Here is a 72,089-nt window from a genome sequence, read left to right as displayed (position 1 = left end):
TGCATGCTTTTTGTTTTATGAATGATGGATTCACAAATAATGGACGATCCCTTTTTCACCACAATCTTGTAAAGTGGTGGAGAAGGTATTAATAACCCCTCATGGCTAGTGTCTTGCATGATAATGTTGAGATCGAGGTTGAAGTGACACAACTCGAAGGGGAAGTAAGGGCACAAACTAAAAAATCCCAACAGGGTGTGTTCTTCACCGTTGAGAAAGACAACATCCTTGTATCAAGGTGGTTCAACATTAGCATAGACACTATTAGGGGGACTGACCAAAAGTCCACCCAATTATGAATAAGAATCCATGATTACTTCAATACTTTCAAAAAACCTAACTAGCCTAAACGTTCAGTGGGCTCATTGACTAGTCGATGGTCAACCATCCAAAAAGTCACAAACAAATTTTGTGGTTGCTTGGCCTAAGTTAAATCAATGCATACAGGCGGTATCAATGAACAAGACAATGTATGTTTCTAATTATTATAAATTTTCATTGAAATATGTATTAATATTTTTATGATTGTTGTTTAGATTGAGAATGCAAAGGTAATGTACCGATCAACACAAAAAGCCACCTATAATTTGGACCATTGTTGGAACCTATTGAGGTACCAACCAAAGTGGCAAGTGCATATGGATAATTTTCCAACAAAGAGAAAGAGAGGCTGCTCTACCGTTCCAGTTGCTAATGCTAGAGATAACAACATTTGTAAGAGCATGTCTGTCAATGTGGAGAGGCCACTAGACAAGAAAGATGTAAAAGAAATAGAAAGAAAATGGAAACGCAAATAATCTTCACCTACTGAGTTTGATGAAAGATTAAGTCATATAGAAAGTGATAGGAAGATAATGATGATTGAGCGAGGGGAAGCAATAAGCTAGGCTTAGAGAGACATGACTGAGATGATAGACCTTAGAAGAAAAATAGGAGACGGAAATCATGAGTATGAATGTTGATAACATGAATGTGGTGCAGCGAGAATACTTCAGGTCACTTTAAATGGAAATCCTAGAGAAATATAGGAATGGATCATCATCTCAATCTTAGTATATTTTGCTTGATTGTTTTTGTATAGTGGCTGGGGTAACTTGTTGTTTTGATCCATCTTAAAGCATGTTTTGCTGTTTTGATGAACCTATACTTGGTTTGACAGAAATGAACTTATACTTGTTTTGATGGCCGGATAGATTCTGTAGAAATTGGACAGATAATGTAGTAGCTTGATGGTTGTTTTGATGGTATGACAAATTATGTATTTGGTTGATAGATGGAAATGTATGAACTTTTCATACATTAGTATGAAGTTATGTAGTAGTTGGAAATGTATAGATTTTATGATAAAAATTTAGTTTGACAGATAATGTATTAGGTTGGTAGATGGGGAAATGTATGAACTTTTGATATATTTGTATGAAGTTATGTAGTAACTGAAAATGTATGGATTTTTTTATAAAATTTAGTTTGACAGATTATGAAGTTAATTTAAGTTGATAGGTGGATTTTATATATTTTTATATAAAGATTGTTGGAAATTATGAAAATAAAAATAAAAAATATTTTAAAAATAATTAAATAATGCATTAAAAAGTATATACAAAAGTTAAAAAAATATTATTATTTTTATTATTATAGAGAGTAAGATAACTAATCTAATGTGAAGTCCAAATTTTGAGTGATTAGGCATAAGGTAAAAAGTGACATATTAGCCAAATTTAGTCTAAACTTTGCCCAAGCCAATGAGATTACTTAAATCTTGACTGATATATGTTTGTACAATAAATCTTCACAATCTTCTAACACTCTACACTTTACATTTTTTTTTAATTTTATTATTTTTTTTCTTTTATAAAATATTTATTATTTAAATAATGAATAGAAAATTTGAAATAATTTAAAAAGAATAAACTCAAAAAAAATTTAAAAAAATTAAAAATTTAAAAAAAATATAAAGTGTGAAATGTGGTAGAGATTGTGTAGCAAAACTCATGTTTGTAATATTGGTGTAGTTTTGGTGGCAGGAAACAGGGGATTTTATTTATCAACAAAAAGATTGTGGAACGTCAAACTATTGGTCAAGGATGAATTATCCTTGTTTGTATTTATAAATAATATTTCTTTTTCTTTTTCTTTTTCTCTTTTTATGTAAATTTCTTGGTCAAGTCGTGGCTTCAGTCGTCAATGTTGGCAAATGCTCTACGCACACCTCTATACTTCTTTTGTCCTGAAAAAATTCATCCATGGATTAAAGAAAAGTTCAAACAGTCAATTCAACGGGCGGGCTGATCATGACGATGATCTGATCTGATCTCCATATATCTTAATTAATAAGCCTTAAGGTGAGCGTATAGTATATATTTTAGATACTTTGGGGGGACAAAAATTACTAGACCGCCTCTTGATTCATGAAAAGGTCAAGATATTTTCTATATTCTATAGTACCATTTGTAATTTCAGCATGCATGCACCTCCTCATATATCAACTACCTCATAGGTTAAGTTCCTTTAAAATAGTAGTCATTCTAGATTGTACGAGTATTTGAATTATACACACACACACATATATATATATATATACTGATGTTGGACAGAATTAGAGTTATTTTTATGGCTAGTTAATCGAGTAATACTAAAGAGAAGTCACTATAGCAGTGCACACTTTACACTCACTGCGTGGCTGCTTCTAGTTGATTGTTTCCAACACTCACTTGGGGAGATGTGTAGTCTAGATGATGCCATATCATGTATGCAAAATTGATGCACCTAATAGTGACTTCTATCTATATTTATTAATATTATATATTATTTTTTAATATTATTATTATTTTGATATTTGAAAAAGTTGAATTGTTTATTATATTTTATGAGAATATTTGAAAAAATTGTAATAATTAAATGAAATGAGATGAAATAAAATAATTTTTGTATCTAAACAAGTCTTTAGAAAATATGCAAAACAGAGAAAAAGTTCTGAATAAATTTTATTGATAAAATTCAAAATCCAGTTCTCAAGCCCACAAGCTAGAATTAAATATTATGAGAATTATATTCGAAAAAGGTAAAATCTTAATTATAATATAAGAATAAGAGTCCTACAAAAAAATCTTGCACAAATCAAAATCAAAATCAAAATCATCTCTGAGAGTGAAACTGATCAATAATTTTAATTAAAAAAAAAAAAAAGGTAGGTAAATTGGCAACTTAGAGAGGAAAACAGCGGATTTTTCGGTCGAAATTTAAACCATAAGGAAAAGAGTGGTGACCATGATTGATGCGGGGGCCCACATGAATTTAGAAGTTCAAATATTGCTAATTGGTGTAATTAATCATATTTGGTGTGTGTCAGTAGCAGGTTTGTAAATGAAATTCAAAAATGGAAAGGTATGAAAAATTAGTCTTGCCCCCAAATAATGTTGGGGGACCAAGGAAGGTTGGAAACTGAGGTAAAGGAAAATTTGGAAAAATAAATAAAAAGGAAAAAATAAATTGAAAGGAAAAGAAGGAAAGAAAACGACATACTGCCTTCCTCCCTTGACTCATTTCAAACCCTCGCGAGGGTGGACTTTGACCACTACTTTTCTGCCTATTCCTTGCCTGGCTGCTTCTCTCTCTCTCTCTCTCTACTACTTTTCAAGTTCTCACTTACCATAGACAACTTCTCCTTATCTCTCTCTCACGATCTGTCATCAGCAGCTCCCTTATTTTGGTGGGATTCCTGCACTCTGCTGCTTTATACTTTTCCTCCCCCCCAGGCCCCCCACAGCTTCCAGCTTTTTCCCTAGCTACTACCTGCGTACTGTGCCCACTTTTCAAATCTATCCCTTTCGATCTCTAGCTAGCACCATTGGATTATTCCATATACTAATTGTCAAGCGTGCACAAGCCTTCTTTCTGGCTTCGCTCTGTATCCATCCACCTTGTTGTCGGATGCCCTGCTGCGTTCATTCCCACCAAGCCCAACTATCTCTGAATAAAGCTTCTTGAATTAACTAAGCTAGCTAGCTTCCTTCATTAATATCTTTCTCTTCCCTTTTTACCCGCCGGGTACGTAATCATGCAAACCACAGAAAACGAGCAGTATATATACTTATATAGAGGTCAGAATTAGGGATGTCATGCAGCAGCAGCAGCAGCAGCAAGATGCAGTATTAGCAGCCGCACGAGCAGCTGATGATTATGGACACAACCTTTCTACTCGATGAAGCCGACCGTGCAAACTTCTTCCGGTTGATAATGCAGTCAATTGGGCGCTACACTCACATCTGCCTTTGGTTATATTCGCCCCACCCTTCCAAGTATTAGCCATATTTCTTCCTTTCTCTTTTTTCATACATACATACACACACACACACATATATATATATATATATACGGATAGGTTTGTATGTGATTCCAATGGTTTGATTGCATGTTGATTTTTCTTTGCAGCTGCTTATACTTCATGGATGGATTCTTTTACGAAGAGAACAACCAGCCTAGCTCTTCTTCAGGAAGTCGAGCTCGGAGGCTTTTTGACGAGTACCGGAACAGCTCGTTTCCGATGGTCGAAAATGAGTAATTAGAAAAATACCAGAACTCGTGATCGATGTTGGATAGATATACATATACATGCTAGAACACGGCTGCTATGTATAGGAAATTGATCTAAATGATTCTTTTTCTATATGTCAGATGTGTTCCGGGACTTGCTTTCAGGAACAGTCGTCCTTATATGGAAGTCCAAGAATTAAACCTTCAACGTCTGGCATCAACCGAAGCACAGCGACTATTCTATCAGGTAATAGCTCGTTGATTGATGAAACTAACAAGGAGATAGATAGCTAGCTAGCTAAATAGAGAGAGGAAGAGGTCTTGCATTTTGTTGGTTCAGACAACGGATTTAAGTTTTTAGATCTTCTTCTTCCTTATGTTAGCTTAATTAATTAATTATTCGTGTGTGTTTTGTCACAGGAAGCGAGGATTAAGGTTTGTAGCTGAAACACAATCTGAAATTTTGTCGGTTTTTCTTAAACTTTATAATTTAGAGCATGCATGAATGCTAACAGAAGATGCAATTCCTTTGCCTTTACTGATTGCAGACTGCAGTTTTTATGGGATGTAAGAGTGGGGAGATTGAGATAGGCTTTGCCAATGTGTCTCAGGTAATCAGAATATTAAATCGATCCATATCATATTTTCCAGAAAATAAAAGCATTGTAATAAATTCAAAGCCATATACATACCATCAAGTTTTCTTTTTCAAGTAAAATGATTTCAATCAACTGTATTTTGTAGCTTGACATTGAAAAGGAAATGAAGAACTTGTTCCCCGAAGATTTGTCCCGAAGTTTTTCTCCAATTGCAGAGCCTTTCTGGCGTCCGGATCAAAACCTGCCTTCATCATCTTCATCGTCCTTGAAATCACTAACCGACAGCCCCGAGTACTCATCCCTTCTGTTAAACATTCCAAGCACTTCCCACTTCCCAGAAGCCCTTAGAGATCAGGTAATTCCCACAATGGCAATGCCTCAAATGCCAACAAGCACAAGTCCTCACCATCAAGCCCTCCAAGCACTTGCAGCAGCAGCAAATATTCAATTCCCAGCACCTGAAACTGAAAATTCTGCTATTGCAAGAGCCATTCTAACCGTTCTATCTTCACATTCTTCTTCTTCTTCTCTATCACCGCATCAAACCCAACAAAATTTACCCTATGGTAGTCATCGGGAAAATTCAAAGCCTAGTGCTTTCAAGAGTTATGTTTCGGCTTTAGGACCAAGAACTAGTACCCAAATTAGAGCAAATAATGCACGCAGGCAAAGCTTGCTTAATAGATCGGTTTTGTTCTATAGAAGCTTGAATTTTCTCAGAGTTCGCGAACGCATGCAAACAACCCGCCCCACAAGCACTCAGTTGCACCACATGATCTCAGAGCGCAAAAGGCGTGAAAAACTCAATGAAAGCTTTCAGGCATTGAGATCACTTCTTCCTCCCGGAACTAAGGTATAGTAACTTTCAGTTCAGCATTTCTTCTTAATTAGCAATGTATTAGATCTCTCTAACTCTCTCGTCTTCCATACTTATAATTTATAATTATACGTACCACTTCCTTTCCGCCAATTGACATATATATTTTCGATTGAATAGAAAGATAAAGCTTCGCTGCTTACTACGACAAGGGAGTATTTGAGTTCCTTGAAAGCTCAAGTTGCAGAGCTTACTAGGAGAAACCAGCTTTTGGAGGCTCAACAGCTTTTGCCTGCTAAAGAAGCTAATGAAGAGGAAACCAGTTCCTCGAATGAAAGACTCATGGTTCGGATTTCAGCCGTGTCGGGATCAAGTAGCCCAGATCAAGAGCGCATAGTTGAGTTGCGTGTGACTGTAAGAGGCGAATGTCCAATGGAGGATATGGCCATTCGAATTTTGGAATTCCTGAAGCAGGTCCAGAATGTAAGCTTGGTGTCCATGGAAACCAACATCATCCAGATTACAGAATCAACCTCTTCAACTCGCATAACCATGAGATTAAGAATTGTGGTATGTATAATATATATATATATAATTAATTTAGATACGATTAAATATACATAATATTAGTGATTGTTAAACCTAAATAGTTGCTTATATATATTTATTTTAAATAATTATTTATATATTTAACCATTGCTTAAAACATGTCACATCAAACGCGATGATTAATGATAACAAAAATCAAGAAAAAAAATATTATTATTATTATTATTTTAATCGCTTTAAGATAGCTATAGGGGTCTTTCTTTGTGTTACTTCTCTTTCGTAAACATAGCTTATATAAATTAACTAGTTCAAGATAGGATGTTTCACACTTTGATTAGAAAAGTATATATGTGAAGTAGTTACATTAATATGAACACATGCAAGGTATGGATCGATATTCTAGTATGCATGAAAGTGATGTCTTTTAAAGAGATATATAAATATTATGATATAATTAAAATAAAAGGAAGGAAATTTACCTAGATTATATCTAGTACATATATATATACATATAATATTATAATTATATGGTACTAGTACTTATTGAAACTTTCGTGGTTGGTAGGGGAACGATTGGGACGAGGCTGCCTTCCGGGAAGCAGTGAGACGGGTTGTTGCTGATTTGGCATGATGACATCCAATCACTCTCGGCCTCCCCATATACTTTTCTATGCACCAAAGTCGACTAAATTAATTTCTGCGGCGGCGCACTGCCCATCGCTGTCGACATGAGGGGTTGCTTTCCTACTTTAATCAACTAATCACATCCTTTCATCTCGTGGCCGGAGCATTTCAATTTGGAGTTCAACATATTGTATGGATTTTCAACTTATAGTGCGTGATCATGATCGTTAAGCACGTTTTTGTACCCATCCTATATAGCTAATTCATCATTAATCAATTAATGCATTATTCCATTATATGTATATATACCTTTTAATTTGTTTATCATTTTGGGATTGTTGTACTACGTATCCCCCCGAAAGAAAAAAAGATTCAGATCTCCTTATAAGTTCGATCATGCATAAGTTATTGAACATTTAATGAAAAATTCACATAAACAATAATAAATATAATACAACTAATTAATTACTACGTACGCTTGATGTGCCTCTTTTCTAGCTTAATTATACTTCAAACCCAGAAATATATATGTTTCTTTTCTTTTTCTTTTTCTTTTTCTTTTTCGGTGGGTTCTAGATGCACATCATGTGAGATATATAGGTGATTTCTTGTACGATTTGTTATGTCGCCCATATTTGACTGCAATTCCTTCGTATTAATATATATATATGAATAGATCAGATTGAATAATCCAACAATTAAAGATAAAATATTCATATATAGATAGATGAATTCAAAGATGGATGGTCCAATGTCAAAATATAACTTTTTCGTCACTTTCTTCACCAAACTTGCATAGCTAATTTCTTTGTTTTCTGTGTGAAAACACAGCTAGCCAGCAGTACTACGTACGTAGCTTTCGTTGATCCATGTAATATATATACATATAATATATATATATATATATATGGAAATATATATGCTTTATTATAAATTTGATGGTGTCATTAATTAATTAATTATCAATGCTAGCTAGTCAACCAGTTTTCTCCGTTGAAAATAATTAACTAGTGGTTTGTACGCACGTACGTTCAGACGGCGTTTTTGACCGTCAATCTCTGAATCATCATCATATTCATGCTGGCGATTCCCCAGAATTTGCTCGAAATCAAAACTGGTTTTGGTTTTCTTTCTTTTTTCCTGTTAATATTGACCTAATTCCTTGTTTTTTAGTGGAAACGTTGACCAAATCATGTAATTCTCTCTCTCTCTCTCTTTCTCTCTATATATATATATTAATCTATATGTTTATTTGAATTCAATTCGTATATATGAGGGTGAAAAGGAAACTTAGGAGTCATATGAATATGATAAGTATTATAATTAGGTCGTAAAAGGTCACAATGCAAATCGATCATACATACATTCTACGCAAAATATATATTTGATGTACGTACGTCGTCTTAAGATTGCAATGATCAATAGGAGGGCACTTTTAAAAACAATTAACAAACGTACGGGGATTTGGGCTTAGGAAATTATTAATTATAAGACTTAAGTGAAAGAGAGATTAATAAAATATTTATAACTGTTTGCATAAATTTTTCAAGCGGTATTAAATCTTGATATAAAATGTTAACGTAATTAAGGTCCATTTCATGCGTGCTCTCTCGATCACTTGCTCTCCACGTACGTACGTCATGCGTGCTATCTCGATCACTTGCTCTCCACGTACGTACGTACGCTCTTAAACTCTAGAAGTACTTCTAAATCCAACGCACAACACTAATTAACATGAAGTATAACAAGTGTCGTTTGGATAGTAAGATGCATGAGTTGAGATAAAAATTTAAAATTGAATAAAATATTGTTAAAATATTAGTATTTTATTATTATTTTAGGATTTGAAAAAATTAAATTGTTTATTATATTTTATGTGAAAATTTAAAAAAGTTATAATAATGAGATTAGATGAGATGAGATAAAACACTTGATCTTCTATCCAAACAAGGCCTAAAAAAAAAAAAAAAAATCTTGATTCATGCTCGGGAGACATTTTTGACCCAATACTACTTGAAAGAATATTGATATGTACTCTCGCAGTTGAGTTCATCATCATCATCTAAATCAAAGTCTTAGAGTTGAGTAATTTAGCTTCCGTTGGAGTAGATCTAAAGTAGGATTTTAATACCGGCGAACGTCCAGCGATTTATAAATCGCTAGTAAATATTACAGGAGGCGATTTTGTGACATTTCATAGCGAAAATGAATCACTGGAAAAGCATTTTCGCTGGAAAAGATATTTCTCCTTGTAGTGTGAACACGTAGTAGTAGTAGTACCCCATGCATGCGCATGCATGCATTGTTTTCTACCTACCTGGCTAGCTAATGAATTCTGACCATTAATTGTTTGTTTTTATGGTTGTAATTAACTGTATATGTTTATTGGCTTATATTCATTCAAACAAATTAAGGCAGGGAAGAAGTCAAGCCGATGGTCACTTTAATCATAATCAATGACCAAATCTCTAGACCATCTTTTGTTAAATCACGATGACAATTAACAAAGTAAAAGAAATTGCAATTACCTTTTATCTTAATTTGGTCAAAGAAAAAGACATAGCAGCCAGCCAGCTAGCTAGCTTGCTGTTACACTACAGCTTATAAATATCAGACTCGTGTACTCAATTAGTAAATTAAAAATATACCTGCAGGTTTCGCAGATCCTTCCTAAACTTCTTGTTTAAAATGTGCATGATAAGGGGACGAAATAGTTGAAGGGAAGTGAAGAAGAAGAAAATTATAAGTAAATAGGAAAGTCGTGATCACTTTTGGGGAGCTAGCCTAAAAAGAATGAGTCCCAAAGCAATGAACCAAACTAAGGGATACCCTATCTTAATCTGATCATGATCTTGATGATCTTTTTCTTTGGTCCCACGAGTACTAGAACATTTCTAGCTATGTGCGCAGATATTTCAAAAGTTAGTGGATCCCACTTCTAGAAATTGATATTTGATGATCATTCTTCAAATGAAAATTAATTCCCCTTTCGCTGGCCCCTACTACTTTTCTCACCAATTAAATTACTCGGTCAAGTTGAGCCCAAGCCATGCAAAGGTTAAGGTAAAAGAGAGAGTTAATTAGGAGCTATGGAATGCTAGCTAGCTTCAATCTGAGATTCAAATTAACCAATGTATAATATGCTCTGTAGAGTATCATATAACACTGCTCAAATCCACGGCGATTCAAATCTGCAAGCGGATAAAAATACACAACAATAACACCTAACAACTCTTTTATAACATCAAATCATCGTTATCATACGACAACACCTCCAGTGCCCAAACACCTTTCTCTGCCCCTTTTTTCACCAGAGAGGAGGGGAGCTCTGAATCCTTCCTCCTCTTTCCCTATTTATCTTCTTTGTTCATGGAGCAATTTCCAGTTGTTTAGTTATTTTTGTTGTCATTTTCCTTTGAAGCTGAAAAAAAAATCGTTATGAAGCTTTTCGGCAACCTCTGAGACATGCGCATATCTCTCACGCGCCTCCTCTTCTTGAACCCTATTGTGCTACATGCGCCGGACTAGAAAATTAGCTATCCTCAAATCTTCTAGATCTGTCGACCAACATGGCAACACCGCAACAGGCGCATGGATCTCATGCACCGATGTAGATTCCGATGTCTCTCGAAGTTAGCTTAAACTTCAATCCGTCCATCTTTACCTCTATCTTACCATTTTTCCTTAATCTAGTTGTTGGGATACTCTTATATCCAACAAGTGTAAAAAGTTTGAACATTTGAGATGATCACCACCCCTTGTTTAGTCCCTTGGCGGTTTCTTTTTGCCACAACTTATGAGCTCCACCTTTTTTTACTTTTGCCCTCAACACGAGAACTACATATATTCTTTTGAGAGATCAGTGTCGAATTTTGCAACATATAACCTAAAGGAGTTATAATTTTTTTATCTGGTTTTTTATTATAAGAGTTTTCATCATAGTTTTGAATTTCGTATCGTACCGGCAGGTACGGCCAAAATTTTTTGTACCGGCCGTCCGGCCGGTACAGGTACTATATCTGTTTCATACTGGCCTCAATTTCGGCCTGTACCGGCCAATATTTCAGCCAGTGTTTTTTTTTTTCATTTTTTCAAACTGCAAGCTTATTTTTTAACCCCCAATTCAGACTAGAATATTATTTATAATTTATATATATATGTATTTATATATAATTTATTTTTATATAGATTATTATTTTGGAATATAATTTATTTATATATCGACTATTCCGAAATGTTATCCCAAAACGCTATCCCAAAACGGTACCGGTACCGAAATATTTCGTTCCAGTGCCTTGACCGGTACGTCTTCCGGTACGATATTCAAAACATTGGTTTTCATACTTTGCCACAAGATTTTGAAGATGAGGAAGTGGATCTCCCCAACAACCGTTTTAGAACAAAATGGAGTCACATCAACCACCATGGCCTCCGGTCATGGGGGTCACAATCTGTTTGTCGTATTATAACAAAACCGCCAATTTGTGCGGCTCCCTTTTGGCAGAGAAGGGTAGGGAACATTTATTTGTTCTCAATGCTTGTTTATTTTTATTTTTCTTTGCTATTGTACTAGTTGTGAAAGGGTGTTTGTAGGGGTCCCCTACTCTTTATTCAAGTATTCCTTTATTTTTTAATTATAATATATGGATCTTGCTTAGAAAAACAAAAAACAAAAAAACTCTTTTATAAATATTTTACAATTAATCAATGCAATTAAGGGTATAAATGTGTCAAGTTCGAGCAAGTAACGAATGGTTAAGCCTTTTTTGATTAACTTTTATACGAACATCAGTCAAGCTTGAGCTTTTTATCGAGTTGAATTTTATGTTTACAAATAGCTCATTTCATATTTGAGCGAGTTTTAATTTGTTCTCAACTTTCTTCATTTTGATAAAATAGATTATTTATACTGTATTTGTAAATTTATCAATAAAATTCAAGAAAAAGGTTTTGACTTTTTGCTAATATCTTTATTGAGCAAACTATGAAGAAAGGGAACTCTAACTAATACTCCAAACAATACAATATTGAGAAGAGATACAAAACAAAAAAACAAAAACAAAAAAACTAATGGAAAGTGGCTATGAGCCAATCCCATAGGATGTTTTTCAACATGAAGCCGAGAGATTGTCACAACTTACATGATTTTTAGCACAATCCAATATTGAATTGCTATGAAGCATGCTCTGTAAAGTCTCGGTTGAAGCATATGATGTAAAATGCCAAATCCAAGTTGTCACAAAAGGTAGCAAAGCTACGGAGGAGAAAGTCGGCGCATGGGGGAGCATGCTTGATGGTCATAGCATGTGTCCGGCCCACACCCACCAATCAAAATGCAGATCTAATCGACCAAGGTGGTGGAGAATGGTCAAGACGGTGCTCTAGGGTGGTGCATAGACAACATTGGGTGGTTGTTTGGTGCAAATTTGAGCTCCATGCAAAATCCATGAAAAAACTTAATAATCAAGACAAAGGGGGAAATCATGGGGAAAAAAAACTCAATGACCGAGAGTAGAGGTGACGTTAGAGCTAAAAAGACTTAGTTTGGGGCAGGAGTGGTGGCCCATGAGACTCACACAAGGTCCACCGATATGTCTGGCTCACTTGAAGGCGCTACTGGACAATTTTCAATTGTTTTCAATAATTCAGAGAATCATGAATATTGTGGTGTAGGTTAATGATGAGTGGAAGGCAATATATCTACTCAATCTTAATTGAAAAAACGATAAGGCTTGGAAGATAGTTTGAGAGGAAGCGAACAGAAGACATGGCAAGGGAGAAGGAAAATAGTGCTAGAGGGGGGTGGCCAGGGGAAGAGAGAAGGAGGACTCCTCTCCCAGATGGTGGGTCTGGTCTAGAGCTTTGTACGAAGTGGAAGTGGGGACTCTTGGGTTGCAGAGGAGGAAAGGGCTTTCAATTTTGTAAGTAGTCTTTTCTAAAACTAATACAAGTTATAAAGATGCTTTAAAAATTAGATAGGTAAAAAATAAGCATCAATTTAATTGACATGACATCTTTTTTACAAGATGCTACAGGCCCGTACACTAGTACTCCTGAACTCTAGAAAGCAGAAGAAAAGCTAATACAAGTCCAAAAAATTAACATCATTCAGTACAAGAATTTTAGCCCACAAATACAAAGTACTAAAGAAGAAATCTCTAAGTTCTCTCATTGAACATTTTTTGTCTTCAAAACATTTCTGATTCCTTTCTAGCCAAAAACACCACATCAAGCATGAATGAATCATCTTCCATATGGAAGCTCCACGTTTTCTTCCCTCAAAACCATACCAACCTACAAGTAGATCCACCACATCCTTAAGCTTTGCCTAAACTATACCCGTCCAAGTATAAACCTCATTCCACAAAGACATGGCCACTTCACACTGAAGAAAAAGATGATTTACAGATTTACCATCCTTCTTGCACATGACACACCAATCAGCTATAAACAACTCTTCTTCTAAGATTGTCAATGGTCAAAAATATTCCAAGGGATACCACCCAATTGGGGAAAAAAAAAATCCACCTTTGTAGGTATTTTCACTCTCTAAATATTTTTCCAAGGAAACTCACAGCTCCGGCAACAGGTTAATATTTTGTGGAAAGAAGTAAAAGAGAACCTAGAATTTCCTACTTGATCCCACAACATGCTATCCTCCCTTCACAGCACCCACAGCTTGCCATCCTCCCTTCCCAGCACCACTTTTGACCTATAAAGTCTTCCCAAAAAAATAGTAACATTATTCACTTCCCAATCATTACCATCTCTAACAAAGTCAACATTCCACTGAATATTATTATCAATACAAGATAAAGAATCTACCACTATTGTGTTTTGGTCGCTAGAAAACCTATAAAGAGAGGAAAAATCCAACTTAAGCATAGAATCCCCACACCAAATGTCATGTCAAAAAATAATCATCTTCTCATCTCCCACCTTAAATTCTCTCCAATCTTTTCGAATGAACTTCCACAACTTCGATATTTAACATCAACAACATTTTTCTACAAGGCATCTCTCTCCATATAATATCTTCTACGCATGTAATTGTCCAGCTCGGTCCGGTTTTGTACATTTTTTATAAGTGAACCGATATATATCTGTTTTGAAATTTTAAGAACCAATATTGAACCGATTCACTACCGAAATTGGAACTTCATGTTTTTCGGTTTCAGTCCGGTCCGATCCGACTTTTTCGATTTTACGAATTATCTGTATTAGTAATAATATGATGTTTACATATACTAAACTATTAGTTTATTTATATTATAATATAAATATATTACTTTATAGTAATTAACACATACTAGCATAATATTGAATTTAACTATAGTCTATATAGGTTCTATACTTTTTATATAAGTATATATAATCGAATGTGTAAAAATGTATTTATAAAAAGAATATATATTATAATTTATTATGCCAAAAATATATCTTTGATATATATATCAAAAGTAAGTTTATATTAATAACTTAATATTAATGTTTATGTTTAAAATTAAAATTTATATGTTATATCAAATGTTATGTTAGAATTCTGTCTTCTCTGCCTTATACCATAACAGAATTGCCTTCTCCAAGTTTTGCCAAGATTACCACAAGAAATCTACAATTAATAATTTTGACACAAAAACTAGAATTCAAGAACACAAGGGAATTATGTGGTTCAATCCTAGTGATCTACATCCACAGCAACAACAGTCAAGAGACTTTCTCCTTTTATTTATGATCAAATATAGCGATGAGTTTACAAGAACAATCTCTCTTGAACACACCTCTCAATTCCTGGAGCTTTCTGACTCAAGAATTATTCTTTCTACACTCTTATGTATTTTCTCTAGTATCATGCGACCTAGAATACAAATGAAGGCCTCTATTTATAGATTACAAAGTATGACTTAACAGAATAACTTCTGTTTCACCTTAGTAGTCTAATACCCGAGTCCTTTCCTTTCCACATGAGCTGTCATGTGCTTTATTCAAAGTGGTTAACACTCTTCTAACAATTCTCCACCTTGGCAAGCATTTTGACCTTCCAGCTGTCTACTTCCTCTTTGATTGTTGCTGCATGTTCCCCCAATGAAAGCTTAGCAATTTCCCATTTTGATCAAGTCCAGACAATGTCTGAACTTGACTGTTAGCAGTGTCTTAGTCATCATATCAGATGAATTTTCTTCTGTTGGGATCTTTTCTACCTCAATCTCTCCAGCTGAAATAATGTCCCTCACAAAGTGTAGCCTAATATCTATATGTTTTGATCTTTCATGGTATACCTGATTTTTGGCAAGGTGAATTGTGCTCTGGTTATCACAGTGGACTATGATATTGCCCTCATACATGCCTAATTCGTGTGATATACCCTTCAACCATATAGCCTCCTTTGTTGCTTCAATCATTGCAATATACTCTGCCTCAATTGTTTACAAGGCAACTACAGGTTGAAGGTTTGCCTTCCAGCTGATGGCACTTCCAAAGGCAGTGAACACAAAACCAGTCAAAGACTTTCTTGTGTCTATATTACCTGCATAATCTGAATCAACAAAGCCTTCTAGCTCACTTCCTCTTTGCACATTTCAACCAAACTTCAGTCCCAAACTCCTTGAACCAGAAAGGTATTGAAATACCTATTTGATAGCATGTCAGTGTGGTTTTCCTAAATTGCTCATAAACCTATTGACTAAGCTAACAGCATAGGTCAGATCTGGTCTAGAGCAGACCATGGCATACATGATACTTTCCACCATGCTAGCATATGGTATTTTCTGCATAAATTCCTTATCTTCTTCAGTTTCTAATGCTTGAGTGACTGAAAGTTTTGAGTGCTACCCTATCGGGGTACTAACTGTTTTTAACTTATCCATACCAAATCTAGTTAGAACCTTTGAAATATAAGACTTTTGAGATAGATAAAGTAGCCTTTTCTCTCTATTGCCTTTTCTCTCTATCTCTTACAATTTCCATTTCCAATATTCTCTTAGCAAGACCCAATTTCTTCATCTCAAATTCTGATTTTAGTATGCATTTGATTTTTTTTAACCTGATTTGCATCTTTACAAGCAATGAGCATATCATCTACATATAATAGTAGATAAATTGAGTTTCCTTCAGTTTGCTTGTAATAGACACAACTATCATAACAACTTATGTTGAAGCCATTATCAATCATGTAAGAGTCAAATCTTTTATACTATTGTCTTGGGGACTGTTTAAGTCCATATAATGATTTCTTTAAAATACATACTTGATTTCTATTGGCTTCAACTGTAAAACCTTCTAGTGGTTGCATGTATATAACTTCCTCAAGTTCTCCATGCAAGAAGGTTGTTTTTACATCAAGTTGTTCTAAATGCATGTCATGATAGGCAGCAAATGACAGTAGCAATCTTATTGAACTATGTTTGACCACTGGAGAGAAAATATCATTGTAATCTATTCCCCCTCTCTATGTAAAACCCTTTGCTACCAGTCTTGCCTTATACCTAGTACCCTCCACCCCTAGTATTCCTTCTTTCCTTTTATAGACCAATTTGGAGCCTATCAGCTTTGTTTTCTCTAGTTTAGAGACCAATACCCCTGTTTATTATTGTTTAGGGACTGCATTTCCTCTTGCATTGCAAGCATCCACTTGTCAACCTCCTTACTTCCCAAGGCTTCCTTATATGATCTTGGCTCCATATCAATTTCTTCTTCAGCAACTGTCAAAGCAAATGTTGTTAATTCTACTTGTCCATATCTCTGAGGTGGCTTGATGACTCTCTTTTGCCTATCTCTTACCAGGTTATAAGAGTTTACTCCACCTTGATTTATGTCATTTGAGCTTATTTCCTCAAATTTTCCACCTTGTTCATCTTGTTGACAAGGTGTGCTTGTTGACTGCTCCACCTCAATTTGCATGTTATCTGTGGTAAACTCATGTGCTTGATATTCTTGTTTATCTTTCTGTGTTATGGTCATTTGCAATTCATTGAATGTCACATCTCTACTAACTATGCATTTTTTGTTTCCCAGGTTCATCAATCCACAGCTTATATCCTTTAATACCATCTGGATAGCCCACAAAGATGCACTTAAGTGCTCGAAGTGCTAGCTTGTCAGTTTTTGTATGTGCATATGCTACACATCCAAAAACCCTTAAATGGGCATATCTAGATGGTTTCCCAGACCACATTGCTTGTGGTGTTTTAAAGTTTATAGCTGAGGAGGGGCAAGTGTACTGCTGTGACAGCAGCCTCAGCCCAAAAAGATTTTGATAATCTTGAGGTTGATAGCATGCATCTTACCCTTTCTAAGATAGTTCTATTCATCCTCTCAACTAGGCCATTTTGTTGAGGGGTTTCCCTCACTGGCTTGTGCCTAGCTATTCCCTCCCTTTGACAGAAAGAATAAAAAGCATTTGACAAATATTCCAACCCATTATCTATTCTTAGCCTTTTAACCTTTCTGCCAACCTGATTTTCCACTAATGTTTTCAATTCTTTGAACTTAGCAAATGTATCACTCTTATGTTTTAAAGTGTAAAGCCATACCTTCCTTGAGTAGTCGTCAATGATGGATAAGAAATATCTTGCTCCACCATGTGAAGTGACTCTAGCAGTCCCCCACAAATCTGAATAAATGTAATCCAAGGTTTGCTTTATTTGATGAGTTGTTGTTTTGAACCTGACTCGTGTAGCCTTTCCAAAAATGTGATCTTCATAGAATGGTAGTTCTCCCAATCTTTCCTTTTCTAGCAAACCTTGTTTTTCCAGTTCTTGAAGACCTTTTTGACTGATATGTCCTAGTCTCTAGTGCTATAGTCTAACCTTATCTTCTTTTTTGTTTAGCACAAGTGATGCTTCACCAATGACAACTTTGCCTACCAAAGTGTATAGCCCATCTTTTATGAATCCCTTCATTACAGTCAGAGAACCCTTGGCAACTTTCAATGTTCCAGATTCTGATTTAAAATTGTAACCTGTTTTGTCAAGCATTCCCAGAGAAATCAAATTTCTCTTCAGCTCAGGTATGTACCTTACTTCTTGAAGTACTCTTTCCATACCATCAAACATTTTTAGCCTAACTGTTCCAATTCCCAGAATCTTGCATGTTTTATTGTTACCAAGAACTACATGTTCTCCATCCAAATCTGCGAGGGTTTCAAACCATGATCTAGAGGGGCACATGTGGAATGAGCATGTTGAATCTAGAATCCATTCCCTTTTTGAATCCACATATGAGACATTCAAGACCTCAGCATTGTCATATCCATCCAGTACCACTCCTGCATTCCCATCTTCTTTAAGCTTATTTCCTCCATTTTGTTTCCTTTCAGGGCAATCCCTCTTAAAATGTCCCACTTTATGAAAAATGAAACATTTCAGTTGCTTTCCTTTTGACTTTGATCTTCCCTTATAATTCTTCCCTTTGTGATTGTTCTTTTTTGGTCTACCCTTTATTACCAAACCTTCTCTAGTTTCAATTTTAATTTCTGCCTTGTTTTGCAATTCTCTAGAGTGCAAAACAAACTACACTTCATATAATGTCAAGCTCTCTCTACCATACATTATGGTCTCTTTAATATTTGCATAAGAGGAATCTAAAGAGCTCAACAACAAGATAGCTTGATCCTCATCATCAACTTTTATGTCTATGCTTGCAATATCCAAGATGATCTTGTTAAATTCATCAAGGTGTTCTTTCATAGACATACCTGGAGTCATTTTGAAGGTGTAGAGCTTGGTCTTCTTATGGAGTCGATTTGCCAAAGACTTGTTCATCTACAGGCTTTTCAATTTTAGCCAAACTCCTACTGCAGTGCCTTCTTTGGCAACTTCCATCAATACTTTGTCACCAAGGGAAAGAACGATGGTACTATGAGCCTTCTGCAAGACTTGAGTTTTCTCCTTTTCTGATAAAGAAATTAGATTCTTTTCACCAAGAAGTGCATCTAAAAGGCCCTGTTGAGCCAGTAGTGCTTTCATCTTAATCCACCACAAACCAAAATCATTCTTTCTAGTGAATTTCTCACCATTAAACTTGGATGTACCCATCGAACTTGGCTCTTGATGCCAATTGTTGGAATTTTGTCTTCTCTACCTTATACCAGAACAGAATTGTCTTCTCCAAGTTTTGCCTAGATTTCAACAAGAAATCTACAATTAACAAGTTTGACACAGAAACTAGAATGCACAAGAATACAATAACACAAGGGAATTACGTGGTTCGATCCTAGTGATCTACATCCACGGCAGTAATAGTCAATAGGCTTTCTCCTTTTATTTATGATCAAATACAGTAATGAATTTATAAGAACAATCTCTCTTGAACACACCTCTCAATTCTTGGAGCTTTCTGACTCAAGAATTATTCTCTCTTCACTCTTATGTATTTTCTCTAGTATCATGCTATTTAGAATACAAATGAAGGCCTCTATTTATAGATTACAAAGTATGACTTAACAGAAGTTAGACTTAACAGAATAACTTTTGTTTCACCTTAGTAGTCTAATACCCAAGTCCTTTCCTTTCCAAGTGAGCTGTCATGTGCTTTATTCAAAGTGGATGACACTCTTCTAACATGTTATATTAGAAATTATAAGATTACTTTTATGTTATATCACATTTTATATTAATTTTATGTTATAAGAATCATAAAATTAGAATTTCATGTTATATTAATTAGTAATTTAGCATATAATATATATATAATATAATATAAAAAATTATAAACATATATACCGGTCTGGTTCGGTTTGAACCGGTTTTCAAAATATGAAAATGGGTACCGCACAGATTTAGGACTGGTTTCAGTTTTTAAGATTCAGTACCACACCAGACCACTTAAAAATCGGACCAAACTCACTGATCTGGTTCAACCGGTTTTTCAATTTTTTTTTACACCCCTAATATCTCCAAAGTCATTTCCCTAGAAGTGCTTTATTGAAAAGTCTCAAATTTTTTAACCTCAAACCACCACAAGAAATCAGTTGACAAATCTTATTCCAACTAACCAAATAAAACTTTTTTTCTTCTCCTTTACTTCCCCACGAAAAATTCCAATACAATCTCTCAATTCTTCTTGTTACCCCTTCCGGCAAAGGAAAAAGAGAAAGAAAATAAGTATGAAGGTTTGATAATGTGTTTTTTATCAAGGTTACTCTTTCCCCTTTAGACAAGTAAAGCATTTTCCAACTAGCTAATCTCTTTTCAGTTTTCTCAATTATTATATCCCAAATTGTCACTTATTTATGTGAAGCCCCCAAGGGAAGATCGAGATATCTCATAGGAAGTGAAGAAATCTTGCTTCCCAATATATTGGCCCGATATGAGATACTCTGAATGGAACCCACAGGAACAATTTCAGATTTGGATAAATTGACTCTTAACCCCAAACCAGCTTCAAAACACAGCAATAATGATCTTAAAGCAGGAAGATGATCTATATTAGGCTCACTAAAGATCAAAGTATCATCAGCAAATAATAAATGAGAGACTTTTAAACAATTTTGAGGCTCATCACCCACCACAAAACCCGACAGAAAATTACCATCCATCGCCGCTTCAATTATTCTACTCAAAGCATCCATAATCATAACAAAAATGAAGGAAGAGATGGGATCACCTTATCTCAAACCCCGTAAATTGCTGAAGAATCCAACTGGAGAACCATTCACCAATATAGAAAATTTCAACAATGAAACAAAGTGCTTGATCCACAAACACTATTTCTCTCCAAGACCATATCTCCTAAGCAAATATAAAGTAGAATTTCCAACTAAAATGATCATAAGCCTTTTTCATGCACAATTTAATTAAGATTTCAGATTCGCCCAATTTGATTCTACTCCCCAATCATTCATTAGAAATTAAAACCGAATCAAGGATTTGTCTCCCCCTTATAAATGTATTTTGAGACTTCACAATGATCCTCTCCATCCCCCTGCTCATACAATTGGCTAACACATTTGAAATAATTTTTTACACTCCATTTATCAAACTAATGAGTCGAAAGTCTATCATCTCCACAACTCCTACCTTTTTCGAAATGAGTACAATGAAAGTAGCATTAAAACTTTTCTCAAATTTCAATATGAATGAAATTCAAGAAACAACATCATAATTTCTTCTCACACAATGTCCCAAAATTCTTGAAAAACAAAGTCATTGAGAACTCATCCAGAACCTGAGCCTTATCCCTTTCCATACCTCTAACAACATCAAGAACTTCTTCTTCTTCAAAAACTCTCTCCAACCATTCTACTTCAATCTAATCAATAGAATCAAAAAATAGCCTATCCAATTTAGGTCTCCAAGAGACATCTTCCGTAAACAACTTCTCATACAAATTCATTATATGTATGGGTGTAAATTCAAACCAGAAAACTGGTCTGGACCGGTTTTATCGGTTTTGAACCGGTCCGATCTGGAACCTGTTTTTAAAATATAAAAACCGGCCAGTTCCGATCCGGTTCCGGTTCCGGGATTTTTTGGACCAGACTGGAATGGATCGGACCGGTTGATTAAAAAAATAAAAAATAATATTTTTATATATAAGTTTTATACAAAATATTTTATATATATTAAATATTAATATATATAAGTTTTATATATAATATATAATTATAAATTTTTATGTGAAATTTTGTATATAATATATATATTCATATATGAAATAATTTCTTATTATAATTTATAAATTATAACATAAAATGTTAATACTAAATCACTAAAAGTTTATAACTAATACTAATATATAACTTATAACTATACCAATAGTCTAATATTAATACTATTATATAGTTTAATATATTAATAAAAGTATAAAACAGTTTTTTTAAAATCAAATTTTTTTTTTATAAACAAATTTTTAATGACAAATTGTGAAACTTACATTTTAAAAAAACCGGAAAACCGGACCGGAAATCGGTAAAATCGGAAGTACCGGTTTAGGAGGGTAACCAGTGCGTAATCGGTTTTGAAAAATACAAAACCAGTACATACCGGTTCGGTTCTAGATTTTATCCAAAACCGGACCGGACCGGACCGGTTACACCCCTAATTATATGTTCCTTTATTTCTTCTTGATCCGAGATAAGTCGATCATCATCTCGAAGGACCTCAATAGTATTGTTTCTTCAATGAGAGTTCGCCATTTGGTGAAAATATTTACTACACCTATCGCCTTCCTTCAACCACAATACCCTGGATTTTTGCCTTCAAGAAATTTCCTCTATTAACCATATAGTCTCTAATTCAGTAACCATCCCTTTTTTGCTCTCCCCATCCTCCTAAGAAAACATCCCTCACGCCTCCTTATCCTCCAATCTCCTCAATTGTTCCAAGAGAAGCTTCCTCTTGATGTCCAAATTCCAAAACACATCTTTATTTCAAGTCTTCAGATATTTTTTAAGTGCTTTCAATTTTCTAGCCAATACAAAACTCAGGGTACCAGAAACATTATACGAAGACCACCATCTTCTTACCAAATCCCTCATCCTTTAGCCACATATTTTCAAATTTAAAATACATATGCCCTTCCTCAATACCCCCACAATCCAACATAATAGGATAATGATCAGAACCAATTCTCGAAAGTCTTTTCTGAATCAAACCAGGAAAAGGAGCATCCCAAGAGGTCAAAACTAGGAATCTATCCAATCTTGACCAAGTCCTTCCATTTGACCACGTAAAATCTCCTCTTGCCATTGGTAAATCTATCAGATTTAACTCAAAAATCATATCTAACAAAGAAATCATAGCATGCGAAAAGTAAGAATCCCCCACTCGCTCACAAGGAAAATGAGTAAGATTAAAATCCCCTCCAAAACACCAAGGGATATTCCACCAAGCACATACCCGACATTTCATCCCATAAAATGCTTCTACTATTGTCTGCATTTGGACCATAAACTCCAACAAATGCCCATTCAAACCCATCCTCAATACTCTTGAAATGACACGCCACCAAGAACTCCCTTACATAATGATCCATCAACTCCACCACCCTCATATTCCACATAATGATGATGCCTCTTTATGCCCCTTTTGAAACTAACTCAACCCATCCCACACTATTACAATTTCACAAGCTATGTACAATAGATTGATTCACAAACTTCAGCATTGTTTCTTGAAGATAAATAACATCAACCCTCCATTTCCAAAACCAGTTTTTCACCCGGAAACACTTACGATAATCGTTTAAGCCCCCTCACATTCCATGAAATAATCTTAGGATTCATTGATGTTCTATGATAGCCCTTTTCTTACCTTTATTTCTAAGAACACTACCTCCCTTTCCATTATAATTGATCATGCACGACAATCAGTTCAATTCCCTTTCCTTTTTTAAAACGAATCTGGTCAAAAAAGGTTGACCAGCCTCAATAGCAATCAAGAGAGCTCTAAATTCTTCCTCAAATCCATCACAAGAAATACTCACACAATTCTTTATTTCATCCACATTTCTCAACACTCAATCAGAAGATTTATGATTCCATTATATTCCAAGGAGTACAGAACATAATGGGTTAGAAGTATACTCCTTATCAGATTCAATCAATTCCGCAAATTCACCAACCTCATACTCTTCTCTTCTATAAAGAGCTAGCTACAACTCTAAATTATTATTCTGAGAACTAGGGACCTCAGACTTCATAATTTCAGCAACACACTAAGCATGTTTCCTCGCCCCCCCCCCCCCAAATCCCCATCAGCCTCTTCCACCATCACTTCCCCTACTGCTTTTTCTACCCCTCCACTCCCCCCTCCCACTCATCTGAGAATACAAAATATATTTCAAATCCTCATTACTACCCTTCTCCTTGAATAAAACAGCTTGTTCACTTCCTAAATCTGAAAAAGTCAATATTTTCCCTATCACTGAGAAGCTTCCCATCATCAGAAAACCTGCATAACTTTCCCCCTCCCCCATCAACCCTTTCTATGAAACAAAACCCTTGAAATGACTTGAATGTAGGCTGTCATATACTTTGTCACCAATCAGACTCTTAGATCTCTTTTGAGTTAAGATCGCTTCTGTGCAACTCGTCACCAAGAAGCACCTTGGAGGATCGCCAATAGTCGTCAATCCATTCTATGAAGACGATGGACCCATTGGAACCGTCGAGCGAATGGGCTAAGCCACCTTCTCTCCTATCAGGCAAGAGGGGCTTCTCTGGTTGGGCAACCCTCCGAGGGGTCCAATCGACTTCCCCTGCTGATCCTTAGGCCTCCAGAAAACAGATATAGCAACTAGGCCTCTAACAAGTCCACCTCTATTTCCCTCTTCTTTCAAACCAGTCAACTCCCCAAATTATTTTTCATTAATAACGGGGGGCCCAACTTATTACCCAAGCCCATCATTAGGCCCAACCCTCCATCTACCTTCTTCAGCATAGAGTTGAGCCTCTCCTTCCAACCAATTAATTCAAAGCCTAAATGCTACAAGGACCCTTCCACTTCTCCAAGTCTTTGCATCACCTCGGAATGCCATCCAGTTGCACCACCAAAATAATTATACCGAAGCTCTGTCCCACCTTTCTTCCTCAATCATCCTTCCAGTAGTAATTCCACATTCCTATTCTTTTCACCACCAAAACTCTTGGACAATGGAGCAAGTTTCAATAGTACCACCACATAAATAGCTCCACTAGACGAGTTATCTCCTCCATGTCAGCGAAAATTTACCACTATACAGATTTTAGTCATACCTTCCTTATTTAGACAATATTTTGTATTCCTTATTTAGACAATGTTTTGTAGCTGTAAATAGCTTGATCATAACCTTAATCATGTAAATTAGTAGGACTTTTATAGCTTCCTTATTTAGCTAGATTTGATTGTTGTAATGGCTAATTTCCAACCTTGTAATTAGTGATAATGTTCTATATAATGAGAAGAATCCTCACAAAGAGGTCATTCAATCCAATTTGACATGGTTTCAAAGCCATAACTTACCAAATATTTTTGGTTCTTTTTCGTGGGAATTTTTTTGGGGGACGATAGTGTTACTGTCAGCACTATCTGTAAGGATTTTTTTTCTCTTCCTCATTGTTGGGCTATGACACCTTGGAGTTTCTTTGGTTCTCGGCACTATCGGCATGGTATGGGATCTGAGTGATCGTGCTTGTAGTTCTCGGCAGTTTTTGTGGAAGCCTTTAGGGTTCTCATGAGTTTTTGTGGAAGCCTTTGGGGTTCTTGGCAGTTTCTATGAAGTTTTTTGGTTCACGGCAGCCTGTGTTGTTTGTTGGTTCACGACAATTCTGTCCTTTTTTGGTTCTCAGCATTTTCACTTTCTGATATTCTGAGTAAACCCATCAGAACCTTGGTACTCAGTAGGTACGTGGGCAAGTATTCTTCTTGGCTATTTTTTTTTTTTTCCTTTACGAGTATCATGTCTTCAGAATCCTTTGCTGTGAAATTTACAAGTAAGAATTTATGCTTGGGAATTTCAATTTTGCTTATTTCTTTTGGGGAAAGAATTATGGGGTCATATAGATGGTAGTGATCCCACTCCTACTGAGCTTTCTAAGTTGGCTCAGTGGAAGATCAAAGATGCCAGGGTGATGACATGAATTTTAGGCTTTATTGATCCTCTTATTGTTCTCAATCTGAGGCCATATAAGACTGCTAAAACTATGTATGAATACTTAAGGAAAGTGTATTATCATGACAATTCTGCCCAGCGTTTTCAGTTGGAGTACAAGATCGCCAGTTACACATAGGGCAATCTCTCCATTCAAGATTATTTTTCTTGGTTTAATAATCTGGGGAGAATTTACTAACATGATTTATGCCGATGTAGCGAAAGAATCTCTCTGTTGTGCAGGAAGTTCATGAGCAAAGCAAGCGAGATCAATTTTCATTTCATCTTTCCTTTGATTGCTCCACATGCAAATTAGGTAAAAGTAAGTCCCTCTCATTTCCCTCTCATGGTAGTCATGCTAAACAGTGTTTTGATGTGATTCATAGTGATGTGTGGGGAATTTATCCTGTTATTTCACATGTGAATTATAAATACTTTGTTACTTTCATTGATGATTATTCCAAGTATACTTAGATTTATTTTCTACGTTCTAAACCTGAGTTTTTCTCTATCTTTCAACAATCCATCGCCTATGTTGAGACTCAATTCTGATCAGGGATTAAAACTTTAAGGTTTGATTCAGGTGGCGAATATATGTCTTGTGAGTTTCATGAGTTTCTCCAACAAAAAGGCATTGTTTCTCAACGCTCTTGTCCTTATACACCTCAGCAAAATGGTATTGTTGAACAGAAAAATAGACATTTGTTGGATGTTGTTCGTACATTATTGCTTCAATCCTCTGTTCTGCATAAATTCTGGGTCAAAGTCTTGTCTACGACGGTTTATTTAATTAATAGATTGTCTTCCAGTGTCTTGAATTTTGATACTCATTACTTTCGTCTTTATCATCAACATCCTCGTTATCTGGATATGCATACTTTTGGTTGTGTTTGTTTTGTTCATTTGTCATCCCATGAATGTCATAAATTATATGCTCAATCTGTTAGGTGCACTTTTATGGGTTATAGTATTTCACACAAAAGTTATGTTTGCTATGATCCATACTCTAACAGATTTCGTATTTTCCAGTCATGTTGTTTTCTTTTAAAATCAATCGTTATTTTCTACTCATATTGAGTCTTTACCTGACATGCATGTTTTGCCGCATTTTGATGACTTGACTTATTCTCCTGATCGATTCAAACCTGGACTTGTGTATGAGCGGCGACGACCAACTTTGCCCCTTCCTGAGCCTGATCTGTCATCTAACCTTGCTCAGACTGGCTCTTCTAATGGTGATCCAGACTTTGACATAGTTCCTCGACGTTCAACCAAGGTATCTCTGTAACGCTCCAATTGAAGGCCCAAACAACATGGCCTATACTCCAAAAGGACTAGTCAATGATACAATTGGAGCCCCATTAGAACTTTATAGAACTTCTCCTTCCCAAGCAATGTGGAATCCCATACACCGCCTACCCTTATCCATATCATATGAGGTATCACAATTTACCCCCTTTAAATTCCTGGCGTCCTCGTCGGGCTGTCCATTGTAGGTGGCATGGCTCAAGTTCCACATTTTAAGTTGGGATAGGCTCTGATACCATTTGTAACGCCTCAATGGAAGGCCCAAACCACATGGTCTATTCTCCAAAAGAACTATTCAATGACACAATTGGAGCCCCATTAGAACTTTATAAAGAGCAAGAACTTCTCCTTTCCATTCAATGTGGGATCTCATACACCACCTACCATTATCCAAATTGTATGGGGTATCACAATCTCGTCCCCCTGATAGATATGGTTTTTCACATACCTCTATCCATGCTACTTTGTCTTCCATTCCCAATGTTAGGTTATTTCGAGGCAGTTAAACATAAATATTGGCGTGAGACGATGACTGAAGAACTTCGGGCTTCTCTAGGACAATCACACATGGGATGTTGTTCCTTGTCCTACTAATATTAAAGCCATCGGTTGCAAGTGGGTTTACTCGATTAAGCTACGTTCTGATGGGACTCTAGATCGGTATAAGGCATGGTTGGTTGCACTTGGAAATAGACAAGAGTATGGGGTGGACTATAAGGAGACTTTTGCTCCGGTTGCCAAGATGACTACAGTGCGAATTGTTCTATCTATTGCTGCCTCCCAAGGTTGGCCCTTTCATCAAATGGATGTCAAAAATGTCTTTCTTCACAATGATCTCAAAGAAGATATCTACATGACCACTCCACCTGGATTGCCGTCTTCTTCTTCCTTGGATGTCTGTAAGTTGAAACGCTCATTATATGCGTTGAAACAAGCTCCCCGAGCATGGTTTGATAAATTCATATCCACCTTGCTTCAGCTTTCCTTTAAGCATAGTCAATATGACTCCTTTCTATCTCTCTGCAAGACATCCACTAGCATTGTTCTTCTTCTAGTTTATGTTGATGATATTGTTATTATGGGGATAGATTCCACTTTGATTACTCAACTGCAGCAGCATCTTCAGGCCTCGTTTCATATGAATGATCTTGGTCCTCTTATGTACTTCTTGGGATTGGAAGTTCATACTGATTCATCCAGCATTTTTCTTAATCAACATAAATACACTCAAGATTTGATTACTTTGGCAAGCCTTCAGGATACTTCTTCTATGGATACTCCTCTGGAAGTAAACATGAAGTATCGTCGTGAGGAGGGAGATCTCCTTTCAGACCTGACTGTGTTTCTATAGTTAGTGGGTAGCCTGAACTATTTGACTATTACTTGACCTGATATTTCTTTTGTTGTCAAGAAGTTAGTCAGTTCATGCAGGCTCCATGTCATCTACATTTAGCTACTATTCGTCGAATTATTAGATATCTTCGAGGGTCCCCTCGCCGTGGTTTGTTCTTTCCCGCAAGGACTCCTCTTCGCCTTGTTGCTTATAGTAATGCTAATTAGATCAAATGTCCTGATACATGACAATCTGTCACGGGTTGGTGCATGTTTCTTGGTGACTCTTTGATTTCTTGAAAGAGTAAGAAATTGGATCGTGTCTCTAAATCTTCCATTGACTCCGAATACCATGCGATGTCGGCTGCTTGTTCGGAGATTCTGTAGCTTCATGGGCTCCTAGCTGAGCTTGGTTGTGCTTAGTCGAATCCTACTGCTCTCCATGCTAACAATACTAGTTTCATTTAGACTGTTGTCAATCCCGTCTTTCATGAGCATACAAAACACATTGAGGTGGACTATCATTCCATTCGGAAAGTCTTGGAATATCGTATTATTTCTCTTCCTCATATTTCCACGGACTTCCAAATAGCTTATGTGTTTACCAAGGTCATGACACGACAACATCATCAATTTCTTGTAAGCAAATTGATACTTATTGACCGACTAACATCAATTTGAGGGGAGGGAGTGTCAACAGGAATTTATCACTCTACAGATTTTAGTCATACCCTCCTTATTTAGACAATATTTTATGTTCCTTATTTAGACAATATTTTGTAGCTGTAAATAGCTTGATCATAGCCTTAATTTTGTAAATTAGTAGGACTTTTATAGCTTCGTTATTTAACTAGATTTGATTGTTGTAATGGCTGATTTCCAGCCTTGTACAAAGGAAAAAACCATTAATAATACGAATATAAAATTAGGCCATGGTCTCTCTTTATAAAGAGTTAGAATGATAAGGAAAGTGATGGTATTATGACCTTTTCAATTTCCACTTCCAAGTGCCAACCACCACCGCTAAAATGTATTTAACACAAACCTCGTTACAAAATGTAGCTAAAAATATATCTAATGGCCAGTGGCCCTCCTTCCGAGTTGATACTTCTGAAACAACAAAACTCTCATTCGATAATGGTGGCATGACACATTGGCTTAAGAAAATAAATTAATTTACAAGACCATCATTAGGAAACCTTTAACACTTCATTATAAGGAACAGTAGCAAGTGATTCTGAACCAAATTCCAATACTGAAGCCAAGCTGTGCCCAATAAAATGAACGTGCTGCCAATTGCTCAGGAGAAGACAACGGCAGTTCACAGGGAACGATGAACCCTACTTGAGGGTAAGAGGAAGCAAAAACCTGCAACTGTGCTTCAAGTCCAATGTACACTTACGCTTCAACTGCTTCCTCATCGGTAGAATCAGGTGAAACAATATCTTCTGAAAGATCTCCATCCGTAACCTCTATTGCCGGTTCCTTTTCTGTCTCGGCATAAAGAAGCTTCTCCCTGAGCTTTACTGTAAGTTCTTCTCTTACACTTCCATTCTCAGCCAAAAACTTCTTAAATGCATCCTTCCCATGAAAATTCTGACCATTAAGATTGTAAAATCCACCAGCCTTTGAGATAAATTTGTGTTTTACTCCAAAATCTATGATCTCTGCTTCCCGAGATATACCCTTGCCAAACTCGATCTCAAATTGGGCAGTTTTAAACGGAGGGGCAAGCTTGTTCTTCACAATCTTTGCAAGAACTTGGCTTCCCAAAGCCTGCAAAACAATATGATACGGATGGCTTGATTGCAAGAAAATGTACCAAGATAAAAGCCATTTTAGACAAGGACTTGTGAATTGCTTCAGGCTTTCCCCATATTTTGTAAATGAGGCTCGCAGAGGAAAAGGATCAAGGCCTGCTTAAAGACGGGCCTTTACAATAGAGTAAGAACATTACCACACAAGATATCGTACTGCATACAAGTTATACAGAACGGCATCAGATCTTTTCAGCAATAACAAAAAGTATTTGCAATTTCCAATCCCCAAAAAACGCAAATTTATAGAGTGGCTGGGACTGCTAGAATGGAGAAAACAGAAAAGTTCCAAAGCCAAGAATATTTTAGGCACTCAGCTACCCATAGCTTGATCCTGTGATTAGCAACTTCAAGCAATCAACAATTCGTCCTTTCACTGCTTCATCATTTTAAGACCATTTATAAATTCCTGTGATTGCTTAAGGGGTTTTTTGGAAATAATTTTCATTTCATTTCATCTCATCTCATTTCCTTTCCAAACATCACTCAAACACAAACATTTTCAAACTAACCATTACAACTTTACCAAACTTCCAAACAAAACATAAAAAACAATTCAATTTTTCAAATCCCAAAACAAAAATAATATTAAAAAAATATATTCTAACAATATTTTAACTTTATAATATTTTTTATTCAACTTTTTCTCTTTCATTTCCCAAAACCCAATAAATATTTAACTCAAATCATTTCACTACTATTCACAAATCATCTTACTACTATTCACAAAATTCTCATGTCATCTCATTCTCCAAGCATCCTTTAACTCTACATCTTGTGGTGGTTGTCATTGGCCTATGTTACAAAACAAGACCAATTACTGGTTACTGAGCATAAGTATACATGATTTGAGCCAGAGGCTGAAAGACCAGTAATTTGTGCAGTCTATTTAAAGCCAAGCAAGTCTTTTAGGGGCGAACAAGCGAAGTTCAACTATAATCTTGTGATTGAATAGAAATAGATTAAATATCATACCTCTTCACCCTTCTTGACAAGCCCTGTTCTCCGAATATTAATGCGCACTGAAGCATAGAATTTCAAGGCATTACCACCACAGGTAACTTCAGTGGGCCCACCAAATCCTCCAAAAGTTGAAAGCTTCGACCTTGTCTGGATAAACATGTGATAAAATTTTTTTTTTTTTATAAGTTAATAAAAAAGACATTTGATAAAATTAAGGAGGTCTGATTATAAAATAGGCATCATCATCTTTCAATAAGAGATATCATGAAAAACAAACCACTTCTATGAGGACACTTATTCTGTAGTTTGCCTCTCGGGATGGCAACAGCACATCAGTAAGAATACTTGGTACCACTTCCTATATTCTCTAGCTACTTATTTAAAAAAAAAAAAAAAGGGGGGCTATATTCTCTAGCTCATTTTATACAGCCATTAAGAAATCTCATGTTAAGTCAAACTTTTTTTCCCTCTTTTAAGAAGACACTACCTTAGTCAAGCACTAAACATGATACAGCTAGAAGTTATTTCGATGGTCAAAACCTTCTTAAAAAACTATTATCCTATTTGAATCTCTGGTTATATTAACTCATTAGGGCTTGAAGCTTTGTTATGAAAGGTTGATTGTTCTTGGGTCACTCTAATGTGCATAAAAGCTCTCTCTCTTGACCCCCGGTTTCCTATTTCCGGCAATTCTTGCTGGAAATAATCGATAAGCATCATCTGTCTTTCTGCTATTTCCTTATTTACCCTATCTTTCTTTTGGGTTTTGGTTCTCTTACTTCCTTTTGTGATGGGTACGAGTCGAAATATGTTAATCGATTCAACGATATTTGATTTTCAACGTGAGAGTGGTCAGTGGTGGCAAATTACTAAGAGAAGTCGCAAGGTCACCACGTTCATCACTGTCGATATCTCTGTTGTGGAATCAAATCATCTCCCAAAGGAAGACGGTTGGTATTTCGAGGGCGGTATGACAGGAGGTAAAGAAGGGTTCTCGTTATTGGCCATGCAAAGAGACTTATTGGTCATGAAGGAGAAGGTTAATTCAATGTTATATTGGGTGGAATTGGGCATTGGCTTGTCAACGAGCTTTGTGGGTTTAGAGGCTGGTTTATTGGGCAAGCTTAAGGCTGGTCATGTTGATGGGCCAAGCAGTCTTATGGGATCTCAAACGTGCAAGGTGGTTAAACTTAAAAAGAAAGTAAATGAGCTGGGCTCGATTAAGAGCTCCCAGCTCGTACCAGGTTTGTTTAGGGTGATTCGGAATTTGCTCCTCTATTGTGGCGTCGATACTTGCTTCATTGTTGATTGGGTAGGCATAGACTCCATCCCCAGTGACTAGCAACCCTTCGAATGGCATGTCTGAGCAAAAAATGTCACCGGAAAGTGAGGAAGGGGATTTTATGTTACAAGATGGGCCACGGATGGCGGCGGTAGGTATGGATGGAAACTCTGGCTTGTCTCTTGTTCCGTTCATCAAGGGTATGAGGTCTGTGGAGTCATTCTCAATGGTATTTCCGTCTTTGATCCCTATATAAATCCTTTAGTAATCGAGAATGGAAAATGGGGTCATTTCCTAAGAGTTGTCTAATATTGGTGTGGAGCCTCAATCTGTCCCTCCCTATGGGGGGTATCGGATGTCTCAATTTTGCAAATGGTCCTGTGTGATGGAGATTGTTCTAATGGGGGGGAGAGGCTGATCCGACCCTTTTATGCACACTTCCACCTAGTCCAATTTCATCCAGTGTCGTTTCGGAATGGGTTTTAAAAAAGGGTGAGAAGATTCAAGCATGTGTTGGGATCTCTTGTGATGGTTTTGAAGGGCAATTCAAGGTTTTTCTAATTGCTATCGAATCTGGACACTCCTCGGCCTTGGAATCTGCATCAAAGAAAGAAAGGGAATTAAGAAGACTATAATGTTCCATTAATAATGACGTTAAGGATGGGAGTGGAGGGAGCGACAGATTGAAAGGGCGGGAGTCTCATTTTTCCTATAAAGCCTAAGATCCTCTCTTGGAACGTTAGGGGGCTTAAGGATTCCAATAAGCGTCTTCGTATCAAGTTTTTATTGCGTATTTGAAAGGTTGATATTGTGTGTTTGCAAGAAATGAACTTACGTTTTATTGATAGAAGTATCATCCGTAGTTTGGGGAGTTCTTTTGTGGGATGGGCTTATCTGGCATCTATGGGAGCTTTAGGAGGTGTCCTCCTAATGTGGGATAAAAGACTGGTGGAGTCAATGGAGTGTATTGGGAATTTTTTTGTAGCATATTCTTTCAAAAATGTTAAGGATGGGTGGGAGTAGGCCTATGTGGGCATTTATGGGACAAATTCAGATAGGGAAAGGAGACTTTTGTGGGAGGAATTGGCGGGATTGTATCATCTTTGGGATGTGCCATGGTGGATGAGTGGGGATTTCAACATTACTCACTTCTCGAGTGAGAGATTAGGGGAATCTAGTATTTTTTCGGCAATGGAGGATTTTTCAGAGTTTATTTTTTACTTATATTTTGGATCTCCCCCTTGTGTGGGGGAGTGTCCACATGGTCCAACAGTCGGGGTTGGCTGAGACTGGATAGATTTCTTGTTTTTCCTTCTTGGGAGGTTCATTACCTGGAGTTGTGTCAGAAGAGATTGTACCGCATGTGTTCGGATCACTTCCCTATCTTGTTGGATTGTGGAGATATTCATGGGGGTCACCGAAACTTTAAGTTTAAAAATGTGATTAGGAATTGATAAGGTGAGAGGGTCTTCTTTTTTTTGTTTTTTTTATAAGTAAACAAATTTTATTGATCAAAGAATCGGCAAAGCCATATTCATAGGTCTAAAACAGAAAAAATGCCTTAGGCTATGTAGGCACATTATAGACAATAAAATCATGTAAGTCCATGCCATTGAAATCAACAGCGATGGCCCAAGTACAAAGTGTTCTAAAGAAAAAAACTTCCAGCTCCTCGTGCGATCTCTCATTGTCTTCAAATGTCCTGTCATTCCGTTCCTGCCATATACACCACATAATACATATAAGGATCATCTTCCATACAGCTTTAATCTGTTGCATGCCTCTTAGATTGGTCTAGCTGGCCAGCAATGCCACCACTGTCTCCGGCATAACCCAAGACAAGTCTAATCTACTAAACACCTCATTCCATAATACCCGAGCAATCTTACAATGTAATAGGAGATAGTTTACAGACTCTCCCATTTCTCTACACATGCAACACCAATTTACAATGATTACCCTTCGTTTCCTCAAGTTGTCGATTGTGAGAATCTTCCCCAACGACACTGTCCATACAAAAAACACTGATTTGGGAGGCGCCTTATGTCTCCAAAGCCTTCTCCATGGAAACTAAGTTTGGCGTTCTTGTGTGAGAGCCTTGTAAAAAAAGCAAACTGAAAATACCCCTTTACTATCTAGTATCCACCACACTAAATCTTCCTGCTGAGTGCTTGGTAATATAGAGTACAAAAGGCTATAAAAATCTGCAAAATTTCTCATTTCTCAATCTTGTGCCGCTCTACTAAAGGTGATGTTCAACGGATCTGCTCCCCAGATATCTCCATAACTTCTGCCACTGATACATCTTTAGCACTAGCGATATTGAACAGTGAGGGAAATATCTCTTGTAGAGTACTATTACCACACTATATCTCTCTAGAATTTGATCATAGAGCCCTCTTCCAGAAGAAGTCTAGTGTCTACTCAAGGCCTCCCAACCTCTTCTAATGTGTTTCTATAAACCCACTCCATACGCCCCCCTTACTTCGTTAGTGCACCATTCCCCCCATAAATCCTCATATTTACTCTCAATCACCAATTTCCACAGGGCTTCTGGTGGTCTTCTTATCAATTCATGGGCATTCCTAGTTTTATTCTTGCTGGCAAGCTCAAGGTCTTGAAGTTCGATTTAAAAAAGCGGAATGTAGAAGATTTTAGGAATATTGACAACCAGAAGAATTCCCTTATGGAGGAGTTGAATGACTTGGAGGTTTGGGAGGAGAATGGGGTTTCTCCTGAGGAGATTTTGTTGAGGCAAAAATTAGTGGTAGTTGAACTTGAGAGGGTGTTGTTGATAGAGGAGATTTCTTGGTGGCAAAAAACAAGGGCTCTTAGGTTGAAAGAGGGGGATAAATGCACCAAGTTTTTTCATAGAATGGCTAATTCGCATCGGCGTAGTAATGCTATTGAGATGCGATATTTAGATAATTGTGTGATTTTCTCTCCACCTGAAATTCAAAATCATATTGTACATCATTATGAAAGTCTTCTTGCTAAACCAGCTACTTGATGGTTTGTCTTTCAAGTCTCTACATCCTCAAAGTGCTCTACATCCTCAAAGTGCGAGATGGTTGGAAATATCTTTTGACAAAGATGAGGTTCATCATGTGATTAGTGGGATGGAAAAAGATAAAGCTCCTGGTCCCGATAGTTTTTCGATGCCATTTTTCAAGCTTGTTGGGATATTGTGAAATAAGATGTGATGCAGGTCTTTCAGGAGTTCTATTCTTTCAAGAAGTTTGAAAAATGCATCAATGTAACTTTCATTGCTCTCATCCCAAAGAAACTTAGGGCTTCAGAGGTAAAGGATTTCCGTCCTATTAGTCTCGTGATACAAGATAACTTCGAAGGTTCTTGCTAACCATATAAGTAAGGTTATGGAGCAAATTATCTCAAAGCCCCAAATTCCTCTTTTATATGCTTGGGAGATGTGGCGTTTGCGGATTAGGCATTTTGTCTCTATTGTTCGATTTTCGATGTTGGTTAATGGGAACCCTGCTGATTTTTTCCATAGCTCTCGTGGATTGAGACAAGGGACCCTTGGTCCTCATTTCTCTTTGTTATTATCATGGAGTCATTTGGTTGGATGGTGGAGGTCGTCATCGGGGGGATTTCTTTCCGGTTTTTCGGTCAGAAATGCTAATAATGTTCTATCATACTTTCTCATCTTCTTTTTACAGATAATACTCTTCTTTTCTGCAATGCAGATCATGGCCAAATGCAAGCTTTAAGGGCAATGCCATTATGTTTTGAAGCTATTTTAATTGGTCAACAATTTGTACCCCAATTTCTGGGGGGAGGGTTAGGGTTTCACCACTTGATGAAATTCAATCAAGCTATTTTGGGTAAGTGGTTGTGGAGGTACCAAAATGAACGGGAGGCGTTATGGAAGTCTATTATAGATTCTCAATTTGGGGAAGCTTGGGGAGGATGGTGCTCGAATGAGGTACGAGGCTCTCATGGAATGGGTTTGTGGAAAAACATTAAGAGCCTTTAGGGGACCTTCTGGGGTCATGAACATTTTGTTGTAGGCGATGTTTGCGTGTCCCTTTTTGATTTGATATATGGTGTGGTAACTATTGTCTACGAGATACCTTCCCTACCATCTTTGTGCTTACTAGAGTAAAGGAGGCATCGATTGCTGACATTTTGGTCTTTTCAAATGGTACCTCTCAATGAAATATTAACTTCATTAGGGCAGCTCAAGATTGGGAGTTGGAGTCTATTACGAAGTTTTTTGCGGCATTATATTCCGCAAGTATTCCAGAGAACTCCGGAGATAAGATGCATTGGAATCACTCTAAGAAATGTATCTTCTCTATCAGTTCTTTTTACCAAAAGCTCACGAACTCCGGAATGTCTATGATCCCGTGGAAGAGCATATGGAAGACGAAAGCTCCTTCAAAAGCAGCTTTATTTGTCTAGACAGCATCTTTGGACAAGATTCTCACCACATAATTTGAGAAAACGACGGGTTATTGTCCTAAATTGGTGTTGTATGTGTAAGAAGCATGGGGAGTCAATTGATCATCTGCTTTTACACTGCGAGGTGGCCAAGGCTAAATGGGATATTTTTTCTCAAGAGTCAGATTGTCTTGGGTTATGCCTTGTAGATTGGTGGATTTCTTTGCAAGTTAGAGAGGACTACACGAAGATTCTCAGGTAGCGGCAATTTGGAGATTGGTACCAATATGCATGTGTTAGTGTATTTGGAGTGAGAGAAATGCTAGATGTTTTGATGATCAAGAGAGAACTATGGATGAGCTTAAAGTCTTCTTTTTTAAGTCATTGTTCCTATGGCGGGGGCTATAGTTTGTAACGGACTTAGTGTCCATGATCTTCTTCTTTCTATTGTAACATCTAGCTAGGCGTTTTTAATGTATACTTCCTGTGTACTTGGGCCTTGCCTATTTCTATGAATAAAATATCTTTGATTACCTATCAAAAAAAAAAAAGGTCTCAAAATGAATCTTGGAAAGTCTGAGATGGTACCAGTGGGGGGTGGTGCACAACATTAATAGCTTAGTGAGTTTTTGGGGCTGCTAAGTTGCTTCCTTGCAAATGAAATATTTGAGCCTTCTGCTAGGGGCGCCTTTTAAGGCTAAAGCTATTTGGGATGGGGTTGTTGAGAAATTTGAGAAAAGATTGGCTAGATGGAAACGATTGTATTTATCAAAAAGGGGTAGAATTACCTTAACTAAGAGCACCATATCCAATCTTTCCACGTACTTTCTCTATCTTTATTTCCTTTGCCTGCAGGGCTGGCTAACCGAATTGAGAAATTATTTCGTGTTTTCTTGTGGGGTAGAATCAAAGAGGAAGTTAAGTTCCATCTGATTAGTTGGAAAAAAGATTGCTCTCCCATCTCTAATGGAGGTTTGGGGGTTCGTAATTTGAGGATTTTTAACAAAACCTTGTTGGGTAAAATGGTTATGAAGATATCAATTGGAAAGGGAATCACTTTCGAGGGAGGTTATTGATAGTAAATATGGAAGTGCTTGGGGGGGTTGGTGTTCTAATGAGGTAAGGGGTCCGTATCGTGTGGGTCTTTGGAAATTCATTAGAAAGGATTGGGAGAGTTTTGCAAGCCATGTTAGTTATGCAGTTGGAGAGGGTTCTAGGATCCGATTTTGGCTTGATATTTTGTGGTGAAGGCGCTCTCAATAGCTGTTTCCAGTCATCTATTGTCAAGTTTCTGATAGGCATGCCTCTGTTTCAGCTCGATTAGTCCATTCTAATGGTTCTTTCCAATGGGATGTTTGTTTTACCAGAGTTGTAGATGATTGGGAAATTGATGAAGTTCTAGCTTTTTCCAGTTTTTTATACTCTTTGAGGCTTGGTAGTGATGATGGGGATAGGATGTTGTGGAGGCCCAAGGGGAGCAATAAGTTTACAGTTCTATCATATTTTAAGCTTTTGACATCTCAAAATTGTTTTTCTTTTCCTTGGAAGTGTATTTGGAGGTTTAATGTCCCTTCCAAAGTTGCTTTTTTCATATGGACTGCTTCTCTTGGGAAAATTTTGATAACAAGCATTTTGAGGAAGCGCAATTTCATTGTTATGGACTGGTCTTATATGTGTAAAAAGCATAGAAAATCAATGGATCATTTACTTTTGCATTGCGAGGTGGTAAGACCACTATGGTATGAAATTTTTTGTAGAGCCGGTATGGCTCGGGTGATGCCTTTGAGAGTGTTAGACCTCCTAGCTAATTGGAATGGTCTTCACAGTTGTTTTCAAGTGGCTGCAGTTTGGAGGATGGTCCCTTTGTGTCTTATGTGGTGTATCTGGATGGAAATGAATGATTGGTGTTTTAATGATAAGGAGTGCACTTTGGAGGAACTACAAAAAATTTTTGAGCACACCTTACTGCTTTGGTTTTTTGCTTTAGTGATTAACAGAGCTAAGGCTTATGATTTAATGTTGTCGTTTTCTGGTTTTTAAAATGTATTTAGGTGTTTCTTTTGTATACTCCATGTGTACATGAGTTTCGCCTATTTCTTTCGTATTAATAAAATTGTCTTTCTTACTTATCACAAAAAGCATGATACCGTTTTCCAAGGAATCACACATATATTCCAAACCTGCCACTTAATTTTTTTTTTTTTTTTTTTATCGGTAGGTTTTAGAAAATAAATTTTTCAGCTGCCGGTACCCTTTAAATAAATAAAATGTCCAAGATCCAGCAGAATACAATTATATGTAAGTCGGAATTCCCAGCTGAACAAAAGCATCTTAGTCAAATAAAAAAATTTCCAAAGAAATTAACTCAACCACCCTTGGGTATAGTAACTTTCTTTAGACAAGTGAACTAGGCATCTTGACGGAGTCCAAACCTTATATTAAACTAAAAAGAGGGGGGGACTATATGCATGATTGATTGTAAGAAGAAAAAATTTTTTACAAGTTCTTTTGGAAGAAAAATGCTAAGAAATAGATGTCATATCACATATCAAATTTAACAAAAAGAATAAAATTATTGGCCCTGGCTGTCAGTTCCAAGGCCACCCCAAGCTTGGCCCATTTGCTGACACCTCAGATAATCATCAGCCAAAGCGCAACTAGCCAATACTTTTCCTCTCAAGCTTAGCTTATCAGAATTATACAACTGGCTGTGAAAGTAGAATCAAAATTGATACCTGGTTTATAAATATCAATATAGTCTGTGATAGTGACAAAGAGTGGCTCAACTTGCGAAGTGCCTGGCTCATCAATCTAGCCTGCATTGCCATGTGAGCATCACCCATCTCGCCATCAAGTTCGCCTTTAGGCACGAGGGCTGCTACCTGCCATTAGAAACACAACTATTATTATCACAAAAGAATTAAAATATTAGATAACTTTCACAAAAAGATTTCTGTAATGTTGGGGAAGAAACTGTATTGCAAAACGTTGTGGGTAACACTTCCGAGAAAAAATAATTCTTGAATGCATGGCAAAATGTGCACGAACCGAGCACCTTACTTACACTGTCAACAACAACAACATCAACTGAACCACTTCGAATAAGGGTGTCCACAAGACTCAAAGCTTCTTCACCACAATCTGGTTGAGAGATAAGTAACTTGTCAGCTTTTACTCCAATAGCCTGCGCCAGTGCTGGGTCGAGAGCATGCTCAGCATCAACGAACACGCAGTAACCTATATAGAAATGACATGAAACAAACTTAATTTCCTCAAATAATTATGGTCTACTTTGGAAACGATCATTAAAAGTTCACCAATGGTACTATTATATCTACACGTGGTCAAAACTATCTACTCATGAGAACAAATACCGAGAATATCTTCTGTGACATGAGACGCATAATATTACCGAAAAAAGTATCTTTCTTGTTCTGGCCACAATCAAGATTCCTCGAAGAGACAACGAGTCTTTTTTTTAGTATCCCCTTTATACATCTAATTAATGACTCAATAGAGCAAGCTATGACTCCCATAATATAACAGTATAATTGGGAAAAAAAGGCCCGTTTATTTGATTATGCAATTAGCAAAAAGCTAAAATTAGAGACAGGGGGTGAAGGCCAGGATAGATGGTTTATCAAATGGACAATGAATTGCACCACCCAAATAGCTGTTTCACTTGTGAGCAACCAAAGTTATAACAAAATCAAATACACGGAGAAACCATCTGCAGAGAGAATAAGGAGACTTACAAAAATGTCCCCAGGATTTATCATGTTCTGTAAGTTATGTTTCCATCAGCACAGAATGAGGATATTTTTTTAACAGATTTCATAGTCATTCTTTTCCCTGTTATTATTAGTGATGCAGTTAGAAAAAGTAACTACAGAAGCATATAGGAATAACCTCCTTGCTTATGTGCTTCAGCAATTACATGTAGAGCAAGAGTAGTTTTCCCAGAAGCCTCTGGACCATATATCTCCACAACCCGACCCTGCAGAAGTCCGATGGAAGAATGTTATGAGCGACCAAAACATATCACACATGTGCGCATTTGTATTATATGCATATAAATGGTGAATGTTTGTGGGAGAGTGTACGTGTGTGTTTAGCTGAAGATAAAGGTCTCTATGGTAGATAACTGGAAGGAAAATGTTGTGTGCTAGCTGAAGCACATACTATTGTGCGTGTGTGTGCGTGTGTTCTAGCTGAAGATAAGATGTCCCTAAGTTAGTGACCAAAAGGTAATATATTAGGTAAAAGTATAAGAAGGATCAAGAGCACATGGTAGATATAAGGGAAAGTGCCCAAAAACAGCATGGGAAAGCAAACCAGCAAAACTGCGCACAACCCCTTTTTTAAAATCACCAACAATAAATAATTAACATTCTGAAAAAGAAAATATTTACTAAACTGAAGAATGTCAAGGTCCATAAATTTCATGGAACAAAGCTGATACCTTTGGAAGTCCACCAGTTCCCAGCGCTAAATCCAGAGCAAAACAACCTGTGGATATCACTGGTAAGTGCTGCAAAGGCCCAGAGGAACCAAGCCACATTATAGATTCCTTTCCAAATGAGGACGTGATCTGATCTAGGGCTTGTTGTAGGGCCAATTCTTTCTTAGACATATTCTCTAAACTAGGATCAATGCCACCTGTCTTGGACTTCCTTCCACCTTAAGGGAGATCATAATTGAGAATGTTAATGATCCACGAATTAACATACAAAATAAAATGGGGAATGGGTGATTTCTAGGGTACTAACTCCACTCGAATTTTGCAAGAACAAACTGTATTGAATTTATGTTTCACATCATATGTAATCATTCTACCAAGATAAATGACATCCCACACTTGCAAGAGCATAAAGCATGGTAAATCAATTCCGGTATCCTCAGTACACGTCAATTTACTTATGTTCCCATAAGGCATGCAAAACTATTATAATAAAATTCCACAAACACATTGACAACAATAACGCCAATTTTATCACTCCCAAACTATGGTTTGGTCAACATTTAGATAATTTCAGGCTTCAGCACCTCTAGTAGAGAAGTCGCAAAACTGAGAAGACGTCCCCAATATACCTCTTCTTAAGCCCTGTAAGAAAGAGATTGGACAAATAAATAAACAACTAATATAAGTTGCAAATGCGCCAAACCTGGGAACTATAGAAGAAGAAAATATACAGAGAAACAACTCAACTAAAACCCTGAGAAATAGTACAGCGAAAACATAGCTTCTTCAGAAATAATAAGCTCGGAGAAAAGAAATGCTCATATTTATACATTCCCATTAGATTTCCCAGAAAACGAAATCCCAAAAAAAAAGTTATATTGAACGCATTACATGTATGTTTGTTTTCGTTTCTTAGAAACAAGCTACCGAGCTTTTTTGACTCAAACAGTTGCAACAGGCTCCTTTGAGTGAGGTTTTCCTTGTTGGTCCTAAAACTAAGATTACAATCTCTAAAAGCTATCATTTCTGATTTCTTGTTCAGTGAGTCCCAAAATAAGCACGAATGAAAAAATGGACTAAAAAGTCGGTCGCTTAAAAGTTTGAACAGAAAGTGACCTCAGGTAGAAGAATAGAGCGTTTCAGAAAGGAGGCGTTCCGAACAAGCCTCGCCATAGACGGTTCCGACCAACCTCCACAGCCAAAAGAATAACTTTTTCTAAAATGAAGGATATGTTAATCGGGACGCATATGATTTGCAATGAATGAGCAACTGTGCATATATGTATGATAGTGTGTTTGGTTTTTTAGGGTTTTGGGGAATGATTTCCCTCCATTTTGAGGTTGCAGAGAGTTGAATGAAGTGAAGTGAACCGGGGCGTTTGTTCATTGGGCCGTCCTTGGACCGAAAGTTTTTTTTAAATTATTTTTTTGTCTTTCGTTTTTTCTTTCAGGCCAACAGAATATGTTTGGAACTAAACTATTCTCAAACTAATTTATTATTATTTATAAATAAAAATATTATATATATATATATATATCAATAAAAATAATCAAGTACACTATTATTTATAAATTATTTATTATTAACAGATGATATAAAATATTTTTAATATCCAAAAAAATTCTAAACCGTTGTCTATTTTTACTGTCTATTTTTTACATGGTTGGATTTATTCCAAACCAGCTTGAAGTTTCAACCCCATCCCTCTTTAAAAATAATAATAATAATAATAATAAACAAATAAATACTAATTAGCTCCCTCATTTTGTCCCCTCAAAATTATAGTTAGTATATTTGAAATTTTTTTAAATGGTTAAAAATATTACAACTAGTGCATTTATGTATTTTTTTTTTAAAAAAACATTTAACAAAATAAATAAAATACATACAAAAAACTAATTTGAAGTTTTGAACTAGTGATAACTTTAAAGGGCCAAAACAGCACCCTACTAATCATAATAAATCGACGTAGGAGTTAGGCTTAATACTGGAAGTTTGTGGTGTAATCTCTCTAAGTATAAGGTTTGAACTCTTTGATTTAACCAGTTTTTAGGAACTATTAGACTAATGTGAACTTTAGGCTCCTTTGTCATTCTCCTCATAGGTCCGGGAAGGTTTAGAGGCTCGTTTGAATATTTAGAATATTTTAATATATCTTAAATTAGAGTGAAATTATTTGAGTTAAAATATTTTATTAGATTTTAAAAAATGTGAGAAAACAAATTTAATAAAAATATATAAAGTTAAAAAATTGTTTGAATATATTTTTTTAATAATATTTTTATTTTGAAATTTAAAAAAGTAGTATTGTTTTTTAGAAATGATATTTGTAATTATAGGATGCCCAAGCGTCAAGCACTCCTTTTTTAAAAAATGAATAAATATGGGAATCACGTAAAAAAATTAATTTTTTAATGGTAGATCCTACTCTTTTTCAAAATGAATGTACGGCACTTGCATAACTCATGACTGTATTTAGCATTAATTCATTACTTTTTGTATTTTATTTGTGAGTTTAGAAAAGTTGTAATAATTAAGTAACAATTATATGAAAAAATTGAAGATTTAGAATTGAATGGTATTTTGTATTTGAGTGATATTTGAAAATGAAATATATAAAAATATTTCAAAATACTTTAGAACAGTTGTATTATCGAGCGGACCCTTAAACTTTAATCCACCCTTGGTTCAATGAAAATAGTGATCATCCAACAAAATTGACCTAGCTTTGATGTGACATTATTTCCATGTTAATTGTTGGGATAAACCAATTATCAAATGCTAAATTTGAAGTATTGTAGCAGAAGTAAACAAAAGAAATAACAACAATCACACATAAAATGCTAAGATTTAAGTGATTTGGCTCAATGTGAGCCTACGTCTACAGGCAGGGTCAATCTCAATGAATTCACTATCAATAAAGATGGAGTACAAAAGATTAATCACAAAAATTATTTACAAAATAATCTCTCTCTCTCTCTCTCTCTCTCTCTCTCTCTCTCTCTCTCTCTCTCTCTCTCTCTCTCTCTCTCTCTCTCTCTCTCTCTCTCATGCTAAGTTGCTACCTTTCAAAAACTGAGTTCTGGAAAAAGAAACGTCGTTTTCTATTTATACTGAAATCACAAACCCTAACTTTTAAACATTCACTCGAGCGAGTGTCAAGTAGTGCTCGAGCGAACGATAAGGTTGGCATCCCGCTCAAGCGGACTGTCGAGTGGACTCATAGGTTGGTCTCCTGCTTTAGGGGATGTCGAGCGAACTCAAGAGTTGGCCTCTCACTTGAGCTGACTGTCAAGCGAGTGTCGAGTGAACTCTCTGTCTGAAGTTTCGCTTAAGCGGACTATCAAATGAAGTGTCAAGCTAAGGTTGCTTAAACCAAGGTCAAACAACAATCAAACCAAGCCTCAAGAATAGTATTTTCAATAGGAAATCAAGTCAAACTCAACATTAATAACCAAAGGAACATGCTACTCTGCTGCCCACCACATACCGCTAGACGTGACCGCTAGGTATTCTACATGTTTTGTTTTTAAACATTTCTTAAACATTCTTTAAACATTTTTTTTTAAATACACAAATTCATTATAGTAACTTTTAAAAACATTTAAAACAAAAATAAAATACACCAACGGTCAAATTCATCAGCAAACTTAGGAGGCAAAGTAGCATTTTCCAATGACCAAATATAAAAAAGTAATATTTTTAATATTTCTAATAGAAAATATTATGAATCTTACGTGGACATGCATAAAACTTCAGGAGCAACGTAACTCTCCAATCACACGTACATCTTAATAAAAAGAGTTTTAAAATTTAAAAAAGAGTAATGCTAATATAGTTTTATGATGTGGAAGTCTGGAGTATTATTTTAAAAAATGTAGGATCCATCATTAAAAAAAATTATTTTTTCATATAGATCATATATTATTCAACTTTTTTTTTGTAGTAATATTTTTTTTATTGACCAAGAAACAATGCATTTCTCTTGACTCCCTCTCTTTTCTATGAGAAAATCTATTAGGCGGTCGATCTTAGTTTCCTACACCACACACTTGTATTACCTGGCAAATTGGGTCTAAAAAGAAATTCATAAATCGGACAAAGGAGAATAGGGACAAAGGGTCTGGGTCTGCCTATTCTCTCCCCCTGTCGAGAAGGCTCTCTCTCTCTCTCCCCCCTTGTTCTTTTGTCTATAAATCTTGAAAATGAATCCCATTCTTGATCGTCTGCAGTCTTGAAAAAAACTAAAACAATATGTACACAAAATAAGAAAAATTCTAAACATAAGCCACACACCCTACACACCACTTAAAAACATATGATTTTACTTTTTTACCCTCATATTTCATATTGAATTAAAATATGAAATATAAGGATAAAAAAGTAAAATCACATATTTTTAAATGGTGTGTAGATGTGTGGGACTTCTGTATAACACAACTCGAAAAATAAATGAACCAAAACAACATACACACAAAACAAAAACAAAATTCTAAGTTCTCTCTCGCTTTGCCTTCTAAGTTTATATACACACAAAACAAATTACATTCGCGCAAAGGCTGGAAAAGGATACACATAACAAATTACATTCCCAAATTATTTTGGGTTGAATATCTCCTTTTGTGGAAAAGAATACGTCTGGGTTAGCTGGAAAGGGGAGAAAATAGTTTGTTCTAGTTGAGGAAAATGATTTTTTATGTTCCTAAAAAAAGGAGAAAAGGATTGGGTACTTTGTCTCGGGCGGGAGATTTGGAAAGAGGCACAATAGGTTATTCTGATGTTTATTAGAAAAAAACAGATGTAGCAGCCGAGTTCTCTAGTTGTAGGACTCATTTAAAAAATTAATATGCCTTTTTTAATCATGTGACAAGTACATAAGTTTTAGAAAAGAAATGCATGTATGATTTATTCTCCTCTAAGCTTCTCTGAGGAGAAAGCACAGGTGGAGTGATAGTCTCAGCTTGCTCGAGGAGTAAGGAAGAGGGTAGATTTCTCGAGTCTGTTTGTAGGCCTGAGGTGGAAAGTGCTGGAAGATTTGAAGGAAAAATGGGACCAACTAAGGCTCATAGAGGAGGATAATGACATTATTGAGCTGGGAACGGAATATATAGGGAGGGTATTAGAAGAGGGAGAAATAGCTTTGTAGGGAAGTTACAGTCAGAACGAAAGATCAGTAAGGATGTAATTCAGTCAACAATGGCAAAGATTTGGCGGGCGGGAGGATCATTTGCTTTTCATGGGATAAACCCAAATCTATTTGTGATAACTTTTGAAAATCAGAGGGACAAGGGTAGAGTTCTGGAAGGGAAGCCATGGTTATTTGATAACCACCTTCTCATTCTTAAACCCTTTGATAGGTTTACATCTCCTCGGATGATGAAATTCAATAGAGAGGATTTATGGGTACAAATAAATAATCTCCCTCTAGAATGTATGACTCGAGATATTGGTTTCCAAATAAGACCAACAGTGGGGGTAGTAAAAGATGTGGACATTTGTGAGAATGGAATTAGATGGGGCAAATACCTAAGGGTTAAAATTGAGATAGATCTGCATAAAATGGTAGCTAGAGGAAGGACGATGAGTATAATGGAGAACAAAATTTGGGTGCCAATGAAATATGTGAAGTTATAGAAATTGTGTTTCAAATGTGGGAAGATGATCTATGGAGGTAGGAGATGTAGTAGTTTGGAGGGTAACCCAGCATAAGGAAATGGTGGAATACCACAGTATGGATTATGGCATCGTGCTACTCACACTCCACAGGGGAGAAACTCAAAAAGACAGAGTAACTATAATAGAGAAAATTCATAAGAAAGTGGTTGGGAGCCTAAGATGGAGAACATGGAGAAAGGAAGGGGTTCAACAATCAACTATAGTTTGGTATAGGTGGATGGTGAGTAAAATGAGGATGAAATGGTGGTTGTGGGTAATCCACATTATATGCTACATCAGATGAAAGAGAAGATGACGGGTAAAGATGATGTATATGACTGTGTTTACGAAGTGTTTGAGAAAAGATGTGAAAGATATGAGCAGGAAATTGGTCAATACTCTTACCTTAGCTAGAGGGTAGGTGACCAAAGTGATGGGCCTGAGGATCACAGGGTGAATGAATCCTAGATGGAGAGGCCTAAATGGGCCAAGCCCTATGACTTGTCTGGAGCGGTAGACTAATGGCCATGAAAGGATACCAGTGACAACTGAAGAGAATAAGTTGATGGTAAGGGGAAGATGGAAGAGGAGAGCTTGATTTGGAGGTAAATGCAGTAATGTAAGGGTTGCCTTTGGTTGTAAATGTACCTTGGCTATCGATGAGAATGATGCTAACAATAAGGGGCTTGTAAAGAAGGAAAAACAGATTGAGTTAGACCTGGAGTGACAAATACTTTGAGATTGGTGGAGACTATTGGCCAGTCCCGCCAACCATTATGAAAATCTTAAGTTGGAACTGTCTGGAACTTGGAAACCTCCGGATAAGTCAAGATCTTCACCTCATGGTGAAGGACAAGAGACCCAAGATTGTTTTCCTATTGAAAACTAAAATGTTAGCATGCAAATTTGAAGTTATTAAAAGAAGGATGGATTGAGAGGGTTGCAATGTTGTAGATCCAATGGGTAGAAATGGGGGTTTGGTGTTGTTATGGAGCAAAAGTGTAGATGTTGAGATAGTCAATTTTTTCTGACATCACATTAGTGCATACATTGGTAATGAGGAGAACAGGGGGAGGTGGTTACTAACTGGCTTTTATGGCCATCCTGAAGCATGTAAAATAAGAGAAACATAGAAATTGTTGTCACTCTTAAACCAACATATGATCTGAAAGAAACTTCTCCAACCCAATTTGAAAGAAAACTGACTTTATTATAATATTGAATCATTGGTCAACCTGTTCCTCCAAATATTTTCCTGATTCTGCCACTAACTTGAAGCATCATGTTTGAGTTGTTTTGGACTAGTAAAATTGGATCTACATATTTTTAAGTTTTTCAAAATTTAAGATATAAAACAATAGAAAAATAGGTATATAAAATAAGACATTGGATTTATAATAATTTACATTAAAAACTTAATATTTAATTTAAGACATCGACACTTACATATTTCATAATTACAAATATCATTTCTCTTTTGCATTATGATTTCGAGCTTTCAAAACTTTCATTTATTTCCTAATTTGAACTCTGTAAGTTATAAATTTTCTGTTTTTGTTATGATCTCACAGTTAGGACAGACAAAAATGGGATTTACAGTCGATAGTCAAAAAGGGATTTTTGTGGTTTAATGTGCTTGAAATAGTTGGTAAACCAAAAACAATTTTAAATCCAATGCTTTTTTTTTCTAAAAATTGTTTTTTTTTTTTTCCCTAATCTCACGTTCCCTTGCTCTCCCTTGTCTTCACCCTCCTCATTGCCTCATTTCTAACTGAAAGATTAATTAGACCAATTTTAAAAGCACAGAGGATAAAAATTTTGATTAAAATGCACGAATATATATATATTTTTTAATTTTAAAATAAGAAAATTGCTACGAACACAAAAAAAATTCATAAAATTAAATATACAAACTAACATGACTTTATATAATATATAAAAATCTATTTTATAATAAAAATAAATTTTTTAATCCAATATATCATATCAAATAATGTGATTTACTGTTGTAAAATATCTATATGATTACAGCATTTATCTTAAAACAAAACATCTCAACTCTGTAAAATTTTAAAAATTGTTTCTCCAAGTGTTTTCACATAAGGACAAACTACAAATCTCCAAAAAGTTAATATATATTTAAACATATTTATATATTATTACTTAATAAACTATCCCCAAAATGTTTATATATTATTTTTTTAAAAGTTTATATACTATTACTTAATATAAATATATTTATAAATAATAATCATTCTTTACAAATATTATGCAATATCTGGTGGGACACACAATTATCAAATTCTCAAAATAGTTCTAACCATCTCATCTCACTTCTAAATCCAAATACACAAATTTTTAAAAACCATCTTATCTCATTTCAACTCAACAATCTTACTGCTATTCATAAATCATCTCAACTCATCTCATTTCACTATCTAAATAAGACCTAACAAATGTACTATTTGAATAATAAATTGAGATGAAATGAATTAAAATAAAATTAAAAATTGAATAAAATATTATTTTTTAATAATATTATTTTTTTAAAATTAAAAAAAATTGAATTATTTATTATAGTGTGAAAATTTGTAAAAATTATAATGATGAAATACAATGAGATAAAATATTTTCACTATCCAAATAGGCCTATGTACCAAACAACAAAACGCATTTTTTGAAAAATTATTCTCCAGTGACAACCAACCAAACAAACAAAAAGTTATTTTCTTGTATAAATAATTTGCTTAGAAAATCCCTAAAAGTAACCCCCAAGAGTCAATGGAGAATCAGTGTAGTGGTCATATAAGAAATAAAAAACGAAAAGTTTGGATAATAATGTATAATTTCCTAAAAAATTAATAGTTCTGAAAAGAAAATAAAAAACAATTCTCAAATATGCATGTTTAGAAAAATTCTAAACATAAGCCTTACATCCTGCACACCTATTTAAAAATATATTACTTTACCTTTTTACCCACGTAATGAAAATGATTTCAGACATATTTGTAAGTAAAATATAATAAAAAGGTAAAATGACATATTTTTAAGTGAGTGTGCAAGATGCAAGGCTTATGGATAGCACTTCTCTTAAAAATAAGAGAATCCAAAGTAAATAACCTAGTTGAGCGTGTAATAAAAGGGAATGGAACAAATACTTTTACAACAGCATTACTATTTCGTTCCCTTCTCTTTTAAATCATCTTTTATTTATATGTTCATATGTTGTATTTTGTTGAAATGAACTTCCAGTATAAGCTTAGAAGCAAGCGACTAATGAAAAGGGGGAGCAACACACCACAAAATTTCACAAAACGCCCAGAATGTGAATCAGAAAATGATCAAAATAATGACCAGATCGAGTAAGGGATTTAAGCATTCAAGAGAAAATGGGAGCAACCTAAACACAAGGAAGGCCTACCAAAAAGCTGATTTACTAGAAACAATACTGGAAACATTCAAGACCCCTACATGCATCAACAAATCACAGGACATATCTCACTATATAAACCAGTCTTTTCAAACCAACATCAAGATAAGGAAAGGGAGAAAAAGAGACCCAAAATCATTCCTCATATAATATTAGGAAGAAAAATATGAAAGAAAGAACAATTCAAAATCGCCACCTCTTTTTGATTAACATGTTGCAATGACCCCCATGAAAACTCTCGGGCGTATCGCATCTGCTGCTACAGCAAACTTTACTAATCTTACTGTTGCTTGCATTCTGGAGGCCGCTCACCCTGCTGACCATCCACAGCTTGTGTTCTTCCACTCTTCTACAGATTACAACACCATTATTGATTAATTAGAAAAGAAGAGTAACAGCAATTAGGATGAGTCTTATATTTCTCCCTTTTTTTGGGATAGGTAGTGTTAAGATCTATAACGGAAGAAGGGAAATTGGAAAACAAGTAATGTACCTTGTGTCCAGCCGATGACTGCAGAAACATTCAAAATCAATTTGACAAATAATGATTAGTACCAATTTTTAAAATGAAAAACGAAAGGGATGAGTACAATAATAGTTAATGGGTTTTACACGATTAACGTTTGCTCCTTGGATTTCAAATTTCATTTCGCTCCTAGGGCTTGTAAATTTTTTTCAACTAAAAACCTGTCAAATTTCCATTAAATAATCTAATAGAAATCAGATGTGACATGCCACATCTCGACATGTGCCTAAAAATAATATATAAGTACAAAAAGGTTTTAAAACTAAAAAAAGACGTAAAAAATTATATATCATTTTAAAAATCTAAAATTAGAAAAGGCATGTCAAAAATAAAAAGCCAACATAAATAGAAAAGGCATAAAACAAAAACTTCAAAAACTTAAAAACTAAAAATGAGATATTCAGAAAAACCATTAAAAAAAGTGGAAGAAGATGAGGGGGGCAGGGGCACCCTCCCAACTGACCTAGGTTGGCGAACCCTGGCCAAACTTGGGTTGGCCACCCAGGCATGACCTAGGTTGGCCAGACTAGGCATGTCCTCAAGAGCCACCCATGTCCACCTACTCAGCAACACCCAAGTGACAAATCAAAACCGGTCACCCAGACTTGGTGGGGAGAGTAGCGGAGGCCTCCATTTCCATCCTCTTCTCCATTTTTTATTTTATAGTTTGTTTCTATTTCTCTTCTCTGGTGTTTTTTTTTTTTTTTTTACATGTTTTGAAAAATCTTGGTTTTTAAATCTTTTTTTGGTTTTGGTTTCTACAACCTTTTTATATATTTATAACTCTTGGCCATATGACAAGCCTGTAAATTTTCTGGTAGATTATTTAATGGAAATTTTCAAATTAAATCTAATTGAAAAAAATTATAAATCCAAAGGAACAAAATGATAAACTTAGAAACACAACGAGAAAAAAGTTATCATGTCAAACCCAAAAAATGTTTCATTAAACCAAAAAAAAGCTGCAACTTGGCAAATCCAAATTGTTTAAAACACTCACCTTCTTTTTGGTCTTACTTTCCTCTTCATCTTCATCATCTTCTTCTTCGTCTTCATCGTCCTCCTCTTCCTCATCATCATCTTCAACGTCTTCATCTTCATCATCATCTTCTATGTCTCCAAACTCATCTTCCTGAATAGCCTCCCCAGTAAACCATGATACAGCATGGGGTATGATCTTATCTCGAATAGTTGACCTACATAAAGCATTATTATGAAATTACCATGAAACTTCAAGCTGTGTTGCCTGGATTTCAGTTCAATGCTACTACAACCACAACCACAACCCCTGAACACTATTTCCACTTAAGAAACCTAATCATGGATAAAAGATATTTTATACTCTCACCCAATGTCATAATCTTGCTCCATTTGATTTTGGAGTTCCTCGGCCTGCTCAAAATGAATAAAAATAAAATCAAGTACAAAATAAAGAGTCAATAATCATCAATCATTTTTTAAATGTCGTGACATTGATCATACAGCATCCTCGTCAATATCTTCATCATCCTCGGGGACTTGAGGTGGACTGAAAAAGTTGAAGAAACTTTCACAACTTTCAGTTTTAGTAATTGGCTTCGAATTCTTTGATCCCTTCTTAGGCTTCTTCTTAAGGAGCTTCTGCGTCAAGCATTTTCCTGGATACCACTCAATTTCTGTCCTGAAGGCACCAAAAGTATCAATCAAAAAATAGCTGTGCACAAGCTTTTCTCAAATACTGAAAAGAAAAAAAAAAGGATTTCAGGGCCACAGCAAGGTAGGATCAGTAGGTACCCGATTGCTTTCTCTAAAATAGGTTCATCTTCATCAATCATGTGATATGTCTTTGTCAAGACAGAGTTCTTGAAATAAGGATTTGTGTCAAAGAAGAACTCAAGTTTGAACCCCTTTGGATTATCTATTCTACACCATTTAATATCTCTGAGATATTTCAGAGCTCCTTCATCACGCTCGGATATCTAATTGCATAAACAAGGAAACCACAATTTTACATAAAAAATCATATAGAAGCACCAAGCACAGGAAATTATTATTGACAAGGCTAACCTCCTCAGCTAGCACTTCATTATTTTTCATTGCGGTGAGCCAGAACTCGGGTACCCCTTTCTCTGCATAAACACATAATTCAACATGAAACTATAAATGAAGCCCACCCAAGGAAGCAAAAAAGTTTCAGGTACTGGATCGATTAAAGCAGGTACCTTCAGCAGCTTTATCTTCTCCTTCCAGAGCTGCCTCATCAGTAACTCCTTCAGCTTCAACAACACCATTTACAAGTTCATATCTCTGCAAGAATTCAGTGAAATTACGAAAAAAGGTAAAGTGATACACAATAACTAATGGCTTTCACATTAGTTTAAAAGAAGTCAGTATCCAGCTCATGAAGCATGATGAAAAACAAGCAAAAGGCACCAGTTCCATGTATCTTAAGTGAAGCATCATTCTGAGTAGTAGGTGGGCTATGTAGCTAACAGGAAAGTAACAAATCATAAGTTCATCACTAAAATAATCTAGCAAGACTTTTGTCATTTTTTCATGATACATTAAATTAAAAAGACATGGAGATCAAGGACAGTGTTATACTAACTCTCTCATCCCTATTGGAGAATACAGACCGGTATGATACCTTGGTATACAATGGTTGATATAACTTTTGATATTTTGCTTCAAGAGCCGCTCTCTCTTCTAAAAACTTCGCCTCTAATTCATCGTGTTGGCCCTGTCAATTAAAACAGAGGTCAGGAAATATAATTTATAATACAAAAAGATCAAGAGAAAAAATCCAATTAACACCATAAGACAAAGGGCAGGGCATATGCAAAATAATGCACATGATTTTTACTATATTCTGTAAGAAATGAAGACAATAAGGGCCTGTTTGGATACAGAGGTGAGATAAACCTCATCTCATCTCATCTAATTTCAACTAATAATCTCACAACTATTCACAAACTATCTCAATTTATCTCATCTCACTATCCAAACGGGCCTTAAGAGAAAAGATTGCATTAAACTTGGAAATGCAGCATGTAGAGCTAGAAAGCATGAGTGGAATCCTTGAAAGGCACAAAGTGCACATGGCTGAGATCTGAAAAGAGCAAAAAGTATGAAGCATTGATATATTTTGCTTAACTGGAATCATTTCAAATTGAGTAGGCCATATCTAAAAACAAGTTAAAACCGAGTTGGATTTAGATTTTCAGTTTGAGTAATCACGTAAATCCTAGGATGGATTTCAACGTTCTTTTTCTGCAAAAGTTTGCAATTGTATGTGAATCACACCAGGGCATCCTCGTGTGCAATCCAACAGAATTGCATGCTCCAGATACATTAGAAAAATATATATATTTTTTATAAGTAACCCTCCCATAATTTATTTTTAATAAGTAGATGTAACCCTCCCATAAAAACATTATCGGGATCAGTTCCTCACTAAATCCACTAATTAAAAAAAAGTTCCTCACTAAATCCAATTCCCAACCGAAACTCAAAGTAAACATATGTATTGGTATACCAAAGAATACACAATATATGCATCTAATATGCATCCTTTCAACACAATAGACTTATATACCTCGATAGACAACCAAGTCAATCCACCAAATAAAAAAGAAATCTAGCACTGAAGAACATAAATTAATAGTAGAGCATTCTTTGCCAAATTAAGGGCATAGACATGCCTGGATCTCCTTGAGAACCTCAACACGTCTCCTGACTTTGGGAGGTAGATTCTCCAGCAAATCGGAGTGCTGCCCAGCAAGAGACTGTATCTTATTCTGCAGACAACACCAAGAAACCCTAGCACCATCAGCCAATCAAACCCTAAAAGCAAAGATAAGATGTCAACGAATTTCTAGCTCAAACTGAGTGTTCTTATTGAGAGAGGAAAATATAAGGACAACGAATCCAGGAACACGGGTACAGAAATTCAAGCTGTTAAGCGATAGCCAAACACGGGCCAAGTTCCAATTAAATAAATAAAAAACGCAGTGCCACTCTTATTGGTAGAGCCCAAGTTGTCTACAGTCTTTGTTTCATTTTTCCTTGTATTATCCACAGCCAAAGAGAGACACGGATACAAAGTTACTAACCTTGAGAGCATTAACGAGGCCTGCTCGATCCTCCTGGTTGAGAGCTTCGCCAAGAAAAATGAAACAAAAATGCAAAAATAGATTAGCACATAAGATTCACAACAGAAAAGAGATTTTGGTTTATACGGAACTAGAGAATACCGGCGTTGAGATCGGACATGTTGAAGTTATCCTTGTCGTTGCTCATTGTATTTCGTGTGTTGTTTTGTGGGGGAAGGGGGAGCTATGGAGAGATGTTAGAGCTATGGAAGCAGCAAAAAGCTAAAACCCTAGCCCCTCTTTTTAAAACCTAAAACACCTGCTCTCTTTATCACTGGCACAACCATTATTATTATTATTATTATTATTATTATTATTATTATTATTATTATTATTATTATTATTATTATTACTTCTCTGTAATGCATCCTTTATTATTATCAATAGGTCTAGCCTGTCTCCTGCATCACAAAAATATTATAAATAATTATTTTATAAATTATGAGATTTTTATTATAAAACAAATTTAAATTTTTAAATTTCTAAATATTTTAATAATTTTCTTTATAAATCTAAACCGTTACGAGTCGAGAAGAGTAAAAAATAAAAAATGGTTTTATAGCAACTCTTTAACACAAGGTCCAAACTGTGAATTTAGCATAATTATTTTGAAATTTTGAATTAATTAACTCCATTCATTAAATAAACACGAGTCTAAAGTCATTACGTTTGTTTTTACATCTCATCTCATCTCATCTTATCTTATCTAATTATTATAATTTTTTTTTAAATTTTTACATAAAATAAAATAAATAATTCAATTTTTTTAAATTTTAAAATAATAATAATATTAAAAATATATATAATAAAAATATTTTATTTAATTTTTTAATTTTTATCATAATTTATCTTATCTCGTCTTATTTATAAAAATAGACAGAAAAAGACAAGAAAGAAAGGTCAAGAATTCATTCAAGAAAAAAAAATTGGAAGAGAAAATAAAAGACGACGCAATTAGAAAATGGTGGGGGCAGCCAGCCAGCCATGGCTGTGCATTGTGAACGTCTTTTTCTTTTTTTTCAGTCTTTTTTAGATAAATTTTTTTAAAGATGATTTTTTGAGTTTTGAATGTTTGAGGAAGTTTATAGAGTTAATATTGTAGATATTTATATGCTTGGATGCAAGACTTTTTTTTTTTCTCAAAAACCATATCGGACTTTGGAGGCAATTTTAGTATCTAAACTATGTCTTATTTTACTCGATTGCATGCCAATTGGCCCAATTCACTTATATCTCATAAGGAATCCAAAGAATTAAAATAAAACTTGCACCAAAATTGCCAATTTTATGACTCCCAAACTATGGTTTACTCACCACAAAGAATTAAAATAAGATTTCACAGTAAAACTTACACCAAAATTGCCAATTTTAGGACTCCCAAACTATGGTTTACTCAACAAGATAATTTCAACACCTCTACTAGAGAAGTCTGCAAAATTGAAAAGGTGTCCCTAATTGACCTCTCTCAACCTCTCTTTGGTATTAGTCCTTTCTTATTTGTAAAAAAAGGGCTATGCCAGTACTGATACAACCACTGTTGCTTTGCCTCGTCCACTACAGGAGGTATCCTGGATAAACTACTGAAGTCACTACCCATACTAGTTAATCCATAATAAAGGTACAAGTGCTAAAGAATCTGCCGCTAGCTCTACTAATGATGTTATAGGTTATGGATCTAGTACAATATGTCGCTACTCCTATGACGTAAGGGCTTTGCAACTAGCTCTAAAAACACGTTCCAAACCTTCAATTGGGGAATGGGGGCTTCTACCCGTACTAGCTTTAGCTCTTTTTCTTATTCTAAAGGTCATCTGTAGCTTCTTTGCTTTGAGTGAATCCCCTATAACGAATTCTTTGGATTCAAGACTCTATTCATGAATCAAGGGGGATGACAAAAGAGCAAAGAAAAAGACAAATCAAAACCTACTTAAGGTGGTCCAACCAAAGCTACTAAGGGGAATGCCCAAAGGGCGAGTAAAGATTCCATCACTAAGACTAAACGAAGGTTGTAGTGTGGAATGTCATGGGGTTAAACATGAAAGAGAAAGAAAAAGAGTTGTTCCAAATCTTGAGGTTGGTGCATCGAGCATCTCCTTTTTTAAAGGGAAAGAGTCAGATTCGATCCCTGAGCTTATAACCAACCTATGAACAATGTACCAAAAGGGAAAGGACTACAAGCTACATGCCCCCTAAGAAAAAGAAATCCTTAAAATACTGATAGATGCTCATCAACACATAGATGGAGGGCTAACTACATATGTTGTTGGATCTCTTCTTACTGAAATTGGGGTTTCGGTCACAAAACCCCATGGACATGTTCTATGAGAATCATAATGTTATCCACATAGCCTCCTAGTAGGTCTTCTACAAGAGAACAAAGCATGTAGAAGTCGTCTTACTCACTTAGGGCATTTTCTCGATGAAAATGTGATTTCTAGAATCATCTTAGAACACCAATTATTAGAAGTGGAGATCAGTTGCCAACCTCTTCCGAAAGGGATTGGGAAAAGCCATCATTTTTCTTCCCACTTGCAAATAGGAAATGATCAATATCCATTCTCCAGTTTGAAGGGTAACATGTAGAAGTGATTGTTTGATTCTTCAATATAATTAACTAAAAAAATCATAATAGAAATTCAATTTCTCCAAAAGAAAGAAAAAAAGAAGTACAGTTAGATTCTGTTAATTTGTGTAAGCATCTCCTTCAGACCCTCGGTCGATTCATCTGCTCATTCAAAGTGCAATCGTCTATTCTCGTACGACAGCTTGTAGTCCCCTCTCTTTCAGCACATAGTTTATAATTTGTGTTGATGTAAAAGTTTGTTGGCTATGATTAGATGATTAGGACCTATTTGAATTATTGGATAAATGTAATTTGTATTTATCTTTATCTATGAATATTTAAATTCAAAGATAAATAAATTAATAGATAAAGATAAAAACATATTTGAACTAGAAGATAAGTGGTTGAATAGATAAAAGTTCAAAAGACTTTTGATCAAGACTGAATATTTAAAAAGATAGGAGATATCAAGTGATCTAGATAGAAGATTTAAAAAGAATATATCAAGTAGAAATAATTTTGAACTATCAAGAAGTTATCTAAAGCAGTTATCTGATGAAGCTTCGCGCTAGCTGTTAGCAGTCTGTCAGTAAAGTTATCTCGTCAATAGATTCCTGCTGCACCTGAAACTCCTATCAGATTTGTTCTATCAGCAGAATCCTACAGCAATTAGAATTGATTTTCAGATTGTTTATTTAGGGGATCCTATTGGTCAGGATCTGTAGAGATTTAGATCTACATATTTTCTATAGCACTTTCTAGTGCATTGTTTGGTGAGAAAATTCCTTAGTGAATTTTCATATTTGTGATCTCTCTTTGAGTGTGATCGTGCTTCGAGTATGGAGGATCGTGTGATTAGACTTCAGCCCCTAGAGTTTTAGGAGGAAATACAATATTTGAAGATTGCCAGAGGTTTTGGCTGCTACTACGGTAGAAGACAAACGGGTCGTTTGGCTGAGCAAGTAAGAGAGTTAAGTTGCAAAGGTTTTGTAATTGATGAGTACTTGAAATTGATTTTCAAATAATAAGATTGACTTTCCTAGGTTTGGCTGTCCTGTAGAATTTTATCTTTAAAGAGTTCTTTAAAAGGTTATACTTCGATACCAATCTTAGTGTTATGTAATTTATTTATTTTATATTATTGTTTAATTATTAAAGTAATTGCATGCTTGAATACCAACTAATTTGTTAAGTGAATTGGTAGATATTTCCGCTGGATTATAGGGGTACTTGGGTAATCTCAATTGGAATCAAAGAATGGTTCACTTATTCAAGTGTGATCCGTTCCCTTGTTGACTATGTCTCTACATGTCCCGCCACACTTTTATGGAAAAACTATGCATATTAGAAAGTTCGTATGATGGATTTTCTCAAATCGTTGGATAAACGAGTGTGGCATTCCATTGAAAAAGGATGGACTAAACCAGTAACAAATATTGATGCTTGGACAAAAGATGAGATCAGCAACTGTAATTAGAATAGCAATGGACTGAATGCTATATTCATGGCTGTATCTCCAAAAGAATTTAAGAGAATCTCCATGTGTGAGATGGCTAAAGAAGCATGGGACATGTTGGAGGTTACGCACGAAGGAACAAAAATTGTGAAAAACTCAAAATTACAATTGCTTACTTCAAAATTTGAAGAGATTAAGATGTTTGAAGATGAAAGTTTTAATGATTTTTATGCTAAGCTTAACGATATTGTTAATTCCAGATTTAATCTCGGTGAGAAGGTGGAAGATTCAATGGTCGTGAAAAAGATTTTGAGATCTCTACCTGAAAGATTTCGGCCTAAGATTACTGTCATTGAGGAAAGTAAGGATTTGGATGCAATAAGGGTTGAAGAGCTGGTCGGTTCTTTACAAATGTATGAATCCTCACTTCCTCAAACAAGAAAAGGTAAGTCCATTACTTTAAAAACAATAAAAGATGATCAAGATGATTTTTCTGATGAAGGAAAATTTAATAATGAGAATATAGATCTCATTGTAAGGAAATTCAGAAAATTATTGTTTAACAAGAAAGCTAGTAGAAAACAAAAGTAAGATAAAGAACTTTTTGCAAAAAAAAATTATTCTGAAAATTGGAATAAAGTAAAATTTGATAATAATAATAAAGTAAAGTGTTATGAATGTTCTGGTTATAGCCACATAAAATTGAATGTCCAAATTTCAAGAAAAATAAAAGAAAAGCATTGAATGTCACATTTAGTGATAGTTCAGATTTTGAAAGTTCAAGCTCACCATCTGATGATGAAAAATTTGTTATGGCTTTTTCTTCTATTGTGAATGATTTTCCTGATATTGCACTAACAAAATTTGAAAGGGGTTATATTTTCAGTGATTCGGATGTATCACTTGTTGATGTTGACCAAGAACTAAGTTTACAGGAAACATACAATGATGTGTGTGAAGAAGTGGTCAAATTAAAGAAACTCAACAAGAAGCTGTACAATAAATTTACTACTGTGGAGAATGAGAAAAACAATATCTCTAAGGCATTAAAAATTTCTGGTGTTGAAGTATCAATATTAAAAAATCAAAAGGTTGCACTTGAAAAAGAATTGAAAAGGTTTCAAGAGTGCAAGCAAAAAACAGCAACACAGAATTTAGAAGAGATGTTACGTTTTCAAAGATGTAGTTGTGATCGCACGGGTTTGGGGTATACAACTTCCCAATGTATGGAACTTAAAGGCTTATTATCCGCTACCACTTCATCAAAATGTATCATTTTTATTAAAGGAAATCGAGATGAGGAAGCTACAAACAAAGTCGGGTCTAAAACTCATGTTCTAAGAGCCTCACACAATAGATCAATGACAGAGAAATCCAACCAAGGTAAGTCCGAAGGTAAGTTTATTCATACTTGTCATTATTGTGGTATTCTTGGTCATATAAGGTCATATTGCTTTAACTTGAATAAAGTGAAGAAAAATGGAGGTAAAAGAAAGATAAAAAAGAAGGGAAAGACTCTAGAAAATCAAGTTGATGAGATGAGTCAACAAATCACCTTCATAACTCTAAAACTTGATGAACTAGCAGAATTTTACCTCCACAATAAAGAAAAGATCATACAAAGTGGTGTTGATGAAAATAATAGGCCAAAATTTAAAGCAAAGTGGGTGCTCAAAGAAGATGTCGTATCACAATAATTGATAAGATCACTTGCATGTTCTTGCAGTCCTTGCATTTCATTTTATTAGTCTAGGATATGCATTTTATTTTTCTGTTTTTAATTTCTGTTTATGTTTTCAGTTTTTAAATAAGAAAAATAATAGAAAAATTTTCCTTGTTTGTTACTATTTGTTTTGGGAAGTGCATGCTTAATATGTCAAAATTTTGAGCACATATGTTCTCACAAAATAAATTTTTAAACTTATGCATCTCTCTACTTTGTGCAGTTCACTTTATGAATACTAACTCTTTGGGTCATCTTGACAAAGTTTATTTACAAAGCACTGTGAGAAACTTATGTGTATGCACCTTATAATTAAGTTCCATATTTATTATTGAGAAGCTCCCCATAGAGAGAGTCTATGCCTTGAATTGACTAATACTAGTTGAACCTAGTACAACAATAAAAATCTTCCATTGCCAAACACAAATAGTTGATCCATATAGAAAAAGTCGATGTTATATTATTGCGGAAAAAGATAAACACCATATACGGTTCTATCTCTTAAGTTATTATAGAAAGAATCGTGGCTTAAATCATTTTGAAAAAAGATGAGCAACAAAAATGGATATGAAAGAGGTTGTGCAAACTAGTGTTTAGAGGAGAAACTCATGTATGGCCTTAGCATAAAGTTTGACTTTTGATGTGAGTGACAATCTCTTGGGAGCATCTATGAGAAGAAAATAACTCATGAAGAATAATATTAAAAATATTGAAGAGAAAAAGAAATAAAAAGTTACTGCTCTATATAAGTTTGCTCACTTACACACTCACATGAATTTTAACATTGATGATCTTATCAGGTGTGAACATCCATAGTGATTGTTGCAACTAAGAGGGTGTACTCTATTGAATTTTTTAGGTGAGTGACACTATGTTTGAACTAAGATGCATCTAGGCATGTTACTTGCCCCATTGTTTATATATATAAAAATAAAGATTTTGTTAAATTTTATTTATTTATTTTGGTTTATATAAAATAAATAAAATGGTGAAAATATAAAATATATTATTTTTATGGTTGTTTGGTATGTTGTATTTTTTTGTGATTTTACATTTTGATGCACAAGTCTGAAAAGTGTGTTTCTGTTGGTCTGAGTTTAAGTCTCAGTGGGATTTTGAGCGGTGATGGCTTAGCCATGTGCTTGCCATGTGAATTAACTACATCATGCCCCCTCCCCCCACCCTCGATATTTTAGTCTTCGTTCACCATCGACTTTCTCGCTCTCTTTGTGTCCTAGACAAACACCACTTCTCACCCTTATTGTGTCCTACTTCCTCCTCGTTTAGAATTCGCACAAACCTTCTGGACTTCTTGATTCCAAGTCACGGTAAGTGTATTTTACATCTATATCCTCTCCCATTTTCATTTTAGGGCTCGGCGCACATGCATTTTGGGAATGTTGATATTTGTTTTGATTTGCGACTTGGAGTTTGAAGTTTTTTTTTTTTTTTTTTTTTATGTTTGGATGTGAAGAAGTAGATTGTGTGAAGTGGGTCTTTTTTTTTCATGTACTGAGGAAGGATTTTTGGTGGTTGATGCTTTATACACTTCGATTTTAAACTAGTGCCCACCAAGTATTTGTTTTTATATCTCAACCAAACTACTTCATTCATTTTGTCATGAGTTTACTTGCATTCATGCTCATACATGATATGTATTTAATCCATGAAAAGTTGAGACACATGAGAATTATGAGTCTTATCTATTCAGTGATAAAAAGGGAGAGATATTTTGAAAGATTGATTTATTTCGAGTATTATGAAATTCGTATTGTGAATTTTAAGGGGAGTTTGAGTAAGTGTGTTGTAGAGAGGAAGTTGAATGAATTTTTATTGTTTTGATTAGTGAAGTTTAATATTGAGGGGGAGAACTAAAATATGGATATAATTCAACTCCAAGACTAGAACATACTTAGATTTTAAATCTTGTGAAATTTAATCTTAATCATTGTTCTATGTCATTATTTTTTGCCTGTAATCTCTATTCGGTCTCTTGGTCTACTGTTTGTGCTATTGATAGGTTTTATACTACATTCATCAAGTTGATTTTGTTATCAATTTGCCAAAGGGGAGACTGTTGATGTAAAAGTTTCTTGGTTAGGATTAGATGACTAGGACCTATTTGAATTATTGGATGAATGTAATTTGTATTTATCTTTATCTATGAATATTTAAATTCAAAGATAAATAGACTAATAGATAAAGATAAATACATATTTGAATTCGAAGATAAGTGGTTGGATAGATAAATGTTCAAAAGACTTTTGATCAAGATTGAATATTCGAAAATATAGGATATATCAAGTGATCTGGATAGAATATTCAAAAAGAAGATATCAAACAAAAAGAAGTTTGAACTATCAAGAAATGATCTAAAACAGTTATCTGATGAAGCTTAGCGCTAGCTGTTAGCAGTCTGTTAGCAGAGTTCTCTCGTTAGTAGATTTTTGCTGCACCTGAAACTTCTATCAGATTTGTTCCATCAGCAGAACCTACAACAATTAGAATTAATTTTCAGATTGTTTATTTAAAGGATCATATTGGTTAGGATCTGTAGATATTCAGATCTACATATTTTCTATTGCACTTTCTACTGCATTGTTTGGTGAGAAAGTTCCTTAGTCAATTTTCATATTTGTGATTTCTATTTGAGTTTGATTGTGCTTCAAGCATGGATGATCGTGTGATTGAACTTCAGCCCCTAGAGTTCTAGAAGGAAATGCAATATTTGAAAATCGCCAGAGGTTCTAGCTGCTACTACGGTAGAAGACAAACGGGTCGCTTGTCTGGACAAGTAAGAGAGTCAAGTTGCAAATATTTTGTAATTGATAAGTACTTGTAATTGATTTTTAAATAATAAGATTGACTTTCCTGAGTTAGGCTGTCCCGTAGGGTTTTACATTTAAATAGTTTTTTAAAGGGTTTCCCTTCGATACCAATCTTAGTGTTATGCAATTTATTTATTTTATGTTATTGTTTAATTATTAAATTAATTGCATGCTTGAATACTAACTAATTTGTTGAATGAATTGGTAGATATTTTCACTGCAATACAGAGGTACTTGGGTAATTTCAGTTTGGTTATAAGCCCGAGGATCGAATCTAATTCTTTCTCTTTAGAAAGGGAGACACTTGATGCGCCAAGATTTGGATAAACGAAACTGGCAGTGACACCGCTATTAAAGAAGGAGATCTTGTCAAGCACATTAGATTGTGGACGTTCATGTGGGAAAGACTATGCTAGGGCGTGTGGACAACCCCTTGGGAGTACCTATTGATGGAAGAAGGGGCTCTAAGCGATCACAAGCGATACATCACAGCTTGAGCGATTAGGCTGGACTCTTTAGAAGCTTGGCACTCCACAATTCATTCACACATGACACCTCCCTCAAACTACTTGGAAACTTGAGAAATTCAAACATCGTGGAAATCCAATCCCGTTTTGTCATTTTTGCATAAAAACCAGCTAGAATGCATATACCTTTGATAGGGTTGTATTTTTAGTTGAAATGGGATGGTGTTCAAACTTCTAAAATGCAGTCTAGACAGCGGGCACTCCCCTTTCTGGCTGGATGACTCGAGGAAGGGTCAATCTCCTCCGGAGCATGCTGCACAACCACTCATTCGTCCTAACCAAATGGTAGCATCTATCTCTCAGCGATTCTTTTCTCTGCTAATAATCCCTTACCAACTGGCCCGCCCGATCGATTTTGTAAGATTGGCTAATTCAAAGGGGTTAATCTAGTCCGAAGTTGTCAGAACGAATCGTTTGCTTTATCGATCAAAGCTTTATTAGGGGGTCTTGGTTGGCTCCCTATTTTCAACCGTTATAGCTAGCGTCGACCAGTTTTGCAATATGGAATGACACAAAGAAGAGCACATGCAACATAAATGCGAAAGAGAAGAGTAAAGATTCTCGACTCAAAGCATGTTATTGACTCAACATAAATCTGTTGAATAAAAGTAGCTTGCTTACTCTCAGCCACTAGTTAGAGCACTCTCATTGGATTAACTAAAGTTAAAGTACATTTTTTATGAATGCAAGATGAATTTAACATTTAGCTATTACATTCACATAAGTTTCTACATTGGAATAGCCATTTTTTCATTATATGACAATAAAATAATATAAGATGAATTTAACTTTAACTATTCATATCAAATCTCCAAATTGAATTATCCATTTATTCATTATATAGTAATGAGTAATTAATAATTTTTTAATTTTTTTAATTATGAATTTATTTTATTTTATCATATTTTACTATTCATAATATTATATATTAATTTGTAATTATATTCTAATTATATTTTTTCAATTGTCATTTAAAATGGAGAGAGAAATAATTGATATTAAAAGGAGAGAGAAAGAAATAATATAAAAAGGATTTGATGAATGAATAATGTGTTCCAAATTTGAAAATTAGTTTGGATATTACTGTAGCTCAATGTGAGCAATTTACTGACCTAATAGCTAAATTCTCATTGGATTTAGCTTTTAGCTAATCCAATGAGAATGCTCTTAGAAGCAAATCCCTTAACTTCATTTATGCCCTTATGCAGTAAAGAAAGCAAGTGAGGCAGGCTAAGATTCCATACGACCTTGATTTTGAACTAATTCTTTCGTAAACTTCTGATACAAAAATTACTCACTAGTATGGATGGGCCCTATCAAAATGGTATCCTCAAGTGCCTCTGAAGGGCTTTTAGTCCTTCCTTCTTGACTCGTTTTGCAATGACGAAGTAAATTCCATTGATTCTTTGGTCCCAAGCCTCGTTGGTGAACTCGAGGGAGTTGCTAGCTTCAATTCTTTACTCAGTCTCAATGGGAGTGGTTCAAGCCAAGCCAATAGATAAGGGATTTTCCAAAAAAAAATAGACAACTAAAATAAGTTATGTTGGTTTTAAAATCCACCATGTTCATAGGCCCAGCTAAGGACCAACATCATATTGGAAGTTCATCTTAATAGAAGAAATAAGAGACAAATGACAAGTGGTTTAACATATTAGTTGTGAGAGGACATAAAGTAAAGCTGTAGGCAAATACACACAAGGCTCAAGGATTGACTTATGGGTGGGCAAAACTTCCAGCAGTTCCAACCCGACTAACACTCGCTCTGACTCCGACTATAACGGAGTCAAAAATTTTGGAGTTTGGAGACGGAGTCAGAGTCATAGTTGCTCTGAAAAAAAAATGTCGGAGTCGGAGTCATAGCCAATGTAGGCTTCAACCCTCGAACTCCATACTCCAAACTCCGACTCCAATATTTATACTTAATATATTTAATTTTGTAATATAAGTAATAGGCATTTGAGTGGCATAATGGTTAAGATAGTATTTTGCAAATTTGAGAACTCGCGTTCGAGCCCGCTCCTTTTCCCCCCGCACTCCCGCGCGCATACAAGACAATGTTTTGCAAACCTTTTTTAGCTTGTTTAGCTTAAAACGACATTGTTTTCTCCTCTTATATATATATATATTTAAAACCTACACATTTTCTTTATTTTCTCTCTTCCTTTGTTCTTTCTTTCTTTGTTTTCTCAAAGACAGTGCCAAAAATTTCTCCTCACCACTGGTAACTCTCTTTCTCTCTCTCCAGATATTGAGTAGCATTTTCCTTTGATGTGAAACAACATAGTTTTAAACAAAAGTATTTTCCTAACTCTTAGATAGAAGCAATGGCGAACGAATGTTGGAGGTCGGAGTCGGCCCAACCCTAGATTGACTAAAACTAATAATGGAAGTGACAGTAATCTAAGAGACAATTGTAAAAAAGGAGAAGTCACAACCAAGGTAAGGGACTTTTTCATTTTCACTACCTAAACTTAATCTTCAGCCTCTCTTCTTTCCATTTTAACTGTTGTAACTGAGAATAAAGTGAGGCTTTGACAGCTTATATAAACACCAAAAATAGTGGATTTCCCATTCCAAGATCCATGGACGTAAACCTTAGTGTTAGTATCGAATCGCGTAAATCGTTCTCATTTATATTTACATTTTCTGTACTTTCTTTCTATTTGAACTATAAAGAGAATTTCAAGCATCGCGCCACCGTCCAAACACCCCATCGTCTTTCAACTATACTATTGGCATACCTCGTCATTAGAAAATTGGATTAACAGTTTGGCACCATCTAAATGAATGATTTCTCACTCTTTAAATGAAAGGCCATTTGGCTCGCTAGAAGGTCTCCAATAGATAAGTCACCTTATTTTCCTGACCAAAATAACTTGTTCAGCTCCATATACATACATACATACATACATATATATATATATATATATATTTATATTAGGACAGGAACAACATGCAAAGCACGTTAGCCTAGTTGAATGAAATGATTATTTTTAAAAAATAATATATTTTTTATAAAAAAAAAAAATTGATTTCAATCAATAATGTAATGCATAGGAAAAAAAGAAATATAAATTCTAGCAAATATTTTTGGATAATGATAGTTAAGTAAATGCTTGCATAAATTAGAAAATAAAACGTTAGTTCAAAGACAAATAAGTTAAAATAGGTCATAGGTTGATACAAGGTTGGGGGATCTGAAATTACATTTTTCCTAATAGGAGCATATATGATGTAGATGTTTTCCTGAACAAAATTTTTTTTTTTTTTGTTAACATAAAGTTGTGAGCCACTCCAAATTATCAAATTCAGTATACTCTCCTAGAGAGTCACGTGCTCAGGAGAAAAAACAAATTCGACTCAAGGCCGAGAATATGGCATATGATCGAGAAAGGGAGAGAAATAAAAGTAGACAAGAGGACGAGAGACTGAGGTTGGAGGCGGAGAAACTGGAAATCGCCCAGTGGGAGAGAGAGGAGCACATAATGTTACTCAATGTGAGTACGTTGCCTGAGTTTAACGAGTATATTTTCAACAACTTCAAAGGAAGATATTGACGAGACGCAATACATAAAAAATTTGACTAGAACATTCTTTTTTGTAACTTATTTTTTTATTCAGTATTCGATGTCTTTGTATTTAGCACAAAATTTATTCAGTATAACTTGCTAGACTGTTGAGACTGATGTTGATGATTTTTTTGAAGGACTTTGGCACATTTGTTGTATTTTATAATTTGTACGTTAACAAATATTTATTGAGAAGATAGAAAACGTGGTTGTTGAATTTGAGTCTAACATGGATAGATATTGCTTGATTACAGCTCGACATTACAAATTTTTAAACTATTACAGATAATGAAAATATTACAGTAACAATTAGCATGTTCTTGAAGAAAACATATTTTTTTGGAATGAAAATTGTATAGGAATACATGGTCGCTACTAATATTAAAAAGATAGAAAACCCATCAGAAATTTCTCTTCTATTGTTGGGAATAAATTTGCCATTAAAGTTCAACTAAATCTGCTTGTAGTTGATGATGTGCCAAATTATCTCTAATTTCATGATGGCGCTGAATGAAGTTGATAAATTCTTTTATTGGATTGTGCGACAGTTTTGGAATATCATCATCAACTTGATTATACTCCATGTGAGGACCCTGACTATCATCACGCTCGTCCTCAATGATCATGTTATGTAAAATAACACATGTTTTTATTATATTTGTTAGCTCATTGATTTTGAAAAATCAGAAAGGTCCACGAGCGATTGCAAATCGTTGTTGAAGTACCCCGAAGGCACGCTCGACATCTTTTCTTTCGGATTCTTATACTGCGGCAAAGTTTTTCTTCTTATTCCTTTGGGGTGATGGAATCGTCATTAGAAACATTGACCATTTGTGATAAATACCATCGGCAAGGTAGTACCCCATAATGTAGTTGTTGCCATTGATTGTGTAATTGACTAGAAAAGGACGTCATTTGGCAAGTTCCGTGAAAATAAAATATCTATCTAACACATTACGTTGGAGAAAAGACAAAAAAAGTTTCCGTTAGAAAAATGATAAAGTATGTTACTGTTAGAGGCATGAATTCAAAATGTTACTGTTGTACCATTTTGTAAAAAAAAATTTATCATCAATACGCGGGTATGTATTACCGTTAGAGAAATTGAAAAAATATTACCGTTATATGAAAATGAAAAAAATGTTTATCGCTAGACAAATGCAAATCAAATATTACTTAAGTATATACAAACAAAATCATATTAAAAAATACCATCGCGTTGGAAAATGCATATATTAAAAAAATTATTACTTTTAATACCAATGTTGAATTGAAAAATAATACTATATCCGAGAAAAAAAATTGTATAAGTATTTATAAAATGTAATATTTGAAAAGAAGAGAATAAGACAAAAGAATTAATTGTTAAGAATGGAAATAAAAGTAAGAGAAAAAAGTAATAAAAAAATAAAAGAAGAATATTATTTTAATAGAATATAAAAAGGATATGGAATGATATGTAGAATGTTTTTTGAAAATGAATAAAATTTAGGATAAAATTATAGGGAGTGTCATTTTTAGCTAAAATTTAGGAAAAAATTTTAAGGAAGCAGATGTGAATGCTCTTACCATACTATACTACTTGTCTACCACTAATTTATTTTTTTAATTTTTTTCTTCTCCAGGTCAAGACTTCGTAAGCTCATTTCATCCTTTCTGCTCACGTCACACTCTACCAAAGATTTGATTGACACTCAAAGAAAAGTGTCAGCTTCTAACAATAACAATAACAAATGATGAAATTTCTTTGTATCAATATTAAAAGGAAAATGGTAGTAGGTCCACGGGTTTACCTTCTCATTTTGAAATGTAAATTTTTTAAAAAAGTTTATTTAATTTTTTCTTAATAATTAAAAAAATAACTTTTAGTATATTAATATATTTTTTATTTTTTTTAAATATTTAAAAAATTAAAAAACTTAAAATGTAAAATTTGTACTAGTGAGCATGCCTAGTTATCAAAGCTGGACGGCACATTAGTATTATTCATATTCAAATCGATCACATTTCCACTCTTGCTCAAAACAGCCTACGATTTTGTCCTCCTCGCAACCCTGTCGACGATCATCCAGTGACCCGAATTCTCTCTTCTGCTCCTTCTCTTTTTTGCTCTCTTGTTAAGAAAGAAAGAAAGAAAGTAAACACAAAAATTGACAATTCAATTAAGAGTAATGTTATATATAGTTGTAAAAAATATAAGTATTGTGCAAATCGTTTTAAAAATGAGTGAGATTTACTATTAAAAAATTAATTTTTTTATATAAATTTCGTATTTACCTAATTTTTTAAAATTTTGTGTAATACTTACTATTATACTATACAAATATAATTTATTTTTAATAAAATGTTGGAATAGAAGATATATATTGTGGCCGTAGTATGCGAATATTTAATTATAAAAAAAAATTAGAAAAAAAAAAGTTTAAGCTCATTTATTTATTTCAAATCTTACAGAAAGTGTGTAGACGGTAGATGTGATAAAACTGACAGCAAATCCTGAAGTGAAAGCGAGCGTGCAGAGGCGAAAGAAATTAAACAAAAAAAAACGGATAGTAGACCGGTAATACAGCTGACAGCATAGAGGCTATCATTTTCCTTTAAAAAGAGGGGCTAGGGTTTTAACTTCGCTGCTTCCATTGCTTGTTCTCTCTCGCATCTCCGTAGCTCCTCTTCCAACAAAATAACGCACGAACTACAATGAGCAAAGACAAGGATAACTTCGGCATGTCCGATCTCAACGCCGGTATTCTCTAATTCCTTAAAGCCCAAATCTCTCGTTGTTGTCGATCTTATGTGCTAATCTATTTTTGCCGTTTTGTTTAATTTTTCTGTGCGTAGCTCTCAACCAGGAGGATCGAGCAGGCCTTGTTAATGCTCTCAAGGTTAGTAACTTTTTATACATGTCTCTCTTTGGCTGCGGAGAATACGAGGAAAGATGAAGTTATACCGAAGCCAACTTCGCTTTTCTTGGCTCTACCAATCAAGTGGCACCGTTTTTTCATTTAGTTGGAACTGGGCCTCTGTTTGGCTATCGCTTAACAGCTTGAAGTTCCGTACCTGTGTTCCTGGATTTGTTGTCCTTCTTTTTCGCTCTCAATAAGAAAACTCTGTTTGAGCTGGAAATTCGTTGACATCTTATCTTTGCTTTTAGGGTTTGATTGGCTAATGGTGCTAGAGTTTCTTGGTGTTGTCTGCAGGATAAGATACAGTCTCTTGCTGGGCAGCACTCCGATTTGCTCGAGAATCTAACTCCCAAAGTCAGGAGACGTGTCGAGGTTCTCAAGGAGATCCAGGCATGTCTCTGCCTTTATTTTTTGCGAAGAATGCTAAAGTAATAATTTATGCTCTTTAGTGCTAGATTTCTTTTTATTTTCCCAATTTATTTAATCATCAACTTTCTTTGATGGATTGACTTTGTTGTTTATCAAGGTATGAGTCTATTGTTTTGGTGTGTGTGTGTGTTAAATGGTGTGCCAATGCCAATGTATTCTTTCAGTTTCAGTTGGTAATTGCATTTACTGAGGACCTTTTTTTCTAGATGAGATTTGTGAGGAACTGCTCCCAGTGGTGTTTTTATGTGAGGATTGTATCTAATATTTTTTTTTTATAATAGAAATTTCATCAAAAATATTTTTTAAAAGTATCTGGAGCATGCCATTTTGTTGGATTCCACACGGAGATACCGTAGTGTGATTCATATACAATGATCTTGCTGCAAGAGCCAACCTTTTAATACAATTTGAAACTTTGGCAGAATAACACCATTGAAGTCCATCCTAGGATTTAGGTGATTACTTACATTGTTAAAGTCTAAGGTTAGGTTTGGATAATGAGTTGAGATGAGTTGAGATGAAAGTTGAAAATTAAATAAAATATTGTTAGAATATTATTCTTTAATATTATTATTGTTTTGGGATTTAAAAAAGTTGATTTGTTTATTGTATTTTGTGTGGAAATTTGTAAAAGTTGTAATGATGAGATGAGATGAGATGGGTTGAGATTAACTCTCAATCCAAACCGAGCTTTAACTCCTGTTTTAACTTTGTTTAGTTTTGACCTACTCAATTTGAAATGAGTCCAACTGAGCAAAGCATATTGGTGTCTCTATGCTATTGCCTTTTTCAGATTGTAGCCATGTGCACAGTGCCTTAGAAGGATTCCACCTCCTGCTTTCTAACTCCACATGCTACAATCATTTTGATGCAAGCTTTTTTCATAGTCTTCATTTCTGACAAAATATAATAAAACTTGTGCATTATTTTGCATAATGCCTTTCGTCTCATTGTGTTGGTTGGCTTTTGTTTTTCTTGTTCTTTTTGTATTATAACTTGAGTTTCTTGACTCTGTTTTAATGTACAGGGCCAACATGATGAATTAGAGGCGAAATTTTTCGAGGAAAGAGCAGCTCTTGAAGCCAAATA

At 35.1% G+C, this 72,089-nt stretch overlaps 4 protein-coding genes across 4 annotated transcripts in view; 2 read left to right on the top strand and 2 right to left on the bottom strand.

The window, feature by feature from the left end:
- Positions 1-3,740: 3,740 nt before the first annotated feature.
- Positions 3,741-7,470, top strand: LOC109009505 (putative transcription factor bHLH041). Its single transcript, XM_018990000.2, has 8 exons — positions 3,741-4,298; positions 4,432-4,557; positions 4,675-4,780; positions 4,954-4,968; positions 5,082-5,144; positions 5,278-5,985; positions 6,130-6,519; positions 7,064-7,470. The coding sequence occupies exons 1-8, from the start codon at positions 4,174-4,176 to the stop codon at positions 7,127-7,129; spliced, it is 1,599 nt and encodes a 532-aa protein (XP_018845545.1). The 5' UTR covers positions 3,741-4,173; the 3' UTR covers positions 7,130-7,470.
- A 21,836-nt stretch (positions 7,471-29,306) lies between these two features.
- LOC109009501 (DNA repair protein recA homolog 3, mitochondrial-like) lies at positions 29,307-42,630 on the bottom strand. Its single transcript, XM_018989986.2, has 8 exons — positions 42,377-42,630; positions 41,845-41,902; positions 41,261-41,478; positions 40,708-40,795; positions 39,863-40,035; positions 39,534-39,680; positions 31,125-31,259; positions 29,307-30,108 (listed from the first exon to the last, which is right to left on the bottom strand). Exons 1-8 carry the CDS (start codon positions 42,431-42,433, stop codon positions 29,731-29,733), a joined length of 1,254 nt encoding a protein of 417 aa, XP_018845531.1. The 5' UTR covers positions 42,434-42,630; the 3' UTR covers positions 29,307-29,730.
- A 7,664-nt stretch (positions 42,631-50,294) lies between these two features.
- On the bottom strand, positions 50,295-55,265 carry LOC109009493 (nucleosome assembly protein 1;2-like). The gene is made up of 12 exons (XM_018989971.2): positions 55,105-55,265; positions 54,964-55,007; positions 54,553-54,648; positions 53,499-53,591; positions 53,074-53,158; positions 52,919-52,980; positions 52,646-52,830; positions 52,355-52,532; positions 52,221-52,264; positions 51,873-52,068; positions 50,840-50,857; positions 50,295-50,695 (listed from the first exon to the last, which is right to left on the bottom strand). Exons 1-12 carry the CDS (start codon positions 55,148-55,150, stop codon positions 50,627-50,629), a joined length of 1,116 nt encoding a protein of 371 aa, XP_018845516.1. The 5' UTR covers positions 55,151-55,265; the 3' UTR covers positions 50,295-50,626.
- A 14,941-nt stretch (positions 55,266-70,206) lies between these two features.
- LOC109009484 (nucleosome assembly protein 1;2-like) overlaps positions 70,207-72,089 on the top strand; it is a 5,648-nt gene continuing 3,765 nt past the window's right edge. The window contains exons 1-4 of the mRNA XM_018989960.2: positions 70,207-70,411; positions 70,507-70,550; positions 70,866-70,961; positions 72,028-72,089. The exon at positions 72,028-72,089 is cut by the window's right edge and continues 31 nt beyond it. Coding sequence (XP_018845505.1) covers positions 70,366-70,411; positions 70,507-70,550; positions 70,866-70,961; positions 72,028-72,089 — 248 coding nt within the window. The 5' untranslated portion in view covers positions 70,207-70,365. The remainder of the gene's footprint in view (positions 70,412-70,506; positions 70,551-70,865; positions 70,962-72,027) is intronic.

The sequence above is a fragment of the Juglans regia genome, chromosome 1, assembly GCF_001411555.2.
Source record: "Juglans regia cultivar Chandler chromosome 1, Walnut 2.0, whole genome shotgun sequence".
In the NCBI taxonomy this organism is placed as follows: Eukaryota; Viridiplantae; Streptophyta; class Magnoliopsida; order Fagales; family Juglandaceae; genus Juglans; species Juglans regia.
Note: the sequence above shows the minus strand (reverse complement) of the source record. Positions and strands in the feature narration are given on the sequence as shown.

Coding starts and splice junctions, on each gene's coding strand:
- LOC109009505 (XM_018990000.2), top strand. CDS start 4,174: ATGATTATGGACACAACCTTTCTACTCGATGAAGCCGACCGTGCAAAC. Junction 4,558..4,674: donor TTTCCGATGGTCGAAAATGA/GTAATTAGAAAA, acceptor TCTATATGTCAG/ATGTGTTCCGGGACTTGCTT. Junction 5,145..5,277: donor GCTTTGCCAATGTGTCTCAG/GTAATCAGAATA, acceptor TGTATTTTGTAG/CTTGACATTGAAAAGGAAAT.
- LOC109009501 (XM_018989986.2), bottom strand. CDS start 42,433: ATGGCGAGGCTTGTTCGGAACGCCTCCTTTCTGAAACGCTCTATTCTT. Junction 41,479..41,844: donor TTGCGACTTCTCTACTAGAG/GTGCTGAAGCCT, acceptor ATCTCCCTTAAG/GTGGAAGGAAGTCCAAGACA. Junction 31,260..39,533: donor TATTGATATTTATAAACCAG/GTATCAATTTTG, acceptor ATGTTTATCCAG/ACAAGGTCGAAGCTTTCAAC.
- LOC109009493 (XM_018989971.2), bottom strand. CDS start 55,150: ATGAGCAACGACAAGGATAACTTCAACATGTCCGATCTCAACGCCG. Junction 52,831..52,918: donor ATGAAGTGCTAGCTGAGGAG/GTTAGCCTTGTC, acceptor TTATGCAATTAG/ATATCCGAGCGTGATGAAGG. Junction 52,069..52,220: donor GAGCAAGATTATGACATTGG/GTGAGAGTATAA, acceptor TGCTTTATGTAG/GTCAACTATTCGAGATAAGA.